General features: G+C 43.6%; 2 protein-coding genes across 6 annotated transcripts in view; one reads left to right on the plus strand and one right to left on the minus strand.

Annotated features, from left to right (window-relative positions):
- The window catches only part of TMEM169 (transmembrane protein 169), an 18,890-nt gene extending 9,708 nt beyond the window's left edge, over nucleotides 1-9,182 (minus strand). For 3 of the 5 annotated variants that reach the window (XM_056537003.1, XM_056537006.1, XM_056537005.1), the window contains exon 1: nucleotides 8,748-8,909. The gene's annotated coding sequence lies outside the window, so the exon portion shown is untranslated. The other 2 variants (XM_056537004.1, XM_056537008.1) reach the window with 2 other exon arrangements.
- Nucleotides 9,183-21,372: 12,190 nt separating this feature from the next.
- On the plus strand, nucleotides 21,373-40,886 carry PECR (peroxisomal trans-2-enoyl-CoA reductase). The gene is made up of 8 exons (XM_056537009.1): nucleotides 21,373-21,509; nucleotides 22,255-22,388; nucleotides 23,763-23,928; nucleotides 25,119-25,200; nucleotides 33,566-33,662; nucleotides 35,269-35,379; nucleotides 35,516-35,627; nucleotides 40,107-40,886. The coding sequence occupies exons 1-8, from the start codon at nucleotides 21,398-21,400 to the stop codon at nucleotides 40,193-40,195; spliced, it is 903 nt and encodes a 300-aa protein (XP_056392984.1). The 5' UTR covers nucleotides 21,373-21,397; the 3' UTR covers nucleotides 40,196-40,886.
- Nucleotides 40,887-66,777: the final 25,891 nt, after the last annotated feature.

The following is a 66,777-nucleotide window of genomic DNA, read 5'->3' on the forward strand; positions in this document are numbered from 1 at the left end:
AAAATCTTAATCCTTACAGTACTTTTCAGCTGCTGTATGCTCCACAGGAAGTTGTGTAGTTCTTTCCAGTCTGACCACAGTGCTCTCTGCTGACACCTCTGTCCATGTCAGGAACTGCCCAGAGCAGGAGAGGTTTTCTATGGGGATTTGCTCCTACTCTGGACAGTTCCTGAAATGGACAGAGGTGTCAGCAGAGAGCACTGTGGTCAGACTGAAAAGAACTACACAACTTCCTGTGGAGCATACAGCAGCTGATAAGTACAAGAAAGATTAAAGGGGTATTCCAGGCAAAAACTTTTTTTTATATATATCAACTGGCTCCGGAAAGGTAAACAGATTTGTAAATTACTTCTATTAAAAAATGTTAATCCTTTCAATAGTTATTAGCTTCTGAAGTTTTCTGTCTAACTGCTCAATGATGATGTCACGTCCCGGGAGCTGTGCATGATGGGAGAATATCCCCATAGGAACTGCACAGCTCCCGGGACGTGAGTCATCAGAGAGCAGTTAGACAGAAAAAAACTCAACTTCAGAAGCTAATAACTATTGGAAGGATTAAGATTTTTTTAATCGAAGTAATTTACAAATCTGTTTAACTTTCCGGAGCCAGTTGATATATATAAAAAAAAAAAAGTTTTGGCCTGGAATACCCCTTTAATGTTTTTTTATATAGAAGTAATTTACAAATCTGTAGAATTTTCTGGAGCAGATTGATATGAAAGAAAATTGTTTTCCACCAGAGTACCCCTTTAATTCCAAGCAGAGTCTACTTGCAGCAGGATCACAGTGATCATGTGATCTCAATTGGATTCTGCTGATTGGTGGACACTTTAGAATTTTTGACCGGAATTCTGCACAGGAACTTCAGTTGGAAATTCCAGTGCAGCAGTATCCCATTGCACACTACAGAATTCTAGCTGCGGAAATACCTCCACTAATATTCTGCTGCCAAAAAGAATGAACGTATTCATTCTTCGGGTGAAACCAGCACGGCAGACATTGCTGTCTATGGGGATGACCATGTCCACACGGTCCTAGTGCCAGCTGATTGAGGATTTTTTCTGTTGTGTGAACCCAGTCTAAGAGCTCCGTAAGGGACTTCTGCCATGGATGCGGATTCCGCACAATCAATATGTTCCGCAGAAGGAATTCCACCTGGAACAGAACACTGTCAATAGGACTTTGAATTGCAGGGGTTAATTTCCATGGCAAATTCCATGCAAAATTATCCCTGACTGCGGGCGGCACAGATCTGCTGAATTTTCGTAGTGTACACGGGGCCTATAGGGATATGGAAGGACATGATAGTGTACGGGCCTCACTGGCTTTAACAATATTTATCTTATAGTAAATACAATTGAGAAAAAAAAAGTATTTTACTTTAAAGGGGTTTTCCAGGAAAAAACATTTTTTTTAAATATCAACTGGCTCCAGAAAGTTAAACAGATTTGTAAATTACTTCTATTAAAAAAAATCTTAATCCTTTCAGTACTTATGAGCTTCTGAAGTTAAGGTTGTTCTTTTCTGTCTAAGTGCTCTCTGATGACACGTGTCTCGGGAAACGCCCAGTTTAGAAGCAAATCCCCATAGCAAACCTCTTCTAAACTGGGTGTTTCCCGAGACACGTGTCATCAGAGAGAACTTAGACAGAAAAGAACAACTCAACTTCAGAAGCTCATAAGTACTGAAAGGATTAAGATTTTTTAAATAGAAGTAATTTACAAATCTGTTTAACTTTCTGGAGCCAGTTGATATTTAAAAAAAAAAGTTTTAGTCCTGGAATACCCCTTTAATGAGCCCCAATTAACAGTGTAGGCGGGAACACGGGCGGAACACGTCACCTCACACATCAGCCATCCCTGAGAGTATAAAAGTCCTTGACTCGTCCTCTTCTTTGCTGCTGAAAGCTTTATCTATGGGAGGCAACAATATGGCACTATTACTGCTCAATACACTTATCATTCAGGAGCCTGGGAGAGCTGGGTGACCAGAGCTGTAAGACAGGCCATAACTAAGGAACATGTGACCTGCAAATGAGATGGTTGTAGAATTTTCTGTGAGGGTCCCATTCACACAGGAGGACCCTCGTGCACCTGCTGCGGACACGGCCCCATTTACCTACTTAGGACGGATTTTCCGGTGGCAGAAGTTTTTGCCACAAATCTGCACCATGTGAACATCCCCCTAATTCTACCAATAAGCGTGATGATAAATAGCGCTCGTATTTATGATGATGAGATGATCCAGAGTCTCTATATTCCAGTGTTTCCCAACCTGGGTGCCTCCAGCTGTTGCAAAACTACAACTCCCAGCATGCCCGGACAGCCATAGGTTGATGAACATTGCCCTAAACCAGGGTGCTTCTATCTGTTGCAAAACTACAACTCCCAGCATGCCCGGACAGCCATAGGTTGATGAACATTGCCCTAAACCAGGGTGCTTCTATCTGTTGCAAAACTACAACTCCCAGCATGCCCGGACAGCCATAGGTTGATGAACATTGCCCTAAACCAGGGTGCTTTTATCTGTTGCAAAACTACAACTCCCAGCATGCCCGGACAGCCATAGGTTGATGAACATTGCCCTAAACCAGGGTGCTTCTATCTGTTGCAAAACTACAACTCCCAGCATGCCCGGACAGCCATAGGTTGATGAACATTGCCCTAAACCAGGGTGCTTTTATCTGTTGCAAAACTACAACTCCCAGCAGGCCCGGACAGCCAAAGGCTGTCCGGGCATGCTGGGAGTTGTAGTTTTGCAACTGGTTGGAGAAAATTGGTTTTTGAAACAGCTGGAGGCACCCAGGTTGGGAAACACTGCTATATTCAGAGGAGAATCAGGGACAATGTACATTTTCCATGGCTGTAATTTCTGAAGTGATTTCCCCTTTACAGTCAGATCCAGATATCAGCAAAACAGCCGACCCTATAGAATATACGGGATTTAGGACGGTAACATGGGGAAGAAGTGTCTGTGGCGTGAAGTGGGGGAGGGGGGAGAACTACTGTGGGGGCTATATATAAGAATAGGAAAGGCCTGAGCCGAAAACAGACAGATCCCTATTCTGGCCAATAGAATCCGGACATTTATATTCTACAAAGAGAAACATAAGAGAAGAGTCAAAATCCAAACACTGATACATTGTAACAATTGTATGAAGAAGCCGCACTAGATCATAGATACAAAGATACAATGCATAATATCTCTACACAATAGATAATAGATAAAGATACAATGTATATCTCTACACAATAGATAATAGATAAAGATACAATGTATAATATCTCTACACAATAGATAATATATCCACAGATAAAATGTATGATATCTTTACACAATAGATAATAGATAAAGATACAATGTAGAATATCTCTACACAATAGATAATATATCCACAGATACAATGTATAATATCTCTACACAATAGATAAAGATACAATGTATAATATCTACAGATACAGAGTATAATATACAGATACAATGTATAATATCTACAGATACAGAGTATAATATCTACAGATACAATGTATAATATCTACAGATACAGAGTATAATATACAGATACAGAGTATAATATACAGATACAATGTATAATATCTACAGATACAGAGTATAATATCTACAGATACAATGTATAATATCTACAGATACAGAGTATAATATCTACAGATACAATGTATAATATCTACAGATACAGTGTATAATATTCTACAGATACAGAGTATAATATCTACAGATACAGAGTATAATATCTACAGATACAATGTATAATATCCACAGATACAGAGTATAATATCTACAGATACAATGTATAATATCTACAGATACAGTGTATAATATCTACAGATACAGAGTATAATATCTACAGATACAGAGTATAATATCTACAGATACAGAGTATAATATCTACAGATACAGAGTATAATATCTAGATACAGAGTATAATATCCACAGATACAGAGTATAATATCTACAGATACAGAGTATAATATCTACAGATACAGTGTATAATATCTACAGATACAGAGTATAATATCTACAGATACAGAGTATAATAATCTACAGATACAGAGTATAATATCTACAGATACAGTGTATAATATCTACAGATACAGTGTATAATATCTACAGATACAGAGTATAATATCTACAGATACAGAGTATAATATCTAGATACAGTGTATAATATCTACAGATACAGGTGTATAATATCTACAGATACAATGTATAATATCTACAGATACAATGTATAATATCTACAGATACAATGTATAATATCTACAGATACAATGTATAATATCTACAGATACAGAGTATAATATCTACAGATACAGTGTATAATATCTACAGATACAGTGTATAATATCTACAGATACAGAGTATAATATACAGATACAATGTATAATATCTACAGATACAATGTATAATATATCTACAGATACAATGTATAATATCTACAGATACAGAGTATAATATCTACAGATACAATGTATAATATCTACAGATACAGTGTATAATATCTACAGATACAGTGTATAATATCTACAGATACAGAGTATAATATCTACAGATACAGAGTATAATATCTACAGATACAGTGTATAATATCTACAGATACAGTGTATAAATATCTACAGATACAGTGTATAATATCTACAGATACAGTGTATAATATCTACAGATACAGTGTATAATATCTACAGATACAATGTATAATATCTACAGATACAATGTATAATATCTACAGATACAGTGTATAATATCTACAGATACAGTGTATAATATCTACAGATACAGTGTATAATATCTACAGATACAATGTATAATATCTACAGATACAATGTATAATATCTACAGATACAGAGTATAATATCTACAGATACAGAGTATAATATCTACAGATACAGAGTATAATATCTACAGATACAGTGTATAATATCTACAGATACAGTGTATAATATCTACAGATACAGTGTATAATATCTACAGATACAATGTATAATATCTACAGATACAGTGTATAATATCTACAGATACAGTGTATAATATCTACAGATACAGTGTATAATATCTACAGATACAGTGTATAATATCTACAGAGATAGTGTATAATATCTACAGATACACTGTATAATATCTACAGATACAGAGTATAATATCTACAGATACAGAGTATAATATCTACAGATACAGAGTATAATATCTACAGATACAGAGTATAATATCTACAGATACACTGTATAATATCTACAGATACAGAGTATAATATCTACAGATACAGTGTATAATATCTACAGATACAGAGTATAATATCTACAGATACAGTGTATAATATCTACAGATACAGAGTATAATATCTACAGATACAATGTATAATATCTACAGATACAATGTATAATATCTACAGATACAGAGTATAATATCTACAGATACAGAGTATAATATCTACAGATACAGAGTATAATATCTACAGATACAATGTATAATATCTAGATACAATGTATAATATCTAGATACAATGTATAATATCTACAGATACAGTGTATAATATCTACAGATACAATGCATAATATCTACAGATACAGAGTATAATATCTACAGATACAGTGTATAATATCTACAGATACAGTGTATAATATCTACAGATACAATGTATAATATCTACAGATACAGAGTATAATATCTACAGATACAGAGTATAATATCTACAGATACAGTGTATAATATCTACAGATACAATGTATAATATCTACAGATACAGTGTATAATATCTACAGATACAGAGTATAATATCTACAGATACAGAGTATAATAATCTAGATACAGAGTATAATATCCACAGATACAGAGTATAATATCTACAGATACAGTGTATAATATCTACAGATACAGTGTATAATATCTACAGATACAGTGTATAATATCTACAGAGACAGAGTATAATATCTACAGCATACAGAGTATAATATCTACAGATACAGAGTATAATATCTACAGATACAGAGTATAATATCTACAGATACAGAGTATAATATCCACAGGATACAGAGTATAATATCCACAGATACAGTGTATAATATCTACAGATACAGAGTATAATATCTACAGATACAGAGTATAATATCTACAGATACAGAGTATAATATCTACAGATACAGAGTATAATATCTACAGATACAGTGTATAATATCTACAGATACAGTGTATAATATCTACAGATACAGAGTATAATATCTACAGATACAGAGTATAATATCTACAGATACAGAGTATAATTATCTACAGATACAGAGTATAATATCTACAGATACACTGTATAATATCTACAGATACAGAGTATAATATCTACAGATACAATGTATACTATCTACAGATACAGTGTATAATATCCACAGATACAGAGTATAATATCTACAGATACAATGTATAATATCTACAGATACAGTGTATAATATCTACAGATACAGAGTATAATATCTACAGATAACAGAGTATAATATCTACAGATACAGAGTATAATATCTACAGATACAGAGTATAATATCTACAGATACAATGTATAATATCCAACAGATACAGAGTATAATATCTACAGATACAGATGTATAATATCTACAGATAACAGTGTATAATATCTACAGATACAGAGTATAATATCTACAGATACAGAGTATAATATCTACAGATACAGAGTATAATATCTACAGATACAGAGTATAATATCTAGATACAGAGTATAATATCCACAGATACAGAGTATAATATCTACAGATACAGAGTATAATACTCTACAGATACAGTGTATAATATCTACAGATACAGAGTATAATATCTACAGATACAGAGTATAATATCTACAGATACAGAGTATAAATATCTACAGATACAGTGTATAATATCTACAGATACAGTGTATAATACTCTACAGATACAGAGTATAATATCTACAGATACAGAGTATAATATCTAGATACAGTGTATAATATCTACAGATACAGTGTATAATATCTACAGATACAATGTATAATATCTACAGATACAATGTATAATATCTACAGATACAGATGTATAATATCTAGATACAGTGTATAATATCTACAGATACAGTGTATAATATCTACAGATACAGAGTATAATATCTACAGATACAATGTATAATATCTACAGATACAGTGTATAATATCCACAGATACAGAGTATAATATCTACAGATACAGAGTATAATATCTACAGATACAATGTATACATATCTACAGATACAGTGTATAATATCTACAGATACAGAGTATAATATCTACAGATACAGAGTATAATATCTACAGATACAGAGAGTATAATATCTACAGATACAATGTATAATATCTACAGATACAGTGTATAATATCTACAGATACAATGTATAATATCTACAGATACAGTGTATAATATCTACAGATACAGAGTATAATATCTACAGAATACAGAGTATAATATCTACAGATACAGAGTATAATATCTACAGATACAATGTATAATATCTACAGATACAGTGTATAATATCTACAGATACAATGTATAATAGTCTACGATACAGTGTATAATATCTACAGATACAGTGTATAATATCTACAGATACAGTGTATAATATCTACAGATACAGTGTATAATATCTACAGATACAGAGTATAATATCTACAGATACAGTGTATAATATCTACAGATACAGAGTATAATATCTACAGATACAATGTATAATATCTACAGATACAGTGTATAATATCTACAGATACAGAGTATAATATCTACAGATACAATGTATAATATCTACAGATACAGTGTATAATATCTAGATACAGTGTATAATATCTACAGATACAATGTATAATATCTACAGATACAATGTATAATATCTACAGATACAGTGTATAATATCTACAGATACAGTGTATAATATCTACAGATACAGTGTATAATATCTACAGATACAGTGTATAATATCTACAGATACAATGTATAATATCTACAGATACAATGTATAATATCTACAGATTACAATGTATAATATCTACAGATACAGTGTATAAGTATCTACAGATACAGAGTATAAATATCTACAGATACAGAGTATAATATCTACAGATACAATGTATAATATCTACAGATACAATGTATAATATCTAGATACAATGTATAATATCTAGATACAATGTATAATATACAGATACAATGTATAATATCTAGATACAATGTATAATATCTACAGATACAATGTATAATATCTACAGATACAATGTATAATATCTACAGATACAATGTATAATATCTACAGATACAATGTATAATATCTACCAGATACAGTGTATAATATCTACAGATACAATGTATAATATCTACAGATACAATGTATAATATCTACAGATACAGTGTATATACAATGTATAATATCTACAGATACAATGTATAATATCTAGATACAATGTTCCCTTTCAGTGTGTATGGGGGGGGGGGGGGGTGCAGCCCCATTGACCAGGATTTATCCTCAGATCCATTTATATCCTTCATGTTATATAAACATCTACAGTATAAACCCCAGAACATTGTGTCAGCACCTGCCTATAGTGAATACAGAGCCTTATATAGAGACATTAACCCCTTCCTCATTCTAATATCCTCAGCCATGAATATCTGCACATACACCCTCCTCATCCTACTGACACACTGCACCGGAATCAGTGCTGAGATCTGCAGCCTCCATATATCATGCTCACCTGTATACCGAGAGATGGGGGAGGGGACCCCCAGGGTGGGCTGTATACCGGGAGATGGTGGAGGGGACCCCCAGGGTGGGCTGTATACCGAGAGATGGGGGAGGGGACCCCCAGGGTGGTCTGTATACCGGGAGATGGTGGAGGGGACCCCCAGGGTGGGCTGTATACCGAGAGATGGTGGAGGGGACCCCCAGGGTGGGCTGTATACCGAGAGATGGGGGAGGGGACCCCCAGGGTGGGCTGTATACCGAGAGATGGGGGAGGGGACCCCCAGGGTGGGCTGTATACCGAGAGATGGGGGAGGGGACCCCCAGGGTGGGCTGTATACCGAGAGATGGTGGAGGGGACCCCCAGGGTGAGGGAGATCAGGATAAGGCTGTGTCCATCCCAGGACTGCTGCTCCCTCCTCAAAGACCACAGTCCAGCTCCTCATCACCACAGTCACGCCCACAAGACACATCCCTGGGCGGGGCCTGAGCTCTTATACATGACGTCACCCAGGAGAGCTGCTACTGTGCAGAGTGTAATATACAGAGAGGGGGGGCTACTGTGCAGAGTGTAATATACAGAGAGGGGGGGTACTGTGCAGAGTGTAATATACAGAGAGGGGGGGTACTGTGCAGAGTGTAATATACAGAGAGGGGGAGCTACTGTGCAGAGTGTAATATACAGAGAGGGGGGGTACTGTGCAGAGTGTAATATACAGAGAGGGGGGGCTACTGTGCAGAGTGTAATATACAGAGAGGGGGGCTACTGTGCAGAGTGTAATATACAGAGAGGGGGGGTACTGTGCAGAGTGTAATATACAGAGAGGGGGAGCTACTGTGCAGAGTGTAATATACAGAGAGGGGGGCTACTGTGCAGAGTGTAATATACAGAGAGGGGGGGGGCTACTGTGCAGAGTGTAATATACAGAGAGGGAGCTACTGTGCAGACTGTAATATACAGAGAGGGGGGCTACTGTGCAGAGTGTAATATACAGAGAGGGGGGGCTACTGTGCAGAGTGTAATATACAGAGAGGGGGAGCTACTGTGCAGAGTGTAATATACAGAGAGGGGGGGCTACTGTGCAGAGTGTAATATACAGAGAGGGGGGGCTACTGTGCAGAGTGTAATATACAGAGAGGGGGGGCTACTGTGCAGAGTGTAATATACAGAGAGGGGGGGCTACTGTGCAGAGTGTAATATACAGAGAGGGGGCTACTGTGCAGAGTGTAATATACAGAGAGGGGGGCTACTGTACAGAGTGTAATATACAGAGAGGGGGGCTACTGTGCAGAGTGTAATATACAGAGAGGGGGGGGCTACTGTGCAGAGTGTAATATACAGAGAGGGGGGGCTACTGTGCAGAGTGTAATATACAGAGAGGGGGGCTACTGTGCAGAGTGTAATATACAGAGAGGGGGGGTACTGTGCAGAGTGTAATATACAGAGAGGGGGGCTACTGTGCAGAGTGTAATATACAGAGAGGGGGGGTACTGTGCAGAGTGTAATATACAGAGAGGGGGAGCTACTGTGCAGAGTGTAATATACAGAGAGGGGGGGTACTGTGCAGAGTGTAATATACAGAGAGGGGGGCTACTGTGCAGAGTGTAATATACAGAGAGGGGGGGGTACTGTGCAGAGTGTAATATACAGAGAGGGGGAGCTACTGTGCAGAGTGTAATATACAGAGAGGGGGGGCTACTGTGCAGAGTGTAATATACAGAGAGGGGGGGGCTACTGTGCAGAGTGTAATATACAGAGAGGGGGGCTACTGTGCAGAGTGTAATATACAGAGAGGGGGGGGCTACTGTGCAGAGTGTAATATACAGAGAGGGGGAGCTACTGTGCAGAGTGTAATATACAGAGAGGGGGGAGCTACTGTGCAGAGTGTAATATACAGAGAGGGGGAGCTACTGTGCAGAGTGTAATATACAGAGAGGGGGGCTACTGTGCAGAGTGTAATATACAGAGAGGGGGGGTACTGTGCAGAGTGTAATATACAGAGAGGGGGAGCTACTGTGCAGAGTGTAATATACAGAGAGGGGGGGCTACTGTGCAGAGTGTAATATACAGAGAGGGGGGGGCTACTGTGCAGAGTGTAATATACAGAGAGGGGGGCTACTGTGCAGAGTGTAATATACAGAGAGGGGGAGCTACTGTGCAGAGTGTAATATACAGAGAGGGGGGCTACTGTGCAGGGTGTAATATACAGAGAGGGGGGCTACTGTGCAGAGTGTAATATACAGAGAGGGGGGCTACTGTGCAGAGTGTAATATACAGAGAGGGGGAGCTACTGTGCAGAGTGTAATATACAGAGAGGGGAGCTACTGTGCAGAGTGTAATATACAGAGAGGGGGGGCTACTGTGCAGAGTGTAATATACAGAGAGGGGGGCTACTGTGCAGAGTGTAATATACAGAGAGGGGGGGCTACTGTGCAGAGTGTAATATACAGAGAGGGGGGCTACTGTACAGAGTGTAATATACAGAGAGGGGGAGCTACTGTGCAGAGTGTAATATACAGAGAGGGGGGGTACTGTGCAGAGTGTAATATACAGAGAGGGGGAGCTACTGTGCAGAGTGTAATATACAGAGAGGGGGGGCTACTGTGCAGAGTGTAATATACAGAGAGGGGGGCTACTGTGCAGAGTGTAATATACAGAGAGGGGGGGCTACTGTGCAGAGTGTAATATACAGAGAGGGGGGCTACTGTACAGAGTGTAATATACAGAGAGGGGGGGCTACTGTGCAGAGTGTAATATACAGAGAGGGGGGGCTACTGTGCAGAGTGTAATATACAGAGAGGGGAGCTACTGTGCAAAGTGTAATATACAGAGAGGGGGGGCTACTGTGCAGAGTGTAATATACAGAGAGGGGGGGGGTACTGTGCAGAGTGTAATATACAGATAGGGGGGGCTACTGTGCAGAGTGTAATATACAGAGAGGGGGGGCTACTGTGCAGACTGTAATATACAGAGAGGGGGGCTACTGTGCAGAGTGTAATATACAGAGAGGGGGGGCTACTGTGCAGAGTGTAATATACAGAGAGGGGGGGCTACTGTGCAGAGTGTAATATACAGAGAGGGGGGCTACTGTGCAGAGTGTAATATACAGAGAGGGGGGGCTACTGTGCAGAGTGCAATATACAGAGAGGGGGGGCTACTGTGCAGAGTGTTATATACAGAGAGGGGGGGCTACTGTGCAGACTGTAATATACAGAGAGGGGGAGCTACTGTGCAGAGTGTAATATACATAGAGGGGGAGCTACTGTGCAGAGTGTAATATACAGAGAGGGGGGCTACTGTACAGAGTGTAATATACAGAGAGGGGGGGCTACTGTGCAGAGTGTAATATACAAAGAGGGGGGCTACTGTGCAGAGTGTTATATACAGAGAGGGGGGGTACTGTGCAGAGTGTAATATACAGAGAGGGGGGCTACTGTGCAGAGTGTAATATACAAAGAGGGGGGCTACTGTGCAGAGTGTTATATACAGAGAGGGGGGGTACTGTGCAGAGTGTAATATACAGAGAGGGGGGCTACTGTACAGAGTGTAATATACAAAGAGGGGGGGCTACTGTACAGAGTGTAATATACAGAGAGGGGGGCTACTGTGCAGAGTGTAATATACAGAGAGGGGGAGCTACTGTGCAGAGTGTTATATACAGAGAGGGGGGGCTACTGTGCAGAGTGTAATATACAGAGAGGGGGGCTACTGTACAGAGTGTAATATACAGAGAGGGGGCTACTGTGCAGATTGTAATATACAGAGAGGGGGGCTACTGTGCAGAGTGTAATATACAGAGAGGGGGGGGGCTACTGTGCAGAGTGTAATATACAGAGAGGGGGGGCTACTGTGCAGAGTGTAATATACAGAGAGGGGGGGCTACTGTGCAGGGTGTAATATACAGAGAGGGGGGCTACTGTGCAGAGTGTAATATACAGAGAGGGGGGGCTACTCTGCAGAGTGTTATATACAGAGAGGGGGGCTACTGTGCAGAGTGTAATATACAGAGAGGGGGAGCTACTGTGCAGAGTGTAATATACAGAGAGGGGGGCTACTGTGCAGAGTGTAATATACAGAGAGGGGGGGCTACTGTGCAGGGTGTAATATACAGAGAGGGGGGCTACTGTGCAGAGTGTAATATACAGAGAGGGGGGGCTACTCTGCAGAGTGTTATATACAGAGAGGGGGGGCTACTGTGCAGAGTGTAATATACAGAGAGGGGGGGCTACTGTGCAGAGTGTAATATACAGAGAGGGGGGGCTACTGTGCAGAGTGTAATATACAAAGAGGGGGGGCTACTGTGCAGAGTGTAATATACAGAGAGGGGGGCTACTGTGCAGATTGTAATATACAGAGAGGGGGGCTACTGTGCAGAGTGTAATATACAGAGAGGGGGGGGCTACTGTGCAGAGTGTAATATACAGAGAGGGGGGCTACTGTGCAGAGTGTAATATACAGAGAGGGGGGGCTACTGTGCAGGGTGTAATATACAGAGAGGGGGGCTACTGTGCAGAGTGTAATATACAGAGAGGGGGGGCTACTCTGCAGAGTGTTATATACAGAGAGGGGGGCTACTGTGCAGAGTGTAATATACAGAGAGGGGGGAGCTACTGTGCAGAGTGTAATATACAGAGAGGGGGGGCTACTGTGCAGAGTGTAATATACAGAGAGGGGGGGCTACTGTGCAGGGTGTAATATACAGAGAGGGGGGGCTACTGTGCAGAGTGTAATATACAGAGAGGGGGGGCTACTCTGCAGAGTGTTATATACAGAGAGGGGGGGCTACTGTGCAGAGTGTAATATACAGAGAGGGGGGGCTACTGTGCAGAGTGTAATATACAGAGAGGGGGGCTACTGTGCAGAGTGTAATATACAGAGAGGGGGGGCTACTCTGCAGAGTGTTATATACAGAGAGGGGGGGCTACTGTGCAGAGTGTAATATACAGAGAGGGGGAGCTACTGTGCAGAGTGTAATATACAGAGAGGGGGGGTACTGTGCAGAGTGTAATATACAGAGAGGGGGGCTACTGTGCAGAGTGTAATATACAGAGAGGGGGGGCTACTGTGCAGAGTGTAATATACAGAGAGGGGGGGCTACTGTGCAGAGTGTAATATACAGAGAGGGGGGGCTACTGTGCAGAGTGTAATATACAGAGAGGGGGGCTACTGTGCAGAGTGTAATATACAGAGAGGGGGAGCTACTGTGCAGAGTGTAATATACAGAGAGGGGGAGCTACTGTGCAGAGTGTAATATACAGAGAGGGGGGTACTGTGCAGAGTGTAATATACAGAGAGGGGGGAGCTACTGTGCAGAGTGTAATATACAGAGAGGGGGGGCTACTGTGCAGAGTGTAATATACAGAGAGGGGGGGCTACTGTGCAGAGTGTTATATACAGAGAGGGGGGGGGTACTGTGCAGAGTGTAATATACAGAGAGGGGGGGCTACTGTGCAGAGTGTTATATACAGAGAGGGGGGGTACTGTGCAGAGTGTAATATACAGAGAGGGGGGGCTACTGTGCAGAGTGTTATATACAGAGAGGGGGGGTACTGTGCAGAGTGTAATATACAGAGAGGGGGGGCTACTGTGCAGAGTGTAATATACAGAGAGGGGGGGCTACTGTGCAGAGTGTTATATACAGAGAGGGGGGGTACTGTGCAGAGTGTAATATACAGAGAGGGGGAGCTACTGTGCAGAGTGTAATATACAGAGAGGGGGAGCTACTGTGCAGAGTGTAATATACAGAGAGGGGGAGCTACTGTGCAGAGTGTAATATACAGAGAGGGGGGGGCTACTGTACAGAGTGTAATATACAGAGAGGGGGGCTACTGTGCAGAGTGTAATATACAGAGAGGGGGGGCTACTGTGCAGGGTGTTATATACAGAGAGGGAGAGCTACTGTGCAGAGTGTAATATACAGAGAGGGGGGGCTACTGTGCAGAGTGTAATATACAGAGAGGGGGGGCTACTGTGCAGACTGTAATATACAGAGAGGGGGGCTACTGTGCAGAGTGTAATATACAGAGAGGGGGGCTACTGTGCAGAGTGTAATATACAGAGAGGGGGGAGCTACTGTGCAGAGTGTAATATACAGAGAGGGGGGGCTACTGTGCAGAGTGCAATATACAGAGAGGGGGGGCTACTGTGCAGAGTGTAATATACAGAGAGGGGGGGCTACTGTGCAGAGTGTTATATACAGAGAGGGGGGCTACTGTGCAGACTGTAATATACAGAGAGGGGGAGCTACTGTGCAGAGTGTAATATACATAGAGGGGGAGCTACTGTGCAGAGTGTAATATACAGAGAGGGGGGCTACTGTGCAGAGTGTAATATACAGAGAGGGGGTTACTGTGCAGAGTGTAATATACAGAGAGGGGGGGCTACTGTGCAGAGTGTAATATACAAAGAGGGGGGCTACTGTACAGAGTGTAATATACAAAGAGGGGGGCTACTGTACAGAGTGTAATATACAGAGAGGGGGGCTACTGTGCAGAGTGTAATATACAGAGAGGGGGAGCTACTGTGCAGAGTGTTATATACAGAGAGGGGGGGCTACTGTGCAGAGTGTAATATACAGAGAGGGGGGCTACTGTGCAGAGTGTAATATACAGAGAGGGGGGCTACTGTGCAGAGTGTTATATACAGAGAGGGGGAGCTACTGTGCAGAGTGTAATATACAGAGAGGGGGGCTACTGTACAGAGTGTAATATACAGAGAGGGGGGCTACTGTGCAGAGTGTAATATACAGAGAGGGGGGCTACTGTGCAGAGTGTAATATACAGAGAGGGGGGCTACTGTGCAGAGTGTAATATACAGAGAGGGGGGGCTACTGTGCAGAGTGTAATATACAGAGAGGGGGGGCTACTGTGCAGAGTGTAATATACAGAGAGGGGGGCTACTGTGCAGAGTGTAATATACAGAGAGGGGGGGGCTACTGTGCAGAGTGTAATATACAGAGAGGGGGGCTACTGTGCAGAGTGTAATATACAGAGAGGGGGGGCTACTGTGCAGAGTGTAATATACAGAGAGGGGGGGCTACTGTGCAGAGTGTAATATACAGAGAGGGGGGGGCTACTCTGCAGAGTGTTATATACAGAGAGGGGGGCTACTGTGCAGAGTGTAATATACAGAGAGGGGGAGCTACTGTGCAGAGTGTAATATACATAGAGGGGGGCTACTGTGCAGAGTGTAATATACAGAGAGGGGGGGCTACTGTGCAGAGTGTAATATACAGAGAGGGGGGGCTACTGTGCAGAGTGTAATATACAGAGAGGGGGGCTACTGTGCAGAGTGTAATATACAGAGAGGGGGAGCTACTGTGCAGAGTGTAATATACAGAGAGGGGGGGCTACTGTGCAGAGTGTAATATACAGAGAGGGGGAGCTACTGTGCAGAGTGTAATATACAGAGAGGGGGGGCTACTGTGCAGAGTGTAATATACAGAGAGGGGGGGCTACTGTGCAGAGTGTTATATACAGAGAGGGGGGGGGGGTACTGTGCAGAGTGTAATATACAGAGAGGGGGGGCTACTGTGCAGAGTGTTATATACAGAGAGGGGGGGTACTGTGCAGAGTGTAATATACAGAGAGGGGGGGCTACTGTGCAGAGTGTAATATACAGAGAGGGGAGCTACTGTGCAGAGTGTAATATACAGAGAGGGGAGCTACTGTGCAGAGTGTAATATACAGAGAGGGGGGGGCTACTGTACAGAGTGTAATATACAGAGAGGGGGGCTACTGTGCAGAGTGTAATATACAGAGAGGGGGGCTACTGTACAGAGTGTAATATACAGAGAGGGGGGCTACTGTGCAGAGTGTTATATACAGAGAGGGGGGGTACTGTGCAGAGTGTAATATACAGAGAGGGGGGCTACTGTGCAGAGTGTAATATACAGAGAGGGGGGGCTACTGTGCAGAGTGTCAGATACATGGTGGGATTGTACTTTTATAATTTTATGGGATATTATTCTATTAGAGTGAGGACCCAAAGTTTGGGCACCAGGTAAAAATTTGGATTTATGTGCATAAAGGAGCCAAGGAAAGATGGAAAAATCTCCAAAAGGCATCAAATTACAGATTAGACATTCTTATAATATGTCACCAAATGTTACATCTTATTTACACTTTCAAAATAACAGAAAACGTGTCACAGCTTGTAAACACTTTTTGTAGCAGCCAAGAGTCTTTCAATTCTTGTTTGAGGTATCTTTGCCCATTCTTCCTTACAAAAGTCTTCCAGTTCTTTGAGATTTCTGAGCTGTCTGTCACGCACTGCTCTTTTAAGGTCTCTCCATAGATTTTCAATTATGTTGAGGTCAGGAGATTGTGAAGGCCATGGCAAAACCTTCAGTTTACGCCTCTTGATGTAATCCCCCGTGGATTTTGAGGTGTTTAGGATCATTATCCATTTGTAGAAGCCATCCTCTCTTTAACTTCAGCTTTTTCACAGATGGCATCAAGTTAGCATCCAAAATTTGCCGAAATTTTATTGAATCCATTTTTCCTTCTACTCGTGAGATGTTCGCTGTGCCACTGGCTGCAATACAACCTCAAAGAATGATTGATCCACCCCCATGCTTAACAGTTGGACAGAGGTTCTTTTCATTACATTCTGTTCCCCTTCTTCTCCAAACGTACCTTTTCTCATTCCAGCCAAAAAGTTTAATTTTAACCTCATCGGTCCACAGAACTTGTTTCCAAAATGCATCAGGCTTGTCTATATGTTCATTTGCAAAGTACAAACGCTGATTTTTGTGGTGAGGATGTAGAAGAGGTTTTCTTCTGATGACTCTTCCATGAAGACCATATTTGTTCAAGTATCTCTTTATAGTGGAATAGTGTACCACAACTCCAGTGTCTGCCAGATCTTTCTGGAGGGATTGTGCAGTCAAACGTGGGTTTTGAATTGTCTTTCTCACAATCCTACGAGCTGTTCTGTCTGATATTTTTCTTGGTCTTCCAGATCTTGCTTTAACTTCCACTGTTCCGGATGACTGCAATTTCTTAATTACATTCCGAACAGAGGATATTGACATCTGAAAACGTTTTGCTATCTTCTTATAGCCTTCTCCAGCTTTGTGAGCGTCAACTATTTTCAGTTTCAGATTTCTAGACAACTGCTTAGAAGAACCCATGGTGCTGATTGTTGGGGCAAGGTCAGATGAGTCTGGGCATTTAAAACCTTGGAGATTGACATCACCTGGTCTTCCCAGATGATGATTGAGAACAATCCATGACACTGGCAGGTCTCAGCTTTGTAAAGGGGGCAGTGCATGCTATAAATTCTGCAGGGGGCCCAAACTTTTGTAGACGCCATTTTTTTGTTTTCTGTTATTTTGAAAGTGTAAATGATGGAAATAAAATGTAACTTTTGGTGACATATTATAAGAATGTCTAATCTGTAATTTGATGCCTTTTGGAGATTTTTCCATCTTTCCTTGGCTTCTTTATGCTCATTAATACACATTTTCACCTGGGGTGCCCAAACTTTTGATCCCCACTGTATGGGCTGTATGTTGGGTGATATAATTCTGTTGTGGGATATATGGGGGGAGGGGGTGCGATTATAATGTAATGAGATTTATACTAGTATGAGGGTATTGTGCTACTAGGGGAAATCATAATATTATGGGGTATTATATGATTATGGGATATGTAGGGGGTTATTATAGTATTACAGGTGTTTTACAATATTATAGGGTGTTATACTAGTATGAGATATATATAGGGGTATTATAATATTATGGGGGTGTTATACTATGTATGAAGGTATAAATGGGTTTATTATACAATTACAGGAGTATTATAATATTATAGGGGTATTATACTAGTATAATATATGGGGGTATTATAATATTATGGGGGGTATTATACTAGTATAATATATGGGGTATTATAATATTATAGGGGTATTATACTACTATAATATATGGGGTATTATAATATTATAGGGGTATTATACTAGTATAATATATGGGGGTATTATAATATTATAGGGGTATTATACTAGTATAATATATGGGGGTATTATAATATTATAGGGGTATTATACTAGTATAATATATGGGGGTATTATAATATTATGGGGTATTATACTAGTATAATATATGGGGTATTATAATATTATAGGGGTATTATACTAGTATAACATATGGGGGTATTATAATATTATAGGGGTATTATACTAGTATAATATATGGGGGTATTATAATATTATGGGGTATTATACTAGTATAATATATGGGGTATTATAATATTATAGGGGTATTATACTAGTATAATATACGGGGTATTATAATATTATAGGGGTATTATACTAGTATAATATATGGGGTATTATAATATTATTGGGGTATTATACTAGTATAATATATAGGGGTATTATACTAGTATAATATATGGGGTATTAATTATGGGTATTATACTAGTATAATATATGGGGTATTATAATATTATAGGGGTATTATACTAGTATAATATATGGGGTATTATAATATTATGGGGTATTTATACTAGTATAATATATGGGGTATTATAATATTTAGGGGTATTATACTAGTATAATATATGGGGTATTATAATATTATAGGGGTATTATACTAGTATAATATATGGGGTATTATAATATTATAGGGGTATTATACTAGTATAATATATGGGGGTATTATAATATTATAGGGGTATTATACTAGTATAATATATGGGGTATTATAATATTATAGGGGTAATTATACTAGTATAATATATGGGGGTATTATAATATTATAGGGTATTATACTAGTATAATATATGGGGGTATTATAATATTATAGGGGTATTATACTAGTATAATATATGGGGGTATTATAATATTATAGGGGTATTATACTAGTATAATATATGGGGTATTATAATATTATAGGGGTATTATACTAGTATAATATATGGGGTATTATAAAATTATAGGGGTATTATACTAGTATAATATATGGGGGTATTATAATATTATAGGGGTATTATACTAGTATAATATATGGGGTATTATAATATTATGGGGTATTATACTAGTATAATATATGGGGTATTATAATATTATAGGGGTATTATACTAGTATAATATATGGGGTATTATAATATTATAGGGGTATTATACTAGTATAATATATGGGGGTATTATAATATTATAGGGGTATTATACTAGTAAAATATATGGGGTATTATAGGTGTATTATACTAGTATAATATATGGGGTATTATAATATTATAGGGGTATTATACTAGTATAATATATGGGGTATTATAATATTATAGGGTATTATACTAGTATAATATATGGGGGTATTATAATATTATAGGGGTATTATACTAGTATAATATATGGGGGTATTATAATATTATAGGGGTATTATACTAGTATAATATATGGGGGTATTATAATATTATGGGGTATTATACTAGTATAAATATATGGGGTATTATAATATTATAGGGGTATTATACTAGTATAATATATGGGGTATTATAATATTATAGGGTATTATATTAGTATAATATATGGGGGTATTATAATATTATAGGGGTATTATACTAGTAAAATATATGGGGTATTATAGGTGTATTATACTAGTATAATATATGGGGGTATTATAATATTATAGGGGTATTATACTAGTATAATATATGGGGGTATTATAATATTATAGGGGTATTATACTAGTATAATATATGGGGGTATTATAATATTATAGGGGTATTATACTAGTATAACATATGGGGGTATTATAATATTATAGGGGTATTATACTACTATAATATATGGGGTATTATAATATTATAGGGGTATTATACTAGTATAATATATGGGGGTATTATAATATTATAGGGGTATTATACTACTATAATATATGGGGTATTATAATATTATAGGGGTATTATACTAGTATAATATATGGGGTATTATAATATTATAGGGGTTATTATACTAGTATAATATATGGGGTATTATAATATTATAGGGGTATTATACTAGTATAATATATGGGGGTATTATAATATTATAGGGGTATTATACTACTATAATATATGGGGGTATTATACTAGTATAATATATAGGGGTATTATACTAGTATAATATATGGGGTATTATAATATTATAGGGGTATTATACTAGTATAATATATGGGGGTATTATAATATTATAGGGGTATTATACTACTATAATATATGGGGTATTATAATATTATAGGGGTATTATACTAGTATAATATATGGGGTATTATAATATTATAGGGGTTATTATACTAGTATAATATATGGGGTATTATAATATTATAGGGGTATTATACTAGTATATTATATGGGGGTATTATAATATTATAGGGGTATTACACTAGTATAATATATGGGGGTATTATAATATTATAGGGGTATTATACTAGTATAATATATGGGGTATTATAATATTATAGGGGTATTACACTAGTATAATATATGGGGTATTATAATATTATAGGGGTATTATACTAGTATATATGGGGGTATTATACTAGTATAATATATGGGGGTATTATAATATTATGGGGTATATACGGGGCACGTGTTGCGCGGTTGTCACACACTGGTCTCCATGGTAACGCTGCCAGGACTTCTGATCCCGGAAGTGTCACGTGATCACGGTGCACCATTATGGCGGCCTGCAGTGTGTTCGCTCCAGGACTGTTCAGGAACAAGGTCGCCATTGTGACCGGCGGAGGCACCGGGATCGGGAAGGCCATAGCGGCGGAGCTGCTGGAACTAGGTCAGGTGACCGGGCGGGGTCAGGGGCCATCGCTCCTATCAGTCACCGCACTGTGACCCCTGTACCGAGCACTCCGCTCTAGAACTACACTTCCCAGCATGCATTGCCTGTCAGGGAATAGAAAAACCGCTGAGGACTGTGTGCGGGGCATGCTGGGACTTGTAGTTGTATGCGCTGCTGAGCATATACTGGAGGGAACAGTGTTTTCTATTATACCAATGGGCTCCAAACTGTGGCCCCCCAGCTGTTTCAAAACTACAACATGCCCCCTTTGTACGATTTTTCTCTTCATTATTCAAAACAATGTTTCCCAACCAGGGTGCCTCCACATGTTGCAAAACTACAATTCCCAGCATGCCTGGACAGCCTTCGGCTGTCCAGGCATGCTGGGAGTTGTAGTTTTGCAACACCTGGAGGCACCCTGTTTGGGAAACGCTGATTTATACGTTTTTTTCCCTTTTTATAAATTTTTTTTTCTTCCTTATGTTATTTTACCCTTATAAGTTTTTATAGTTTATTTATGTTATTTTACCCTTATAAGTTTTTATAGTTTATTTTACCCTTATAAGTTTTATATAGTTTATTTTACCCTTATAAGTTTTATATAGTTTATTTTACCCTTATAAGTTTTTATAGTTTATTTTACCCTTATAAGTTTTATATAGTTTATTTTACCCTTATAAGTTTATTTATGTTATTTTACCCTTCTAAGTTTTTATAGCGTTTCTTTCCACCGTCTCCGCAGGCTGCAGCGTGGTTATCGCTTCCCGGAAACTCGAGCGGCTTAAAGAAGCGACGGCAGAGCTGGTGAGCCGGATCTCCCCCCCGGACCCCTCTGTGCTGACTGCGCTTCAGTGTAACATCCGCAGAGAGGAGGAGGTGAGCGGGCGCCGCTGATCAGTAACCGCTCACTGACCAGAGACCCCTGTGATGAGGAGCGCCATCTGTACGTGTGATGGTCGCCGGGGGAGTCATGGCTCCGAGCCGCACAGAGTATTTCAGGAGACCAGTGTCTGGTTGTGAACACGTGACACAGCATTACTATCCACCCCCCATCGGGATTACAAAACATGGGGGGAGAACAGCGCCTCCCCTGTCCACAGGTCGTGTGAAGTACTGCAGCTCAGGCTCTTCTTCTTCAATGGATCTGAGCTGCAGTACCAAACAGAACCTGTAAACAAGGGGGAGCTGTTTTTGCAAGTTTTTTCTAATTATGGACAACCCCTTTAACCCCTGCACTGCTGGCTCCATTATAACTATACCTCCCTATTATATATACATGTATTAACCCCCGCACTGCTGGCTCCATTATAACTATACCGCCCTATTATATATACATGTATTAACCCCCGCACTGCTGGCTCCATTATAACTATACATCCCTATTATATATATATATATATATATATATATATATATATATATATATATACATGTATTAACCCCCGCACTGCTGGCTCCATTATAACTATACATCCCTATTATATATATATATATATATATATATATATATACATGTATTAACCCCCGCACTGCTGGCTCCATTATAACTATACATCCCTATTATATATATATATATATATATATATATATACATGTATTAACCCCCGCACTGCTTGCTCCATCATAACTATACATCCCTATTGTGCAGACATCTATTAACCCCTGCACTGCTGACTCAATTTTAACAAAACCCCTTATTGTGTAGACATGTATTAACCCCCACACTGCTGGCTCCATTATAACTATTCCCCTTATTGTGTAGACATGTATTAACCCCTGCACTGCTGACTCAATTTTAACAAAACCCCTTAATGTGTAGACATGTATTAACCCCCACACTGCTGGCTCCATTATAACTATACCCCTTATTGTGTAGACATGTATTAACCCCCACACTGCTGGCTCCATTATAACTATACCCCTTATTGTGTAGACATGTATTAACCCCTGCACTGCTGGCTCCATTATAACTATTCCCCTTATTGTGTAGACATGTATTAACCCCCGCACTGCTGGCTCCATTATAACTATCCCACCCCCCCATTGTGTAGACATGTATTAACCCCTGCACTGCTGGTTCCATTGTAACTATATACCCCCCCCCCCCCCCCCCATTGTGTAGACATGTATTAACCTCCACACTGCCGGACCCATTATAGCTATACCCCACCCCCCAATTGTCTAGAAATGTATTAACCCCTGCATTGCCTCCTCCTTTCCTCGTTCACCTCCTCTCGTCTCTCTTACCAGGTAGAATCGCTGGTGAAGTCCACCCTGAGCCGATACGGCCGGATCGACTTCTTAGTCAACAATGGGGGAGGCCAATTCCCGAGTCCGAGCGAAGCCATTACCCCTAAAGGATGGAACGCGGTGGTGGAGACCAACCTCACCGGCACCTTCTACTGCTGCAAAGCAGGTAGGTCCCTGATACAGGCAGATCGTGGCCCCCAAATATCTACAGTACCCAGGGGCCACTGTCTCTGCTCCTATAGGGGTCACTCAGCTTTCCTAATATCATGAATAGCACATAGTTACATAGTGATACACACCACACTCCAGTATCACCTGTATCTAATCAGATTTCTAGTTAATGCAGCTGAAAAACTATATTCAAATAAAGATTCATTATTAAATGATTTAAAATTCTAAGACATTTCACACCCGTCTATGTGCAAAACACAGGGTGTCCAGGAGTGTAAGGAGCAGCAATAATATTCAGGGAGATCTCACCTGTGTGTATTATACTCCAGAGCTGTACTCACTATTCTGCTGGTGAGGTCACTGTGTACATACATTACATTACTTATCCTGTACTGATCCTGAGTTATATCCTGTATTATACTCCAGAGCTGTACTCACTATTCTGCTGGTGAGGTCACTGTGTACATACATTACATTACTTATCCTGAACTGATCCTGAGTTATATCATGTATTATATTCCAGAGCTGTACTCACTATTCTGCTGGTGAGGTCACTGTGTACATACATTACATTACTTATCCTGTACTGATCCTGAGTTATATCCTGTATTATACTCCAGAGCTGTGCTCACTATTCTGCTGGTGAGGTCACTGTGTACATACATTACATTACTTATCCTGTACTGATCCTGAGTTATATCCTGTATTATACTCCAGAGCTGTACTCACTATTCTGCTGGTGAGGTCACTGTGTACATACATTACTTATCCTGTACTGATCCTGAGTTATATCATGTATTATATTCCAGAGCTGTACTCACTATTCTGCTGGTGAGGTCACTGTGTACATACATTACATTACTTATCCTGTACTGATCCTGAGTTATATCCTGTATTATACTCCAGAGCTGTACTCACTATTCTGCTGGTGAGATCACTGTGTACATACATTACATTACTTATCCTGTACTGATCCTGAGTTATATCCTGTATTATACTCCAGAGCTGTACTCACTATTCTGCTGGTGAGGTCACTGTGTACATACATTACATTACTTATCCTGTACTGATCCTGAGTTATATCCTGTATTATACTCCAGAGCTGTACTCGCTATTTTATGACTCTTTCATGTAGACTTTGATTTGTCTGAATCTCACTGACCGTGTTTTTCCTTCGGCATTTAGTGTACAACGCTTGGATGAAAGATCACGGTGGCGCCATAGTGAATATCGTGGCAGACATGTGGAAAGGATTTCCTGGCATGGCGTAAGTGTTAATTTTCTAAATACCGTTCTACAGTAGAAACACAAACTGCACCAACACCATCACAATTCATCTAAACTGTTACAAGTGTCTCTAGTAAGAATAGTGAGTACAGCTCTGGAGTATAATACAGGATATAACTCAGGATCAGTACAGGATAAGTAATGTAATGTATGTACACAGTGACCTCACCAGCAGAATAGTGAGTACAGCTCTGGAGTATAATACAGGATATAACTCAGGATCAGTACAGGATAAGTAATGTAATGTATGTACACAGTGATCTCACCAGCAGAATAGTGAGTACAGCTCTGGAGTATAATACAGGATATAACTCAGGATCAATACAGGATAAGTAATGTAATGTATGTACACAGTGACCTCACCAGCAGAATAGTGAGTACAGCTCTGGGGTATAATACAGGATATAACTCAGGATCAGTACAGGATAAGTAATGTAATGTATGTACACAGTGACCTCACCAGCAGAATAGTGAGTACAGCTCTGGAGTATAATACATGATATAACTCAGGATCAGTACAGGATAAGTAATGTAATGTATGTACACAGTGACCTCACCAGCAGAATAGTGAGTACAGCTCTGGAGTATAATACAGGATATAACTCAGGATCAGTACAGGATAAGTAATGTAATGTATGTACACAGTGACCTCACCAGCAGAATAGTGAGTACAGCTCTGGAGTATAATACAGGATATAACTCAGGATCAGTACAGGATAAGTAATGTAATGTATGTACACAGTGACCTCACCAGCAGAATAGTGAGTACAGCTCTGGAGTATAATACAGGATTTAAATCGAGATTTTCCTAGGTTGTGACGGAAAATATTAGTTATATGAAGACAGGAGGCGAGTATCTTATGCATTAATCTTTCTTTATTAATGACCATAGCAGAAATTCAAACGTTTACTTTAACCAGAAAAAAAACTTCTCAAACTACAACTCCCAGCAGTCCTCTGGTATGTCTCGGCCAATCCTAGCCCAGGACGGCTGCTATATAAAGGACTGCCTCCATTGTCTCCTCCTCTTTCTTGATGCAAATCTGCTGCAACTGGAAACGTGACCATCAACAGAACCCGGAACTGGATCCATGGAACTCCGATCAACCAGACCGAACACGACGTCCCAACGGGGACACTTCCATGAGGAATCTCACTGCGATGACTCAGCCTCCGCCAATCACGATGCAACTCCGTTCAGTAGCCTGGAACGAGAAGAAGAACACCGTGACAGGGTGGGTTCGGGAGGGAAGATACTCGCCTCCTGTCTTCATATAACTTATATTTTCCGTCACAAGCTAGGAAAATCTCGATTTATATATCAGACAGGAGGCTCATATCTTATGCAAGTTCAAAGCTACATATAAAATTATGGTACAGAAATGTTAAAATGCAAAACAAACCACGTTATAGGACCGACATAGATATGTGTTCCTCCGGTCTAAAATAAAAATGACGGAAAGTGCTTTCGGAAGACCAGTCCGCCTCCATCAACAGGTCGGAGAGGGAACCTCCGGAAGTGACCACCTTAGTAGCCATGGCGCCCCTGGAGGAGTGGGCACCAAACAGACGTCAATCCCCGCCATGGATCCATGGCGGAACGTACCCACCTGGCTAGAGTAGCCGAAGTAACCGGGTGATAAGGACGGAAAATAAGAAGGAAATAAGAAGAAGTTGAGAAAACTCCGAAGAACATAAAGAGGCTGTCTGCTTCTCGTATGCCTGAAGGCAACGGACAACACACAGCCGTGGATGTGCAGGAAAACACGGATAAAAAAACAGACTGTATACCCGTTTTGGTCCTACGAACCACAGATAATTTAACTCCCTGAGGCGAAAATTGTCACCTGGAGATATCTAGGGCCCTAACATCTGACACACGTTTAATGGAAACTAAGCATAAAAGGACCGTAAGCTTGAAAGACAGCAACTTTAAAGAAAGTGCGTCATTATCGTCCCAGAAAGAGAACATATCTAGAAGCCTGGCTACATCCCAAGTGGCTTGGTATTTAGGACGAGGAGGGCGTTGAAATGCCTCGTAGAAGCCGGCACACCAGTGGGTGTTTGAATCTACTGGGGAATGGTATGCCGATATTGTAGACCGATACACATTGAGCGAGCTATATGACTTCCCAGATTCAAAAGAATCCGCCAAGTAATTAACTACAGACACAGGCGCCTGAACGGGATCAACCTGCCGTTGATCACACCAACGAACCCAGAGTCTCCAGGCTGATCGATATGCAGATCTAGTCCCTGGGGCCCAGGCCAAGGCGAGGAGATCCCTAGCCGATCTTAAAAGGTCGCTATCTGCGTCTGGCACCCCCGAAACCAACCATGCGAGGAGAGGTAGTTTGTTCTCCAGTATCAGAGGATGTAGACCCCCGCTCGGATTGGTGAGGAGACGAGGGAAGAGAGGAAGCAGTCTGGGGAAAGCTATGGTCATCCCCAGCAGCAGAGGAAACCACGGTTGCGTCGGCCACCAGGGAGTGATCAACACCACCATCGCCCTCAGGTTCGCTATCTGTAAGAGGACCCTGGGAATCATCATAATGCGTCCCCGTGGCCAGGTCTGTCTAAAGTCGTCTACTGCATAAGCTTCTGGGTCCTGCCTCCAACTGTAAAAGCAGTGCAGCTGGTGGTTGAGGCGGGAAGCGAACAGATCTATAGAGAATGGACCCCAAAGGTGGTAAAGGGCCTTGAAAACCGACCGGTCCAGCTTCCAGTCACTGGAATCGATCAGATAGCGAGAATTCCAATCCGCTACCAGGTTGGAAGCTCCTGGAATGTATTTCGCTATCGGAACAATGTCGCGGGCTAGGCAAAAATGCCAGAAGTCCTTTGCGAGTTCCGCAAGGATTCTGGATCTCGAGCCCCCCAAGGGGTTGACATACTGAACCGCGGTCACGTTGTCCATGTGCAACAACACACAGCAATTGGATGCGTGTGGCATGAAGCTCCTGATGGCAAAGAATGCCGCCAGAAGTTCCAGCGCATTGATGTGCAATAGGGATTCTTCTGCGGACCACGTCCCTCCTGTTGAAGAGTGGCCGCAGCAGGCGCCCCAGCCCTGGCGACTGGCGTCCGACTCTGTTATGACGTCCGGACTGGAACTGAAGATGGTCTTGCTGTTCCATTAGACGGCATGACGTAGCCCCCACCGTAATTCCTCCTCGGCTTCCGGACAGAGAGAGATACTTCGTCCGCGTACCGAAGACCCTGAAGTAAATGTAAGGTTTTGAGCCTCTAAGGCTCGATAATGGAGAGGGGCTGGAAATATTGCCTGTATAGAGGCTGACAAGAGACCCACCAGTCGTGCGATTACCCGCAGCGACACGTGCCCCTTGCGCAATACTGCCCTGATCTCCTTGCGGATGAGGGCCAGTTTTGACTTGGGCAGGCGAAGGACCGCCCGCTCAGTATCTACCAAGAAGCCCAGAAACTTCATCTCTTGAGCTGGAACGAGAACAGACTTCTCGTGATTGATAAGGAACCCCAATTCCTGTAACAGTATAACTGTCCAGCCCATGTGTTTGTTGGCTTGAACCCTGGACCGAGCCATGATAAGGTCGTCCAGGTAAATAATCAGTCTTACTCCTCTGCTTCGCAGGAACGCCACCACTGGTTTCAGCATCTTGGTGAAACACCATGGGGCGGACGAGAGGCCGAAGGGAAGGCAAGTAAATTGCCACATGCGGTCTCTCCAGAGAAAACGAAGGAATTGTTGCGAAGACTGCTGAATGGGGAAGGTGAGATAGGCGTCCTTCAAGTCCACCTTCGCCAGCCAATCCCCTGGTCGTAGGAGGTCCCGCAGAGAATGGATCCCTTCCATCTTGAAATGCCGATACGTGACTTATTGATTTAGATTGCGTAAGTTTATGACGGGGCGGTAACAGGAGGTCTTGTAGCTCGTTGTCTATAAGAGCAACGTTTAGATTTGAAAACCGGATGGGGGTGGAGTCACATTCATGTCCGGCAGGGAGTAAAGTTCTATTTGGTACCCTGCCACTGTCTTGAGTGTCCAGGGGTCTGCCGTAATCACAGACCAGACGTGGATAAAATGTTTCAATCGTCCCCCCACAGGTATGTGAGGATGTGTCAGGTGTGTAGTACTCACCGGTAGTCGGACCTGAACGAGGATATCCCCTGCCGCCATGTCCCCTCCATGGCCCTCCACTGGCACGGGGTAGGATTGTGGAGCCTGGTTGTACTGGGGAACTGGTGCTCTACTATATGGCCTATTAGAGGAATTGCGGCCGGCAGATCGGCCTCTGCTTCTGCCGGCCCGGGAAAAACCTTACTGGACATTCCGGATTTTTTAAAAGATTACTGGTAAACTGTCCGACAAACTTATTAATATCTTTAATTAAATTATCGCCAAAGAGCATACCCTCGACAGCAGGACCAGGTTCTGTCTCAGCCAAGTGAGATAGTTGAGGGTCAAGCCTCATCAGGATAGAACGACGCCTTTCCGTCGAGCACGTGGTGTTGGCACACCCTAGCATACGAATCGCTCTCTGGAGCAGGTCGACCGGTTGCTCAGTCGCAGTCGCCTGTTCCGAGAGGTTGAGAATTTTGCTAAGGGGGCCGAGTAGGTCCAGGATTCGGTCCTGAATAGATCTGAAGGACCTCTCGATGCCCTTTTTTGAGTATTTACCATTCTTGGTGAGGTACCTCATCAGAATGGGGTCAACCTTTGGGGTGAGCTCAACTTTTTTGGGGATAGAGGGCGTGGGGTACTCTGCATTTAGTTTGTTTCTGTTGGTTCTATCCACAGACCTACGAGCCCAAAATTCAATGTATTGCGACACCTGTGGAAGGGGTGCCCAATCTCCAGAGCGAGGATGGGATATCGCCTTTGGGTCAAAAACGGCTCTCCAAGAGAGTCCAAGATTGTATCGCCCTGGGGTACAGGGTCGGCGTCCTCAGGGAGCGCCACATGCCCACTATCCTCATCCATAGAGACAGACTCGGTGGCGTCTGCCGCCTCGGACTCCGCGGATGACGACTCCTCCGAGGCGTCCTTGAATGAGTCCTGCTTGGCCCGTCTGGCGGACCTTCGCCTCTGCACAGATAACTCCCCGAGGCCCAGGGGTCGATTAGAGTCTGGAGGAAGTGTGGGTCGGCAGTCCGGGGTAGGCACTGCCTGCTGCACGGATTGTACTTCCCCTGCCGGGGAGTCGAATACCATGATGGTATGCTTACGCTTCTGAGAAGCTTTGCCCTTCTTAATTGGCGGTTCGCCACTGCAGATCTATTGATAAGATCTTGGATCTGGGCAGCGCTCAAGAAATGAGCTGTGTCCAGCGATGGCTCCTCCCCTGTAGAGGCCTTAGGAGAGACTGTGGTCCTCTCATCAGCCATGGGACAGGTATCACACTAAATATAAGTGACAGGGATGTGAAATAATCAGAGGTAAGAGTGTACACAGATGTACTGTACTCTGGAGCTGTAACTCTGGAGCTGTAACTCTGGAGCTGTAACTCTGGAGCTGTAACTCTGGAGCTGTAACTCTGGAGCTGTAACTCTGGAGCTGTAACTCTGGAGCTGTAACTCTGGAGCTGTAACTCTGGAGCTGTAACTCTGGAGCTGTAACTCTGGAGCTGTAACTCTGGAGCTGTAACTCTGGAGCTGTAACTCTGGAGCTGTAACTCTGGAGCTGTAACTCTGGAGCTGTAACTCTGGAGCTGTAACTCTGGAGCTGTAACTCTGGAGCTGTAACTCTGGAGCTGTACTCTGGAGCTGTAACTCTGGAGCTGTAACTCTGGAGCACAGTAGTGATCTCAGGTAACTACGCTAGCTGGCTGCTAGAAGGAATACTGATAGATAGATATTTATATATCTAATAACAAGGGACATTAGGGAATAAATTCCCAACAAACACAGGGAAGTACAGAAAAAACCTCTTAGCACAGTATACAGGCTCCGTTCTCCAGACCGCTCACTCTGCACTGGGAGAGGCGTAATCTCGCGAGATTACGCCTTCAAGCGCTGTGATTGGGCGGTCAGAGAAACGCCCAGCAAGTCACGCCCCCCTGATATCGCGATGAGGGACGCGATGCGGCAGAAAAGGAGGGCGCGAAAGATGGAGAAGGAAGGGATAGAAAATGGCGCCGGGAGAAAATTGCGCCGAAAGGTAGGTGAAGTGAGGTGCTAGGGGCTGCTATGACCAGAATTGAAGCCGGCGCAGCGTTAGCAAGCGGGAGAGCGAATGCTGACAAGCAGCGCAGGCAAGATAGAAAAAGTGCCGAAAAACAGAGAAAGCAATAAAATAGTACAAAAAGGGGGGGGGGGGGAGACTGACAGATGCCTTGAGAGAGACCAGGTCCAGTAATCCCAGAATACAATCACCGACAACACCAGGGTGTCACAATAATGAAATAGCACTATAAATAGAATGAAATAATACAATATGAGAGTATACTTATCTGAGCAGAAAGAAAGGGGAGGAGACTATGGAGGCAGTCCTTTATATAGCAGCCGTCCTGGGCTAGGATTGGCCATGACATAACAGAGGACTGCTGGGAGTTGTAGTTTGAGAAGTTTTTTCTGGTTAAAATTCATTAAAGTAAACGTTTGGATTCTGCTATGGGCATTAATAAAGAAAGATTAATCATAAGATACTCGCCTCCTGTCTGATATATAACTCAGGATCAGTACAGGATAAGTAATGTAATGTATGTACACAGTGATCTCACCAGCAGAATAGTGAGTACAGCTCTGGAGTATAATACAGGATATAACTCAGGATCAGTACAGGATAAGTAATGTAATGTATGTACACAGTGACCTCACCAGCAGAATAGTGAGTACAGCTCTGGAGTATAATACAGGATATAACACAGGATCAGTACAGGATAAGTAATGTAATGTATGTACACAGTGACCTCACCAGCAGAATAGTGAGTACAGCTCTGGGGTGTAATACAGGATATAACTCAGGATCAGTACAGGATAAGTAATGTAATGTATGTACACAGTGACCTCACCAGCAGAATAGTGAGTACAGCTCTGGGGTGTAATACAGGATATAACTCAGGATCAGTACAGGATAAGTAATGTAATGTATGTACACAGTGACCTCACCAGCAGAATAGTGAGTACAGCTCTGGAGTATAATACAGGATATAACTCAGGATCAGTACAGGATAAGTAATGTAATGTATGTACACAGTGACCTCACCAGCAGAATAGTGAGTACAGCTCTGGAGTATAATACAGGATATAACTCAGGATCAGTACAGGATAAGTAATGTAATGTATGTACACAGTGACCTCACCAGCAGAATAGTGAGTACAGCTCTGGGGTATAATACAAGATATAACTCAGGATCAGTACATGATAAGTAATGTAATGTATGTACACAGTGACCTCACCAGCAGAATAGTGAGTACAGCTCTGGAGTATAATACAGGATATAACTCAGGATCCGTACAGGATAAGTAATGTAATGTATGTACACAGTGACCCCACCAGCAGAATAGTGAGTACAGCTCTGGAGTATAATACAGGATATAACTCAGGATCCGTATAGGATAAGTAATGTAATGTATGTACACAGTGACCTCACCAGCAGAATAGTGAGTACAGCTCTGGAGTATAATACAGGATATAACTCAGGATCAGTACAGGATAAGTAATGTAATGTATATACACCGTGATCTCACCAGCAGAATAGTGAGTACAGCTCTGGAGTATAATACAGGATATAACTCAGGATCAGTACAGGATAAGTAATGTAATGTATGTACACAGTGACCTCACCAGCAGAATAGTGAATACAGCTCTGGAGTATAATACAGGATATAACTCAGGATCAGTACAGGATAAGTAATGTAATGTATGTACACAGTGACCTCACCAGCAGAATAGTGAGTACAGCTCTGGGGTATAATACAGGATATAACTCAGGATCAGTACATGATAAGTAATGTAATGTATGTACACAGTGACCTCACCAGCAGAATAGTGAGTACAGCTCTGGAGTATAATACAGGATATAACTCAGGATCCGTACAGGATAAGTAATGTAATGTATGTACACAGTGACCCCACCAGCAGAATAGTGAGTACAGCTCTGGAGTGTAATACAGGATATAACTCAGGATCTGTACAGGATAAGTAATGTAATGTATGTACACAGTGACCTCACCAGCAGAATAGTGAGTACAGCTCTGGAGTATAATACAGGATATAACTCAGGATCAGTACAGGATAAGTAATGTAATGTATGTACACAGTGACCTCACCAGCAGAATAGTGAGTGCAGCTCTGGAGTAAATACAGGTTGGTGCGGATCTCTTTGTATGCTGCTTTCATCCCCGGTTGTGTTCTCTGTTGTCAGACACACAGGAGCAGCTCGAGCCGCTGTGGACAACCTGACGAAAAGCCTGGCTATTGAATGGGCGCACTCTGGTGTTAGGATCAATTCTGTCGCTCCTGTAAGTATAAAGGGAAGGACTTTCTTAATAATCCTATCCCCTACAGATATCACTGAGTTCTGTGCATAATGAAATCTCAGAGTAACCTTTAGGTTATTGTAAATTCCCTCATGACCCAGAAGATCTGGATTTATATGATACAATGTTATTTGACATCAGTAAAAGTCTCAGAATCCTAATAATCTGACATAAAACAATTGGCCCGTACCAGGATAACTGGATTGTCTCTGATCTTCCTGCATTTGGCTCATCTGTTTATTCTGGTTCAGATAGGTCCGTGCGGAGCTCAGGGGGAGGTATAGGTGTAGTCCCAAAAATGTGTGTTGTTTATGCCTGCCATGGACCTGGTGGAGAAACAGAGGAGGACAGAGGGGTCCGGAGGGAGGAGGGACGGTGGAGACTGGGGGGAGGAGGGACGGTGGAGTCTGGAGGGAGGAGGGAAGGGACAGAGGAGACTGGGGGGAGGAGGGACGGTGGAGTCTGGAGGGAGGAGGGACAGAGGAGTCTGGGGGGGTGGAGGGACGGTGGAGACTGGGGGGAGGAGGGACGGTGGAGACTGGAGGGGTGGGGAGGGACAGAGGAGTCTGGGGGGGTGGAGGGACGGTGGAGACTGGGGGGGTGGAGGGACGGTGGAGACTGGGGGGGTGGAGGGACGGTGGAGACTGGGGGGGTGGAGGGACGGTGGAGACTGGGGGGAGGAGGGACGGTGGAGTCTGGAGGGAGGAGGGACAGAGGAGTCTGGGGGGGTGGAGGGACGGTGGAGACTGGGGGGAGGAGGGACGGTGGAGACTGGAGGGGTGGGGAGGGACAGAGGAGTCTGGGGGGGTGGAGGGACGGTGGAGACTGGGGGGGTGGAGGGACGGTGGAGACTGGGGGGGTGGAGGGACGGTGGAGACTGGGGGGGTGGAGGGACGGTGGAGACTGGGGGGGTGGAGGGACGGTGGAGACTGGGGGGGTGGAGGGACGGTGGAGACTGGGGGGAGGAGGGACGGTGGAGTCTGGAGGGGTGGGGAGGGACAGAGGAGTCTGGGGGGAGGAGGGACGGTGGAGACTGGGGGGAGGAGGGACGGTGGAGACTAGGGGGAGGAGGGACGGTGGAGACTGGGGGGAGGAGGGACAGAGGAGTCTGGGGGGAGGAGGGAAGGGGGAGACTGGGGGGAGGAGGGACGGTGGAGACTGGAGGGGTGGGGAGGGACAGAGGAGTCTGGGGGGAGGAGGGACGGTGGAGACGGGGGGTGGAGGGACGGTGGAGACTTGGGGGGTGGAGGGACGGTGGAGACTGGGGGGGTGGAGGGACGGTGGAGACTGGGGGGGTGGAGGGACGGTGGAGACTGGGGGGTGGAGGGACGGTGGAGTCTGGAGGGACGTCAGGGTTTGGGGGGGTGGAGGGACAGTGGAGGGAGGATGGGCAGGGGAATTTGAAGAAAAGATAGTGGTGTCTGGCAGTGGCTTTCTCCCCTCTGAAAGCACATGCACACTCAGCTGAGCCCAGCATGCATGTGTATGGGGGGATTTGATGATGTCATCTGTTGTAGGTTTTGTCAGCTTCAGTTGATTTCCTCATCCACAGAGCCGCCTCATCATGGCTTCTATCTATATTTTGCAGGGAACCATCTTTTCCAAGACGGCTGTAGAGAATTATGGGGGCATGGGGCCTGCGATGTTCCAGAACTATATCCCTAATATTCCAGCCAAGAGGCTTGGACTTCCTGAGGAGGTAGGATGGTATCCAGGCTGAGACCCCAATCTAAAGCACTTGTGTTCTGTGTCCAGAGGGGGCGCCCTACTCTGTGCAGCATCTCCCCCCTTCCTCCAGGCGTCTTTACCCCGATCTCCATGTCTCTCCTGTACAGATCTCTCCGATGGTTTGTTTCCTGCTGTCTCCTGCCGCCTCCTTCATGACCGGAGAGACTGTGAAGGTGGACGCCGCGCAAAGCCTGTACCACAGCCACTGGACGGTGCCAGGTAAGACCCTCGGTCTGTACCACAGCCACTGGACGGTGCCAGGTAAGACCCTCGGTCTGTACCACAGCCACTGGACGGTGCCAGGTAAGACCCTCGGTCTGTACCACAGCCACTGGACGGTGCCAGGTAAGACCCTCGGTCTGTACCACAGCCACTGGACGGTGCCAGGTAAGACCCTCGGTCTGTACCACAGCCACTGGACGGTGCCAGGTAAGACCCTCGGTCTGTACCACAGCCACTGGACGGTGCCAGGTAAGACCCTCGGCCTGTACCACAGCCACTGGACGGTGCCAGGTAAGACCCTCGGTCTGTACCACAGCCACTGGACGGTGCCAGGTAAGACCCTCGGTCTGTACCACAGCCACTGGACGGTGCCAGGTAAGACCCTCGGTCTGTACCACAGCCACTGGACGGTGCCAGGTAAGACCCTCGGTCTGTACCACAGCCACTGGACGGTGCCAGGTAAGACCCTCGGTCTGTACCACAGCCACTGGACGGTGCCAGGTAAGACCCTCGGCCTGTACCACAGCCACTGGACGGTGCCAGGTAAGACCCTCGGCCTGTACCACAGCCACTGGACGGTGCCAGGTAAGACCCTCGGCCTGTACCACAGCCACTGGACGGTGCCAGGTAAGACCCTCGGCCTGTACCACAGCCACTGGACTGTGCCAGGTAAGACCCTCGGTCTGTACCACAGCCACTGGACTGTGCCAGGTAAGACCCTCGGCCTGTACCACAGCCACTGGACGGTGCCAGGTAAGACCCTCAGCCTGTACCACAGCCACTGGACGGTGCCAGGTAAGACCCTCGGTCTGTACCACAGCCACTGGACGGTGCCAGGTAAGACCCTCGGCCTGTACCACAGCCACTGGACTGTGCCAGGTAAGACCCTCGGTCTGTACCACAGCCACTGGACGGTGCCAGGTAAGACCCTCGGCCTGTACCACAGCCACTGGACGGTGCCAGGTAAGACCCTCGGCCTGTACCACAGCCACTGGACTGTGCCAGGTAAGACCCTCGGCCTGTACCACAGCCACTGGACGGTGCCAGGTAAGACCCTCGGCCCGTACCACAGCCACTGGACGGTGCCAGGTAAGACCCTCGGCCCGTACCACAATGTCCTTCAAACTACAACTCCTATCATGCCCTGACAAGTGTTGGAAAACTACAATATAACTAAACTTGTACGGATGTTGCAGAATTACACTTCCCATCAAAAAAATAAACAAACAAAAATTTTTGGTGCAGATTTTCACAGTCCTTACGATTTTTGGGGACTTGGTAATTCTTTAGACAGATTTTAAATTGTACATTAAAGGGTAAATCCACTGGCCAGCGTTTGGAGCATTTAGTTCTGAATGCTGTGTGTGCGCTGTGGGGGTTGGCCACGCCCCCTCAATGAAAGTCTATGGGAGGGGGCAGCAGCCACGACCCCTCCCATAGACTTGTAATGAGGGGGCGTGGCCGACCCCCACAGCATTCAGAACTAAATGCTCCAAACGCTGGCCAGTGGAGTACCCCTTTAAAATCAATGTGATTTTTCTTATAATTTTTTTTTTAAAGGGGTACTCCGCCCCTAGACATCTTATCCCCTATCCAAAGGATAAGGGATAAGATGTCAGATCGCCAGGGTCCCACTGCTGGGGACCCCCAGGATCGCCGCTGCGGCACCCCGCTATAATTACTGCACAGCGAGGACTGAGCAGCGTGACGTCATGGCTCCGCCCCTCGTGACATCACGGCCCGCCCTCTTAATGCAAGTCTATGGCAGGGGACGTGACAACCGCCACACCCCCTCCCATAGACTTGTATTGAGAGGGGCGGGCTGTGACATCACGAGGGGCGGAGCCATGAGGTAACGATGCTCCGGCCCCTGTATTGCCTGTCGCTCTGTGCAGTAATGATAGCGGGGTGCCGCAGCGGCTATCCCGGAGGTCCCCAGCAGTGGGACCCCGGCAATCTGACATCTTATAGGATAGGGGATAAGATGTCTAGGTGCGGAGTACCCCTTTAATATCTTGTGGATTTTAAAGCTGAATTCACCACAAAACTCTCAATAAAAAAACATGGCCAAAAAACAGCAAACCATGAACCAGTGTTTTTTATTTTTATTACATTTTTTCACAAGAAATGGTCATCGTGGGCAGTCAGCGCAGGGCCGAGGCTTTGGCCAGTGTTATACTTGCTGATTGCTGCAGAGGGTTACGGTCTCGATCTGACAGCGTCCTGGTGATCTACACCCTTGTGTACCAGATCACGCCGGTTTGTTGCAGATTTTCCACTACCGATTTTGATGCTCACGGCAAACACCACAATACTGGATTCATTGTTGATCTGCAACGTTTTCAGCACCACAGATTTTAAATTTACACTGCAGGTCGTTTAACCCATTCCCGACTGTTGACGTAGAAAAAATTTATAATAAATAAAGAACATATATACATATAAAGCATTGGTACGGCCTCACCTGGAATATGCTGTTCAGTTTTGGGCACCTGTCCATAAAAGGGACCCTGCGGAGTTGGAAAGGGTGCAGAGACGCGCGACTAAACTAATATGGGGCCCGGAACATCTTATCTATGAGGAGCGATTAAAGGAGTTACAATTGCTTAGTCTTGAGAAGAGACGTTTAAGGGGGGATATGATAAACATATATAAGTATATTAATGGCCCATACAAAAAATATGGAGAAAAACTGTTCCAGGTTAAACCCCCCCCAAAGGACGAGGGGGCACTCCCTCCGTCTGGAGAAGAAAAGGTTTAGTCTAAAGGGGCGACACGCCTTCTTTACCGTGAGGACTGTGAATTTATGGAACGGTCTACCTCAGGAACTGGTCACAGCAGGAACAATTAACAGCTTTAAAACAGGATTAGATACATTCCTGGAACAAAATAACATTAAAGCTTATGCAGAATTATAAAACTACATCCCTTCCCCTCATCCCCTTACATCCTTCCCTTCAATCCCCCGATTGGACTTGATGGACGTCTGTCTTTTTTCAACCGTACTATGTGACTTTACATATTTTAATAATATAAAAATTACCCCCCTTTCCAATTTTTTTTTAAATTATAATAAAATTTTTTTTTTTAAATGAACACTGTCAGATATAAAAACTTTTTATATGCTGTACATCTTGGCAAAACAATAGTTTTTCTAATATTTTTCAAATTTTTTTAAACAATTTTCACATTTTATGAAACCAAACTGTCTTTGAAAATCAAACCATTAGGGGTCCCCATATTTCCTGGGACCCTGAGTCCCACAGCAGCATGAGCATGTCCAAGGGTCATGGACACAAGATGGCTGATTGACAAGGCTGCAGGAGGAACACAGCCTGCAGCAACACTGCTGTAACACAAAGTTTTAGCAGGGATGGACAGTCAAAGGATGTCGGGGCATGCTGGGAGTTGTAGTTTTACAAAAGATGTAGGCATGCAGCTGAAGGCAACACTGCTGTAAAAAGAGATATCCAAACACTGTACCTAAACTATTCCAAAACTACAGCATTACAGAACTGGCAAAGGACGATACATATGAATGGAAAAGGGACATATAGAAAATGTATGCATAAAAAAATCTATACTTTTAGCACTAAACCTTTGCACTTATTTAGTAAGATGTAAGATATACACTCAATATTGTCTTTGGTGGTAGAGTACAGGCAATCTCCAATAATCATTGTGTGTGTGTGTATACAGCATAAATCCAGAGAGCAAAGGGTTAAAGCAGGGCTGCCAGGCTGTTCTGAGAGCAGGGAGTCAGCAGAGTGAGGGAGGGGGAGGAGTCAACACAGTGCTGAGAAGAAAGGACACGTCCCCTCCCTTTGAGAAGATGGAAAAGACATTGAGCAGCTGTAATATGCTATTTTTTTGTGAAATATGTGTGATAGAGACATAAAAATCCTCAGATGTTGCAAAACTACAACTCCCAGTATGTCGGCATGCTGGGAGTTGTAATTTTGCAACAGCTGCAGGTCCACAGTTTGGAGACTTCTATTCTAGACGTTCGCAGTTCAGTTATGACTTCAGCCATCATTTTTGAGGCTCCATAAACTGTTATTTGTTTTTTGTTTATGTTTAATATATGAGTTTTATTGCAAATTGCTACCATTTTGTTATGCATCTTTTAATGCATTACTAAAATTTTTTATTTTATTTTATTTTTTTTTTTATCTGTAAAAACCGGATGGCCCAAAGCAGGTCTGTGGTCACTTCTGGTAATTTTCATGTTATTTCTTATGTATTTAAGAACCTAAAAGCATAGAAAACCCCCACAGTGTATGTATCCCGCCTGTAAATCTGGTCACATGGTTACCGCTTGTGGGTATCGCAGCTCATCCGCCCTCCAGGTCCTAGTAGTTACCAGCACTAGTGGGAGACGTCATGTGATCTGAGTCTCATTGACCGGTCGGTGACTATTCCCGTGCTGAGATTTCCCGCCGCGCTACTCAACCACTTTGTCCTTTTTCTATTCAGATCACAACAATTGGCCGGAGGCTCCGGATGGGGAGAACGCCAAAGCGCTGAAGAAAATGATGGCGGACATCCCTGGCCCCAAGCTCTGATGTCCGGGACCCTGGGAACCACCTGGCGTAATTGCCGAGCTGAATGGATGCGCTGATGAGTAATGTGCGCCAAAGTATTATCACACCGTCCGCTTAATCCATATGATCCTGGAGATTGTGTAATGATAAAAGCCGCTCACGACACCATGTAGCAGAGCTGACTGTGTCCGGTCCCCAGACTCTGGCCTGGCTCAGATATCCTGAACGGCATCGTAAATAGCGCGGATTTCCTTGCATTGTTTTCAGAGTATCTGCGTTCACGACCTGAGGCCCCTTCACACTATAAAATTCATCCATTAAAAGATCCGTAATAAACGTCAGTTAGAAAATCCCATTAAAGCCTATGGGATTTTTTATTATCCGTTATGACCTGTTATGACCCGTCATGAATAACGGACGTTATTTGTGACAGAAGAACAAACGGCGCGTGCACTAATTTTACTTCTGTCACAAGAAACAGGTAAATTAACAGCCATTATTTTTAACATTGAAGTCTATGGGTGATGGATGATCCTTTATGTCATCTGCACCCGGTTTATAATATCCGTTATTACTTCTGAGCTCTGAAGAGGTGACATCAGCGACTCCTGCAGTGCTGAGGGATTACTACTACTCCCATCATGGAACACACTTGTTTCCATGATGGGAGCAGTAGTTCCCTGGCTGCAGGAGTCTGCAGACAGCTGGGGAGGCTACATTAGTGTTTGTACTACTATCCTCATCATGGAACAGACTCTGTTCCATGATGGGGGTTGTAGTACAGGGGCTGAGGGATTGATCGCACCGGGTTTCCCTTCTGAGACCAGATGTGATCTGAAGTTATTAAGCAGGGGAGCGGGCGGCATGGTCCACAACCTTGCAATGTTTAGAGTGTTTTAACTTTCATTTTTAAATCCCCCGCGGGGAGCCCTGAATGGCCGGTACTGAGGAGTCTATCAGGGCTCCCAGCAGATTTAAAAATGAACATTGTGACTAGCAGGGGACCATATCTATATTAATAGCGCTGTGGGGGGCAAGATATATAATGCTGCGGGGGGGGGGGGGGGAGACATATAGCCTATATATCTAGCCCCCCCAACAGTGCATTAGATATTACCCCTGCCAGCGCATTTATAAATATAATAAATATATACCCCCCGCCGGCGCATTAATAAATAAATATATACCCCCCGGGGAGGGACATTATACATGCGCTGCGGGGAGGTACATTATACATGCGCTGCGGGGAGGTACATTATACATGCGCTGCGGGGAGGTACATTATACATGCGCTGCGGGGGGAGGGACATACATGCGCTGCGGGGGGAGGGACATTATACATGCGCTGCGGGGAGGGACATTATACATGCTCTGCGGGGAGGGACATTATACATGCGCTGCGGGGAGGTACATTATACATGCGCTGCGGGGAGGTACATTATACATGCGCTGCGGGGAGGTACATTATACATGCGCTGCGGGGAGGTACATTATACATGCGCTGCGGGGAGGTACATTATACATGCGCTGCGGGGGGAGGGACATACATGCGCTGCGGGGGGAGGGACATTATACATGCGCTGCGGGGGGAGGGACATTATACATGCGCTGCGGGGGGAGGGACATTATACATGCGCTGCGGGGGGAGGGACATTATACATGCGCTGCGGGGGGAGGGACATTATACATGCGCTGCGGGGGGAGGGACATTATACATGCGCTGCGGGGGAAGGACATTATACATGCGCTGCGGGGAGGTACATTATACATGCGCTGCGGGGGGAGGGACATTATACATGCGCTGCGGGGGGAGGGACATTATACATGCGCTGCGGGGGGAGGGACATTATACATGCGCTGCGGGGGAAGGACATTATACATGCGCTGCGGGGAGGTACATTATACATGCGCTGCGGGGAGGGACATTATACATGTGCTGGCGGGGGGTATATATTTATTAATGTGTTGGCGGGGATATATATTTAATGCGCAGGCGGGGGTCATCTCTTTATTAATGTGCTGTTGTGGGCTAGATATATAGGCTATATGTCTCCTGACTACACCCCCCCCCCCCTGCAGTGCTATATATCTTGCCCTCCACAGCGCTTTAAATATAGATATGGCCCCCGCTGCTACTCACAATTTTCATTTTTAAATCTCCCACTGAGAGCCCTGATTGGCTCCTCGATACCGGCCATTCAGGGGTCCCGTGGGGGATTGAAAGTTAAAACACACTATACATGGCAGGGTTACGCAGCATGCCGCCCGCTCCCCTGCTTAACAACTTCTGATCGCATCGGGTCTCAGAGTTGAAACCTGGTGAGATCAATCCCTCAGCCCCTGTACTACAACCCCCATCATGAAACAGAGTCTGTTCCATGATGAGGATAGTAGTACAAACACTAATGTAGCCTCCCCAGCTGTCTGCAGACTCCCGCAGCCAGGGAACTACTACTCCCATCATGGAAACAGTGTGTTCCATGATGGGAGTAGTAGTAGTCCCGGCTGTGGGAGTCTGTAGGCAGAGGTGTTATGGCCGTACATGAGGGATGTTTATTCAGATGAGTATTTATTCATCCGCTATTTCATTTTTTGTCGCCATACACTGATTTTTTTTTTTCCATACGTATCATAGAGTGAAGGGGGAGGGGGGGGGGGGGTCGCATGTTAATTCTATAGCAAAACTGCAGCGAATGATCCTGTATGTATAACTTACTGATCCTAAAATACGCTCCTAGCCCCGCCCCCAGCGTAGTGGCAGCTCCGCCTTTTTCCTATTATATATAACGCCACCATTCATCCCTGTTCTGCATCTCCTCCGCCTGCAGCCTTAGGCCCGGGTCACGCGGCGGAATCTACGTGTGGAATTCTGCCGGAATTTCCGCAGAAATTTACTGTCCCATTCACACAGCGGAATTTCTGCGGTGATTCAGCTTTCCGCAAAAGTAGATGACCAGTCTAATATTTTTACGAAATTCCGTGGCGGAATCCCTATTGAAGTCAATGGGTCTTGCATTTTCGGGATTTATTGTGCAATTCCGCTCAGCAAGCTTTGGTCTCTGAATTGTGGGCTTCCAGATGTTGCAAATCTACAACTCCCAATATCCCTTTAACAGTTGCTATGCTGGGAGTTGTAGTTTTGCAACAGCTGAGGAGCCACAGGGTGGGAAACACTGGACTAAGGCATTGGTCTACAAACCAGCACTCCAGATGTTTGAAAAACTACAACTCCCAGCATGCCCGGACAGCCTTAGGCTGTCCGGGCATGCTGGGAGTTGTAGTTTTGCAACATCTGGAGGTCCCCACTTTGAAGACCACTATCCTAGAATGATATACTGTATATCAGGAGCACAATTCTCTCTCTTGTCTCTGGTTTGTAAAATTCACACTAAGCATTATATACCTGCAATGATTCGAGACCGGATACAATCTCTTTAACGGTGAGAAATTTAAAGGGGTACTCCACTGGAAAAACATTTTTTTGTTTTTAATCAACTGGTGCCAGAAAGTTAAACAGATTTGTATTTAGATTTAGTTATTAGCTTCTGAAGTTTTCTGTCTAACTGCTCAATGATTATGTCACGTCCCGGGAGCTGTGCATGATGGGAAAATATCCCCATAGGAACTGCACAGCTCCCGGGACGTGAGTCATCAGAGAGCAGTTAGACAGAAAACAACAACTCAACTTCAGAAGCTAATAACTATTGGAAGGATTAAGATTTTTTAATAGAAGTAATTTACAAATCTGTTTAACTTTCCGGAGCCAGTTGATAGATAAAAAAAGTTTTGGCCTGGAATACCCCTTTAATCCTTCCAGTACTTATCAGCTGCTGTATTCTACAGAGGAAGTTCTTTTCTTTTTTTAATTTCTTTTCTGTCTGACCACAGTGCTCTCTGCTGACACCTCTGTCCATGTCAGGAACTGTCCAGAGCTGGAGAGGTTTGCTATGGGGATTATTTAAAAATCTTAACCCTTCCAGTACTTATCAGCTGCTGTTTGCTCCACAGGAAGTTCTTTTCTTCTTGAATTTCTTTTCTGTCTGACCACAGTGCTCTCTGCTGACACCTCTGTCCATGTCAGGAATTGTCCAATTCAGGAGAAAATTCCCATAGTACTCCTTTTCTCCTGCTCTGGACAGAGGTGACAGCAGAGAGCACTGTGGTCAGACAGAAAGGAAATTCAAAAAGAAAATAATTTCCTCTGTAGTATTCAGCAGTTAATAAGTTCTGGAAGGATTAAGATTTTTTTTTTATAGAGGTAATTTACAAATCTGTTTTTAACTTTCTGGCACCAGTTGATTTAAAAAAATAAAAAAAAATTAAAAATGTTTTCCACCGTAGTGCCCCTTTTTAAAGGGGTATTCCAGGGAAAAACTTATTTTTATATATCAACTGGCTCCAGAAAGTTAAACAGATTTGTAAATTACTTCTATTAAAAAATCTTGGTCCTTTCAGTACTTATGAGCTTCTGAAGTTAAGGTTGTTCTTTTCTGTCCAAATCCTCTCTGATGACACCTGTCTCGGGAACCGCCCAGTTTAGAAGAGGTTTGCTATGGGGATTTGCTTCTAAACTGGGCGTTTCCCGAGACACGTGTCATCAGAGAGCACTTAGACAGAAAGAACAACCTTAAATTCAGAAGCCCATAAGTATTGGAAGGATTAAGAATTTTTTAATAGAAGTAATTTACAAATCTGTTTAACTTTCTGGAGCCAGTTGATATATAAAAAAAAAGTTTTTTCCTGGAATACCCCTTTAAGGTCTGTGCAAATGTTCAGGCTCTGGGTATGAACAAGGATTCATTCATTGACAGCAAGCAGGGATTTTGAAAATGGTGAGAAATAATAATAAATACGCATGAGCTGTGCCTTATTTCTTGCACTCACTTTACATTACCTGATCTGTGATGTCTGAATTGTAACTAAATGGAACAATAAAGAGAATTTATTTTAATGCATCTTCTTTCTTTTTCTTTTCTTTTTAATTTTTTATTTTTTTAAACTTGTCTCGATCTCGCTGTATCTTCGTGTTTTTATGCCGGGTCTTGTCCAGTCTATTGTACGTCATTTATCAATGTATAGTGAAAACTTTGCAAATGTGTTTACCTCTGGGGCTTGACCTGTATACATACGGTGCCCTCAAATTGCAGAAATTTTAAAGGGGTACGCCGGCCGGTGGAAACATTATTTTTATTTTTTTTTTTTTATTTTTTTTTTTTAGTCGACTGTTGCCTGAAATTTATACAGATTTGTAAATTACTTCTATTAAAAAAATCTTAATCCTTTCAGTACTTTTTAGTATGCTACAGAGGAAATTCTTTTCATTTTGAATTTCTTTTTTGTCTTGTCCACAGTGCTCTCTGCTGACACCTCTGTCCGTGTCAGGAACTGTCCAGAGCAGGAGAGGTTTGCTGTGGGGATTTTCTTCTGCTCTGGACAGTTCCTAATACGGGCATCAGGTGTCAGCAGAGAGCACTGTGGACAAGACAAAAAAAAAGAAATTCGAAAAGAAAATTTCCTCTGTAGCATTCCAGTACTTTTTAGCAGCTGTATGCTAAAGATTTTTTTTTATAGAAGTAATGTACAAATCTGTTTAACTTTCTGGCACCAGTTGATTTAAAAAATGTTTTCCACTGGAGTACCCCTTTAAGCAAATTGGGGCAGCAGAACAAGCAAACTGACCCCAATGAACCGTAATGACCTCTCCCCATCCGGTCCGGCTCGCACCGCCGCAGGGATTGTCAGGGAGGATTCACAGATGTCGCTGTTTTACGCCGTCGACAAATCTGCTGCAAAATGTTCCCTTAAAGGGGTTGTCCAGGGACAGAAAACAGCGCCACCCCTGTCCTCAGTTTGTATGTGCTATGGCAGCTCAGTTCTATTGGTGGATGTAGACAAGTTGTAATATCACCTGAGGACAGGGGTGGCGCTGTTTTTGGAATTGAGCTCTGGTTTGCTGTTCCTGGACAACTCCTTTGAGGCCAAATTGATCCAAGCATAATTGTGATGAATTATTTACAGCCATCAGATCCGCAGACAGGCAGAGGGTTGTGATCTTAACCCCTAGAGGACAACGGGTGTACATGTCTGCCCTGCGCCTGCTCACATTCTATAAGGCGTGTTTAGGAGCTCAACGCACTTTATACCCATAGATAATACTGAACATCACCAATCAAAAATGATTGTGGCTTCTTAAAGTGACGGAATTACAATGTTGGTGGTTTAGTGGAGCTGATCGAAGAAAAATTGCGGGAGCCCGAATAGTGGAGAGGATGAGCGGAGGGTTCCCTTACTTATCTCTGTCCTGTCCTATCTGTGCTCCAACAGTGCAGGCAGCCTCAGCAGTCTGTAATAATGGAGCGCTGATACCACTGATCAATGCTGTGCTATGGCAGGCTGTAGTAATGGAGCGCTGATAACACTGATCAAAGCTGTGCTATGGCAGGCTGTAGTAATGGAGTGCTGATAACACTGATCAATGCTGTGGTATGCCAGGCTGTAATAATGGAGCGCTGATAACACTGATCAATGCTGTGCTATGGCAGCCTGTAGTAATGGAGCGCTGATACCACTGATCAATGCTGTGGTATGGCAGGCTGTAATAATGGAGCGCTGATAACACTGATCAATGCTGTGCTATGGCAGCCTGTAGTAATGGAGCGCTGATAACACTGATCAATGCTGTGGTATGGCAGGCTGTAGTAATGGAGTGCTGATAACACTGATCAATGCTGTGCTATGGCAGGCTGTCATAATGGAGCGCTGATACCACTGATCAATGCTGTGCTATGGCAGGCTGTAGTAATGGAGCGCTGATAACACTGATCAATGCTGTGGTATGGCAGGCTGTAGTAATGGAGCGCTGATAACACTGATCAATGCTGTGCTATGGCAGGCTGTCATAATGGAGCGCTGATACCACTGATCAATGCTGTGCTATGGCAGGCTGTAGTAATGGAGCGCTGATAACACTGATCAATGCTGTGGTATGGCAGGCTGTAGTAATGGAGCACAGATAACACTGATCAATGCTGTGGTATGGCAGGCTGTAGTAATGGAGTGCTGATAACACTGATCAATGCTGTGGTATGCCAGGCTGTAGTAATGGAGCGCTGATAACACTGATCAATGCTGTGGTATGGCAGGCTGTAGTAATGGAGCACAGATAACACTGATCAATGCTGTGGTATGGCAGGCTGTAGTAATGGAGTGCTGATAACACTGATCAATGCTGTGGTATGCCAGGCTGTAGTAATGGAGCGCTGATAACACTGATCAATGCTGTGGTATGGCAGCCTGTAGTAATGGAGCACCGATAACACTGATCAATGCTATTGCAGGCTGTAGTAATGGAGCACAGATAACACTGATCAATGCTGTGCTATGGCAGGTTCCTGTGGCACAACATTGTTCAGTGTATGCAATGGAAAGATCACGTGTAATATTTTCCTAGGAGGACTAAAAAGGGTGAAATAAATGTAAAAAAGTGTTAATAAATGTGAATAAGCCCCTTCCCTCATAGCAGGTGGAATCACACCCCTTTTCCCATTTTCCAGATAAAATAATGTACGCAAAAATAAACATATTTGGTGTCTGCACCTGCAGAAATGTCTAAACTATTAAAATATAATGTTAATAAAACCGCATATTGAATTGCGTAAATGTAAAAAAAAAATAAAATACTAAAGTCCAATTTAGCTTATTTCTGGTTCATTTTTATACACCAGAAAAAAATAAAAATGGCATCAAAAAGTCCGATCAAAACAAAGATGGTAGCAATAAAAACTACAGATCATAGCGCAAAAAATGACCCTCATACAGCCTCATATACGGAAAACAAAAGGGGTTCGAGGGGTCAGGAGAGGAGGATTTTAAGAATACTCCTTTTCCTACAAAAATTATAATGTTTAAAAGTGAATTTAAAACCAATATACTGTATATACTCTAGTATAAGCTGAGTTTTTTTGCATGATTTTTCGTGCTGAAAACGCCCCCCCTCGGCTTATACTCAAGTGAACTCTCCGCCTGTCAATCTCTTCTCAGTGGTCTTCAACCTGCGAACCTCCAGATGTTGCAAAACTACAACTCCCAGCATGCCCGGACAGCCATCGGCTGTCCGGGCATGCTGGGAGTTGTAGTTTTGAAACATCTGGAGGTACGCAGGTTGAAGACCACTGCGGCCTTCGTCATCATCCAGACACCCCCTTTAGTTTTCTACTCCCCTCCCCTCGGTGGGAAGGAAGGGTGAGCTGGTCCGGGCCATCTATGCTGCAGGGACCGTCCGGTGGGGAGGGTTAGTCGTTCCGGGCTGTCCATCTTCACCGGGAGGCCCTCATCTCTGTGCTCTGGGCCCGGCCCCGGACTAGTGATGTTGCCTTGACGATGACACCCAGGGACCCGCATGAATGGGTGTCTGGATGATGATGATGAAGGCCGCAGTGGTCTTCAACCTGCGGACCTCCAGAGGTTTCAAAACTATGGGCATGCTGGGGGTTGTAGGTTTGCAACATCTGGAGGTCCGCAGGTTGAAGACCACTGATGAAGGGATTGACAGGTGGTGATGATGAAGGGGGGGGGATGATGGGCGTCTGGATGATGACGGGGGTCTGGATGATGTATATCCCACCCTAGGCTTATAGTCGAGTCAATCATTTTCCTGATTTTTTGGGGTGAAATTAGGGGCCTCGGCTTATATTCGGGTCGGCTTATACTTGAGTATATACGGTATATAAGGTATCATTGTTATCATATAGACCTACAGAATAAAGATAACGTGTAGAAACGAAAACTCTCAAATGTAACTTTTTTTTCTTTTTTTCTTTTATTTTTCTTTTGTCCCACCAATATTTTTTGTTTTGGCTGTAGATTTGGTGGTAAAATGAGTGATGTTTTTGGTTAATTGGGTGGCGCAAAAAATAACAAGCCTCAGAAACATTGAGAGTTATGGTTAATGAAGATGAAGAGAAATAATGACGAATCCCTTTGTTAATATGAAGGCAAATAATGACTCTGTATTGTGGTTTTGTCCCTAGTCAGCCAGGTCTCCTATCTGGGTCCAAAAAAAGATTCATGTTTATTGCCATTTGGGCCGGATGACGTAATGGCGCAAACCAGTGGAGCGCAGCAAAGCACCATGTGATCCCAGGTGTCCCAGATACGGCTGTGCTCATAAGTTTACATACCCTTGCAGAATTTATGATTTCTTATCCAATGTTCAGAGAATATGAAGGAAAACACAAAAACTTTTCCTTCACTCACGGTTAGTGGTCGGCTGAAGCCATTTATTGTAACACAACTGTCTTTACGCTTTTTCTATTATAATCACAACACAAACTATTCAAATGACCCTGATCAAAAGTTTACATACCCCAGCTCTTAATACCGTGTCTTGCCCCCTTTAAAGGGGTACTCCGCTGCTCAGCGTTTGGAACAAACTGTTACACTGGAGCCAGTGCGGGGAGCTTGTGACATCATAGCCCCACCCCCTAATGATGTCACGCCCCCCCCCCCCCCTCAATGCAAGTCTATGGGAGGTGGTGTGATGACTGTCATACCCCCTACCATTGACTTGCATTGAGGGGGTGGGATGTGATGTCATGAGGGGGCGGGGCCATGACATCACGCGCTCCCGTCTCCAGCGTTAGGAACAGTTTGTTCCTAGCTCTGAGCTGTGTTGCCCCCTTTAACATCAATGACAGCTTGAAGTCTTTCGTGGTAGTTGTGGATGAGGCTCTTTATCTTCTCAGATGGTAAAGCTGCCCATTCTTCCTGGTATAAAGCCTCCAGTTCCCCTAAATTCTTGTCTTACATGAACCGCACGTTTGAGGTCTCCCCAGAGGGGTCAATGATATTAAGGCTGGAGACCGAGGTGGCCACTCCAGAACCTTCACTATGGGTCGCCTTGGCCTTGTGATTTGGATCGTTGTCATGTTGGAATGTCCATCCCAGGCGCAGCTTCCTGGATGATGAGTGTAAATTGTTCGCCACTATTTGTTTATACATTACTGCATTCATATTGCCATCAATTCTGACCAAATTTCCTGCGCCTTTGTATCTCACACATCCCCAAAACATCAGCGATCCACCACCATGTCTCACAGAAGGAACGGGGGACCTTTCATTATAAGCCTTGTTGACTCCTCTCCAAATGTTGTGTTTATGGTTATGTCCAAATCTTAGTCTCATCACTTCGAATGAAGTCAAATGATACCAGAAGGTTTGCGGCTTGTCTCTGTGCCGTATCCCCAAATAGTGGCGAACAATTTACACTCATCATCCAGGAAGCTGCGCCTGGGATGGACATTCCAACATGACAACGATCCAAATCACAAGGCCAAGTCGTCCTGTAGTGAAGGTTCTGGAGTGGCCACCTCAGTCTCCAGCCTTAATATCATTGACCCCTCTGGGGAGACCTCAAACGTGCGGTTCATGTAAGACAAGAATTTAGGGGAACTGAAGACTTTATACCAGGAAGAATGGGCAGCTTTACCATCTGAGAAGATAAAGAGCCTCATCCACAACTACCACGAAAGACTTCAAGCTGTCATTGATGTTAAAGGGGGCAACACAGCTCAGCACTAGGAACAAACTGTTCCTAACACTGGAGACGGGAGCTCGTGATGTCATGGCCCCGCCTCCTCATGACATCACATCCCACCCCCTCAATGCAAGTCAATGGTAGGGGGTGTGACAGTCATCACACCCCCTCCCATAGACTTGCATTGAGGGGGGGGGGGGCGTGACATCATTAGGGGGTGGGGCTATGATGTCACAAGCTCCCCGCACTGGCTCCAGTGTAACAGTTTGTTCCAAACGCTGAGCAGCGGAGTACCCCTTTAAAGGGGGCAACACACGGTATTAAGAGCTGGGGTATGTAAACTTTTGATCAGGGTCATTTGAATAGTTTGTGTTGTGATTATAATAGAAAAAGCGTAAAGACAGTTGTGTTACAATAAATGGCTTCAGCCGACCACTAACCGTGAGTGAAGGAAAAGTTTTTGTGTTTTCCTTCATATTCTCTGAGCAATGGATAAGAAATCATAAATTCTGCAAGGGTATGTAAACTTATGAGCACAACCGTATATTACTGTCCTGGTCTGATCACTCATAGGGTACGACGACACTACGGAATTCCACGGTGTGAACGTAACATTAGTGTGAACGGGTCTCCGCAAGACTCGGTCACACTGCGGAATTTCAGCGGCGGACAATTCTGCCGCTGAAACTGTTCTGTGCAAAGAAGGAACATGTCAATTCTTTGCGCGGATTCCGCAAGCACTGCATAGCCCTAGCGCCGAAGTATTTTTGTCGGCGGCCGCCAGATGGAATCTCCGCTCGCCGAATTCAGCGAGCGGTGATTCTGCAGTGTGAAGGAATATAGGGAGGATTTTTAGGTAAAACCAGGAATGGGCCCAAAACACATATTATTGTTTTTCTCGGTCGTTTCCATTTCTGATTTTGGCTAAAAAAAGAATGAAAACTTCCCCCACAAATGTAAAGACCTCGTCTTCAGGCGCCACCGCGGCAGTCCCTGCTTCACCTGTATAATGTGGCCTCCGACCTGCAGCTTTCCTGTTGGAGAACTACACATCCCAGCATGTCAATGGGGGTCGATGTTGTAGAAGCTGCAGATTCATTGCTGAGCGGTGAAGCAGATGCCGATCAGGATGGGGGGAAGTTGGGCAGCACAGCAGCCTCCTATTGTTTTCAGGGGGATTCTGCTGCACCATTCACACTGCGGAATATCTGAGGCGGAACAAATGTTCTTTTGGCAGAATCTGCTCCGAAATGCATTGCCGTCTATTGAGATGGCCCATTTCCGAGTGGTCCTAGCTCCAGCACCTGCTTCATACGGAATCTCCGCCCAGAATATCTCTGGGTAGATATTCCATAGTATGAATGAGCCCTTAAAGGGGTATTCCGGTGCTCAGTGTTTGGAACAAACTGTTACGAACACTGGAGCCAGGAGCTTGTGACATCATGACCCCGCCTCCTCATGACCTCACGCCCTGCCCCCTCAATGCAAGTCTATGGGAGGGGGCGTGACGTAGTCACGACTCCAGCGTTTGGAACAGTTTGTTCCAAACGCTGAGCAGCAGAGTACCCTTTTAAATGGGTACTACAGTGGAAAAAAATAATTTTAATAATTTTTTTTTTAATAAACTGGTGCCAGAAAGGTAAACAGATTTGTAAATTACAATAAAAAATGGATTGTGGAGCTCACAATAGAAAACACGAGGTTAAAGGGATTATCCAGGAAAAAACTGGCTCCAGAAAGTTAAACAGATTTGTAAAGTGGTCTGACGGAGCGGGCTGAGACGTGAAACAGCTGTCACACCGTATGGAAGAGTCCCAGCCGACCTGTAGTAGCTGCGTTCCATGGACATCTTTGTCACCTCTTAAGAATAAATCTGTATCCTGCACCAAGAAGAACGGGTGAGTGCGGTTTTTTCTCACATACCTAGATTTGTAAATTACTTCTATTAAAAAAATCTTTATCCTTTCAGTACTTATGAGCTTCTGAAGTCTTTTCTGTCTAAATGCTCTCTGATGACACGTGTCTCGGGAACAGCCCAGTTTCGAAGCAAATCCCAATAAAGTAATAAAACAAAAGCAGGCGGAGTGTGTGGCGGATAGACGGTTTAGATCATTCAATGAAGCCAGATAACCATAAAAACATTTAACAATAATAATCACAATAAAATCTACAGAAAGTGGATTTTCAATATCTGTTAAAATTACATCCGCAGGGCCCTTGTGGTCATATGGATACTAAGCACATGTCCCAACAGTCGCAGCTTAACACGAATACATTACGTATATCACAGTGTGCACGTCAGTATGTAATTCTACACTGATCAAAAACATAAAGATAACACTAAGATAACACATCCTAGATCTGAATGAACTAATCGTATGAAATACTTTCATCTTTACATAGTTGAATGTTCTGACAACAAAATCCCACAAAAATTATCAATGGAAATCAAATTTATCAACCCCTGGAGGTCTGGATATGGAGTCACCCTCAAAATCACAGTGGAAAACTCCACTACAGGCTGATCCAACTTTATGTAATGTTCTTAATACAAGTCCCAATGAGGCTCAGTAGTGTGTGTGGCCTCCACGTGCCCGTATGACCTCCCTACAATGCCTGGGCATGTTCCTGATGAGGTGGAGGATGGTCTCCTGAGGGATGTCCTCCCAGACCTGGACTAAAGCATCCACCAACTCCTGGACAGTCTGTGGTGGATGGAGCGAGACGTCCCAGATGTGCTCAATCGGATTCAGGGGAAAGGGCGGCCAGTCCATAGCATCAATGCCTTCCTCTTGTAGGAACTGCTGACACACTCCAGACACATGAGGTCTAACATTGTCTTATATTAGGAGGAACCCAGGGCCAACCGCACCAGCATATGGTCTCACAAGGGGTCTGAGGATCTCATCTCGGTACCTAATGGCAGTCAGGCTACCTCTGGCAAGCACATGGAGGGCTGTGCGGCCCCCAAAGAAATGCCACCCCACACCATTACTGACCCACTGCCAAACCGGTCATGCTGGAGGATGTTGCAGGCAGCAGAACATTCTCCACAGTGTCTCCAGACTCTGTCACGTCTGTCACATGTGCTCAGTGTGAACCTGCTTTCATCTGTGAAGAGCACAGGGTGTCAGTGGTGAATTTGCCAATCTTGGTGTTCTCTGGCAAATGCCAAACGTTCTGCACGGTGTTGGGCTGTAAGCACAACCCCCACCTGTGGACGTCGGGCCCTCATACCACCCTCATACAGTCTGTTTCTGACCGTTTGAGTGGACACATGCACATTTGTGTCCTGCTGGAGGTCATTTTGCAGGGCTCTGGCAGTGCTCCTCCTGCTCCTCCTTGCACAAAGGCGGAGGTAACGGTCCTGCTGCTGGGTTGTTTCCCTCCTACGGCCTCCTCCATGTCTCCTGATGTACTGGCCTGTCTCCTGGTAGCGCCTCCATGCTCTGGACACTACGCTGACAGACACAGCAAACCTTCTTACCACAGCTCGTATTGATGTGCCATTCTGGATGAGCTGCACTACCTGAGCCACTTGTGTGGGTTGTAGACTCCGTCTCATGCTACCACTAGAGTGAAAGCACCGCCAGCATTCAAAAGTGACCAAAACATCAGCCAGGAAGCATAGGAACTGAGAAGTGGTCTGTGGTCACCACCTGAAGAATCACTCCTTTATTGGGGGTGTCTTGCTGATTGCCTATAATTTCCCCCTGTTGTCTGTTCCATGTGAATTGATTGTCAATCAGTGTTCTTCCTGAGTGGACAGTGGGATTTCACACAAGTGTCAGTGACTCGGAGTTACATTGCGTTCCCTTTATATATTTTTGAGCGGTGTATATACATTGTGTTGTTTATGTTCCCTTTATGTTTTTGAGCAGTGTATATACATTGTGTTGTTTATGTTCCCTTTATATATTTTTGAGCAGTGTATATACATTGTGGTGTTTATGTTCCCTTTATATATTTTTGAGCAGTGTATATACATTGTGGTGTTTATGTTCCCTTTATATATATTTGAGCAGTGTATATACATTGTGGTGTTTATGTCCCCTTTATTATTTTGAGCAGTGTATATACATTGTGTTGTTTATGTTCCCTTTATGTTTTTTGAGCAGTGTATATACATTGTGTTGTTTATGTTCCCTTTATATATTTGAGCAGTGTATATACATTGTGTTGTTTATGTTCCCTTTATATATATTTGAGCAGTGTATATACATTGTGGTGTTTATGTTCCCTTTATTATTTTGAGCAGTGTATATACATTGTGTTGTTTATGTTCCCTGTATATATATTTGAGCAGTGTATATACATTGTGTTGTTTATGTTCCCATTATGTTTTTGAGCAGTGTATATACATTGTGTTGTTCATGTTCCCTTTATGTTTTTTGAGCAGTGTATATACATTGTGGTGTTTATGTTCCCTTTATATATATTTGAGCAGTGTATATACATTGTGGTGTTTATGTTCCCTTTATATATTTTTGAGCAGTGTATATACATTGTGTTGTTTATGTTCCCTTTATGTTTTTTGAGCAGTGTATATACATTGTGTTGTTTACGTTCCCTTTATTATTTTGAGCAGTGTATATACATTGTGTTGGTTACGTGTTCCCTTTATATATATATTTGAGCAGTGTATATACATTGTGTTGTTTATGTTCCCTTTATGTTTTTGTGCAGTGTATATACATTGTGGTGTTTATGTTCCCTTTATATATTTGAGCAGTGTATATACATTGTGTTGTTTATGTTTCCTTTATGTTTTTGAGCAGTGTATATACATTGTTGTTTATGTTCCCTTTATATATTTTTGAGTAGTGTATATACATTGTGTTGTTTATGTTCCCTTTATGTTTTTGAGCAGTGTATATACATTGTGATGTTTATGTTTCCTTTATGTTTTTGAGCAGTGTATATACATTGTGTTGTTTATGTTCCCTTTATGTTTTTGAGCAGTGTATATACATTGTGTTGTTTATGTTCCCTTTATGTTTTTTGAGCAGTGTATATACATTGTGGTGTTTATGTTCCCTTTATGTTTTTGAGCAGTGTATATACATTGTGTTGTTTATGTTCCCTTTATATATTTTTGAGTAGTGTATATACATTGTGTTGTTTATGTTCCCTTTATGTTTTTGAGCAGTGTATATACATTGTGGTGTTTGTGTTCCCTTTATGTTTTTGAGCAGTGTATATACATTGTGGTGTTTATGTTCCCTTTATGTTTTTGAGCAGTGTATATACATTGTGTTGTTTATGTTCCCTTTATGTTTTTGAGCAGTGTATATACATTGTGTTGTTTATGTTCCCTTTATGTTTTTGAGCAGTGTATATACATTGTGGTGTTTATGTTCCCTTTATGTTTTTGAGCAGTGTATATACATTGTGGTGTTTATGTTCCCTTTATTATTTTGAGCAGTGTAGATAATAACGTCCGTCTCACTGAGCGTATATTATATACATTTGCACATATAGTAAGGATTCCACCTGCAAAAGCAAAAGTTCCTATGGCGTCTGTTTGAGAAACGGGCAAAGTCCTATATTGGCAGATAATGTCAGCAAGATGACAGCGCCAGGAGCCAAGATGATGTCCCCGATACTTTGTGGGATGACCTGCTGGATTTCACTCAGCGCTCTACGTCCTTCGGTTTGGCTCCTCCCCCTGGCTGTGTGATCTCTCGCTCGCCAGAGATCGATGTTCCGTGTGGCCGTCCTCGCTAGCGAGCCTGCCGGAGGTCACGGCCTGCTGACTACAGATCAGGTGACCTGTTTAGGGGGCGCTCTTCCTGGAGCCGAGATAAACTTGTAAAGGTGGTAAATGTGCAGGGGCACAAAAGGCAAATAATAGCCGCTAACTCTGAGCACAACCTACTTCTACCGGATTTCAGTAGCTCCGGACTTAAAGGGGTTATCCAGGAAAAAACTTTTTATATATATATATATATATATATATATATATATATATATATATCTCAACTGGCTCCAGAAAGTTAAACAGATTTGTAAATTACTACTATTAAAAAATCTTATTCCTTTCAGTACTTATGAGCTTCTGAAGTCAAGGTTGTTCTTTTCTAAGTGCTCTCTGATGACACTTGTCCCGGGAACCGCCCAGTTTAGAAGAGGTTTGCTATGGGGATTTGCTTCTAAACTGGGCGGTTCTCGAGACACGTGTCATCAGAGATTACTTAGACAGAAAAGAACAACCTTAACTTCAGAAGCTCATAAGTACTGAAAGGATTAAGATTTTTTGATAGAAGTAATTTACAAATCTGTTTAACTTTCTGGAGCCAGTTGATATATAAAAAAAGTTTTTTTCCTGGATAACCCCTTTAAATGCCACGCTTGTATTTGCTCAGTGTCTATAGGGGTTAAGCCTAGATGACCACTTTCCGCTAAAAATCGCCAAACGTGTTTCGGGAGTTGTCACGATGACACCCTATCGGTCCAGCCAAGACATTAGAGAGAGTGTGATGGTGCAAGGGTTAAGGCCACCAGACCTCTTGGTATACACTACTAGTCCCAGCAAGTCACCAAATTAACCCTTAGATAAACGTGTTTCCACCAGAGCTGCCTTCAGAAAGGTGAGCTCATATATTTAGAGATCAAAGACCAGAGCTGATTAATTAAACATTTAATCTGATAAAAGGTATCACAGTGCTGACTATATAAAAATACAGAAACAAATGACAAACAAGTATAACAATATATATAAAAGAGTTTTGCAAGACAAGTTCAGAAAACAAAAGATGAAGTTCTTACAGCATGATGATATAGCCGTCCATGAGAGTGAGTTACAGCTGTTCTTAGGATAGTCTTGTCAGCTTGTTGCACAGCATTGAACACCCTGAGTCTAGCATTGTTAAATATCATATATCTGCCTTTTTGGAAGGGAGACTCCATTCCCCCCTCCCCTCTGATCCCACCAGGGGGTCTTCTCTCTTCCTGGCCCCTTATCTGTTTGATTATATGATGGGACCAGAGTGCATGACTTCAAAAAAGCCTTTGACTTCGAAGGAGATGTAAACAAACAGCCAGACCCCAAATAAAATGCAATACACAAACCCACAGTCTGAATGACCTCCACCCCCAGGTCTTGGATAATACATCACACAGTTATAATTTATAATACACATATAGGATTTTAATGATCAGGCCTTGGGCCTGACAGGAGTACAAAAGGGTAAACCAGACCCCTTCTTCAGTTGGCTTCATTTAATGATCTAAACCAGTGGTTTCCAACCTGCGGACCTCTAGATGTTGCAAAACTACAACTCCCAGCATGCCCGGACAGCCAACGGCTGTCCGGGCATGCTGGGAGTTGTGGTTTTGCAACATCTGGAGGTCCGCAGGTTGGAGAACACTGATCTAAACCGTCTATCCGCCACACACTTAGCCTTTAGATTGAGTGAGTCACTGAGAACTGCTTTCGTTTTATTACTTTATTTATAAATTACTTCTATTTAAAAATCTTAACATCTTAATCCTTCCAGTACTTATCAGCTGCTGTATGCTCCACAGGAAGTTGTGTAGTTCTTTCCAGTCTGACCACAGTGCTCTCTGCTGACACCTCTGTTCATATCAGGAAATGTCCAGAGCAGGAACAAATCCCCAAAGCAAACCTCTCCTTCTCTGGACACTTCCTGACACGGACAGAGGTGGCAGCAGAGAGCACTGTGGTTAGACTGGAAAGAACTACACAACTTCTTCTGTAGTCTACGCAGCTGATAAGTACTGGAAGGGTTAAAATTCTTTAATAGAAGTCATTTACAAATCTAAAGCAAAGAAGTGATATTCGGCACTGCTATTTTAGGCTCTGACGGGCAGTCGTGTATGACGCTTATACGGAGAAGTATAGTTAGAGATGTGGTGGTGCTCTGATACTTGACAAAAAGTTCATATCTTCACAAGGCAATAAAGGAATGGAATGAATCGGCAACTCACCAGTCTTCTCTTCTGAAAAAGTTCCTTTATTCAAACATACTCACAGCATGAAATGCAATTAGGGAGAGGGATCGGTGCAGGGGGGGTAAAATGTAGCAGGCGACAGATTCTGTTTCACTCGTTATACGAGCTTCATCCGGCCATGTCTACCTGGAACTCTATGCTGCTTCTTATACAGGTGAGTGGCCAATCAGAAAACTATTCTGGACCGCCCATCTGGTCTGACGTACCTGGTGATGCTTCTTAGGGCATCGCCATTGGCTATAAGTCGCCATTTTGAAAGTGCGTCAGTAGAAGTTAGCAATAAATTACATACTTGTAAAAAATGTGTGTATAGTGATACATTTAAAAACAAGGTGCATAATCAACTTTCTCGTTAAGACCAAGTGGACCTGCTGCCGCTGTATGTATAATCCAGTAAGTTTCTCTTTGTAGTAAATACTGGTCGATGTTGATCCCAGGTTTAGGTTTAACTCTTTCGATCCCAGCAAATTTTAAATTGTCAGTTTTTCCGCTGTGGGCCTCTATCATATGGGTAACAAGTCTGGGTGCTCCTTTTAATGTGCGGAAAGAATACAGGTGTTCCCTAATTCTTGCGCATAATTGTCTTATAGTTTTCCCGATATAATAGAACCCACAGGGACAAAAAATGACATAGACCACATATTTTGTTCTGCATGTGATGAGTTCTGATACTGTATGCGTTATTGCTCCTATCCTCATTGTTTTATATTCAGCATTGAATTTGCAGAAGCTACATGTCCTGCATGCGAAATTTCCTTTCGGAGTAAATTTTTCAAGCCATGTACCTTCTGCATTCTTAATTTTCTCCTGTTTCTTTAGGGTATTTCCTAACGTTTTGTTTTTTCTGTACGAGATTAGGAAATACCCGAAAGAAACAGGAGAAAATTAAGAATACAGAAGGTACATGGCTTGAAAAATTTACTCCGAAAGGAAATTTCGCATGCAGGACATGTAGCTTCTGCAAATTCAATGCTGAATATAAAACAATGAGGATAGGAGCAATAACGCATACAGTATCAGAACTCATCACATGCAGAACAAAATATGTGGTCTATGTCATTTTTTGTCCCTGTGGGTTCTATTATATCGGGAAAACTATAAGACAATTATGCGCAAGAATTAGGGAACACCTGTATTCTTTCCGCACATTAAAAGGAGCACCCAGACTTGTTACCCATATGATAGAGGCCCACAGCGGAAAAACTGACAATTTAAAATTTGCTGGGATCGAAAGAGTTAAACCTAAACCTGGGATCAACATCGACCAGTATTTACTACAAAGAGAAACTTACTGGATTATACATACAGCGGCAGCAGGTCCACTTGGTCTTAACGAGAAAGTTGATTATGCACCTTGTTTTTAAATGTATCACTATACACACATTTTTTACAAGTATGTAATTTATTGCTAACTTCTACTGACGCACTTTCAAAATGGCGACTTATAGCCAATGGCGATGCCCTAAGAAGCATCACCAGGTACGTCAGACCAGATGGGCGGTCCAGAATAGTTTTCTGATTGGCCACTCACCTGTATAAGAAGCAGCATAGAGTTCCAGGTAGACATGGCCGGATGAAGCTCGTATAACGAGTGAAACAGAATCTGTCGCCTACTACATTTTACCCCCCCTGCACCGATCCCTCTCCCTAATTGCATTTCATGCTGTGATTATGTTTGAATAAAGGAACTTTTTCAGAAGAGAAGACTGGTGAGTTGCCGATTCATTCCATTCCTTTATTGCCTTGTGAAGATATAATCATTTACAAATCTGTTTAACTTTCTGGAGCCAGTTGATATGGAAAAAAAAATATTTTCCACCGGAGTACCCCTTTAAGGCCCAATTTACCCGACACAATTTTCCAAGTGCACAGTTCTCTCTGCTGATGTTATTATAATGCACTGTATTCATGATGTCATCAGTGTTCCAAAAAGAAAGGAATTTCCTCTGTAGCATTCAGCAGCTAATAAGTGCTGGAAGGATTAAGATTTTTTAATAGAAGTAATTTACAAATATGTTTAACTTTCTGCCACCAGTTGATTTAAAAGAAAAAAGGTTTTCACCGGAGTACCCCTTTAACCCTTGGATGTCCTCCTCTGTATACCGCATCTTATGACCTGTCTATAAGCTCCGAGGTAACTACAGAAGATGTTTAACGGCGCCCCCTGTGTCCATGGACGACGTGCACGGTCAAGCCGGGCTAACAATGCGTTTTTGTCACTGTTTCCATAACAGTACGTTCAACCATGTTGTATACAAAAAGGTATCTGATTCCGCTATTGTGTACGCCAAAAAAAAATAAACGTATTACGGTCCGCTTTCTTTTATAATGTAAGTCAATGGGAAACTGATTATACTGTATGGCCTCAGTTTTTTTTTTTTACATGTCTTAAGGTATACGTTTTATTTCCTATAAAAAAAGTAAATGTTAAACACTCAGCAACGCTATTCACAGTCCTGCCGATGTGCGCATTTTTATTTCTTCTATTTCTTCTGGACAAAGATATAGATTTAAAGGGGTACTCCCGTGGAAAACTTTTTTTTTTTTTTTTTTTTAAATCAACTGGTGCCAGAAAGTTAAACAGATTTGTAAATGACTTCTATTAAAAAATCTGAATCCTTCCTGTACTTTTTAGGGGCTGTATACTACAGAGGAAATGCTTTACTTTTTACATTTTTCTGATGTCATGACCACAGTGCTCTCTGCTGACCATTTTAGGAACTGTCCAGAGTAGGAGAAAATCCCCATAGAAAACATATGCTGCTCTGGACAGTTCCTAAAATGGACAGCAGAGGTCAGCAGAGAGCACTGTGGTCATGACATCAGAAAAATCTAAAAAGTAAAGCATTTCCTCTGTAGTATACAGCCCCTAAAAAGTACTGGAAGGATTAAGATTTTTTAATAGAAGTAATTTAAAAATCTGTTTAACTTTCTGGCACCAGTTGATTTAAAAGAAAAGTTTTCCATGGGAATACCCCTTTAATTTATGTGTGAACAATCCCTTATCCTCCTAGGGCGTTTGAGCGCAATATGGCGGCACTGTCAAAGCATTTCTTTTGTTCACCGGTCTGGGGAATTGAAGACATATAAGATGGCGCCGGTTGACCCATAAGTGGCCAGAATGACAGGGCGTAAGTGCATCAAATACCGCACAACAGGATTCTCGTCCGAAAAGTTTTGCGACAGTTTCATCAGGGCATGATGGGAGTTGTAGTTGTGCAACTACTGAAGAGCGACAGTGTGGGGAACAATAGTTTGGTCTCCAAACAGTGGGCCTCCAGCTGTTGGAAAACTACAACTCCCAGCATGCCCGGACAGCCATTGGCTGTCCGGGCATGCTGGGAGTTGTAGTTTTCTTTCAGGTCCACTGTTTGGAGACAACTATTGTCTTTGTTGCCTATAGCAACCAATCAGAGACAAGCTTTCATTTTGTCAGGGCAGTTTAAAGCTGAGCTGTGATTGGTTGCTATGGTAAAATTCTCTGTTGCTTATTAACAACCAACCAGAGCAATATGAAAAATGAAAGCTAAGCTGTGATTGGTTGCTATGAGGAACAGTGATGTTGCCCATAGCAACCAATTACATTCCAGCTTTCAGGGAGAATGGAAATAAGAAGCAGCCACCTGATTGGTGGTTACAGGCCGCGCTTTATTTTGCACAGAAATACATTTTATAACATTAGGCTGTGATTTTTTCGGTACAGTGTTTCAGGATTTTCGCTTCTATGTGCATTTTGCTGTCTCAGTGTATTTTCAGTCATCTGTCAATCACTGTGTTGTAGAGCCCGCCTCCTTGTTTGAGTGAGTTAACTCCGCCCTTTCCTATTAGCATACCCACGCCCCTTCTGCGAGATGTCATTAAGAACCCGCCCACAAACCTATCGTCGACTCCACGAAGGAGGCTGGCCCCGCCCCCGTGACGTCACCCGCGCTGTCTGGTCGCCTTGTTCTGGTTCCGCTCCCGCCGGTGCCCGGTGACTTCAGAGCCGAGGGATCCGCCGTGTGTCCGCCCGGTGCAGCCTGACCACGAAGCCGAAGTCCCCACTGGATTGTAGTCGCTGCCGAGTCCGAATGGCCGCCATCTTGTGACGAGGCCGCTGGAGAGCTGCGGAGCCGCGGGCTCATGTGACTGGTCCCCGGGCGGAGAGAAGAGCTGCCCCCGGGCCTGTGTCCCCCCGGTACACGGGAGGAGCGGGCTGGGGGGCGGAGAGTGGTGACAGGGAGCAGCACAGCCCGGCCACCCGCAGGTGAGTGACATACCCCCCCTCCCCCCCATAGAGATGGTTACGTCCTGTCACCCCCCCCCTCCTGTCACCTCACTAGTGTCCCCCCCCCTCCTGTCACCTCACTAGTGTCCCCCCCCCCCTCCTGTCACCTCACTAGTGCCCCCCCCCCCCCCTCCTGTCACCTCACTAGTGTCCCCCCCTCCTGTCACCTCACTAGTGTCACCCCCCCCTCCTGTCACCTCACTAGTGTCCCCCCCCTCCTGTCACCTCACTAGTGTCACCCCCCCCTCCTGTCACCTCACTAGTGTCACCCCCCCCCTCCTGTCACCTCACTAGTGTCCCCCCCCTCCTGTCACCTCACTAGTGTCCCCCCCCTCCTGTCACCTCACTAGTGTCCCCCCCCTCCTGTCACCTCACTAGTGTCCCCCCCCTCCTGTCACCTCACTAGTGTCCCCCCCCTCCTGTCACCTCACTAGTGTCCCCCCCCCCCCTCCTGTCACCTCACTAGTGTCCCCCCCCCCCCTCCTGTCACCTCACTAGTGTCCCCCCCCCCCCTCCTGTCACCTCACTAGTGTCCCCCCCCTCCTGTCACCTCACTAGTGTCACCCCCCCCCTCCTGTCACCTCACTAGTGTCACCCCCCCCCTCCTGTCACCTCACTAGTGTCCCCCCCTCCTGTCACCTCACTAGTGTCACCCCCCCCTCCTGTCACCTCACTAGTGTCCCCCCCCCTCCTGTCACATAGTTACATAGTTACATAGTTACATAGTTAGTATGGTTGAAAAAAGACAGACGTCCATCAAGTCCAACCAGGGGATTGAAGGGAAGGATGTAAGGGGATAAGGGAAAGGGATGTAGTTTTATAATTCTGCATAAGCTTTAATGTTATTTTGTTCCAGGAATGTATCTAACCCTGTTTTAAAGCTGTTAATTGTTCCTGCTGTGACCAGTTCCTGAGGTAGACCGTTCCATAAATTCACAGTCCTCACGGTAAAGAAGGCGTGCCGCCCCTTTAGACTAAACCTTTTCTTCTCCAGACGGAGGGAGTGCCCCTCGTCCTTTGGGGGGGTTTAACCTGGAACAGTTTTTCTCCATATTTTTTGTATGGGCCATTAATATACTTATATACGTTTATCATATCCCCCCTTAAACGTCTCTTCTCAAGACTAAACAATTGTAACTCCTTTAATCGCTCCTCATAGCTAAGATGTTCCATGCCCCATATTAGTTTGGTCGCGCGTCTCTGCACCCTTTCCAACTCTGCAGTGTCCCTTTTATGAACAGGCGACCAAAACTGAACAGCATATTCCAGGTGAGGCCGTACCAATGCTTTATAAAGGGGGAGTATTATGTCCCTGTCCCTTGAGTCCATGCCTCTTTTGATACATGACAATATCCTGCTGGCTTTGGAAGCAGCAGCCTGACATTGCATGCTATTCTGTAGTCTGTGATCTACAAGTACACCCAGATCCTTCTCTACCAGTGACTCTGCCAGTTTAATCCCCCCTAAGACATACGATGCTGCAGGTTATTAGTACCCAGATGCATAACTTTACATTTATCCACATTGAACCTCATTTGCCAAGTGGATGCCCAGACACTTAGTCTATCCAAGTCATCTTGTAACTTATACACATCCTCTATAGACTGTACCGTGCTACAAAGCTTGGTGTCATCTGCAAAGATAGAAACAGAGCTGTTAATACCATCCTCTATATCATTGATAAATAAATTAAACAGCAGCGGGCCCAGTACTGAACCTTGGGGTACACCACTAATAACCGGGGACCAATCAGAGTACGAATCATTTACCACCACTCTCTGGGTACGATCCATGAGCCAGTGTTCAATCCAGTTACAAACTAAAGTTTCCAAGCCCAAGGACCTTAACTTACCTGTCAGACGTCTGTGAGGGACAGTATCAAACGCTTTGGCAAAATCCAGAAACACTATATCCACAGCCATTCCTCTGTCAAGGCTTCTACTCACCTCTTCATAAAAGCAAATTAGATTGGTTTGACAACTTCTATCCTTAGTAAACCCATGCTGGCTATCACTTATAATACTATTATCCCCTATGTATTCCTGTATGTAATCCCTTATAAGTCCTTCAAACAATTTACCCACAATGCACGTTAGACTTACCGGTCTATAATTGCCTGGCGAAGACCTAGAGCCCTTCTTGAAGATTGGTACCACATTAGCCTTGCGCCAGTCCCTTGGCACAATACCAGACACCAGAGAATCTCTAAATATCATGAACAAGGGTACAGATATTACTGGACTTACCTCTCTAAGAACTCTTGGGTGTAGTCCATCCGGCCCTGGAGATTTGCTTACATTTACTTTACTTAACTTACCTTGTACCATCTCTACATTAAGCCAGTTCAGTACATTATATGATGTGTTACCAGCACTGACCTGGCCAATGTCAGCTCCTTCTTCCATAGTATATACAGAACTAAAGAACCCATTCAGTAGCTCCGCCTTCTCTTGATCGCCTGTGACAACCTCCCCATTATCATTATTAAGGGGTCCTACATGCTCTGTCCTTGGTTTTTTTGTATTTATATATCTAAAAAAATATTTAGGATTAGTTTTGCTTTCTTTGGCCACCTGTCTCTCATTTTGAATTTTTGCTGTTTTTATTACATTTTTACAGATTTTATTAAGCTCCTTGTACTGTTTAAATGTTATAGCTGACCCATCAGATTTGTATTTTTTGAAGGCTATTTTTTTGTTGTTTATTGCTCTTTTAACCTCATTTGTCAGCCATGTAGGATTTAGTTTTAATCGTTTATATTTGTTCCCCTTTGGTATATATTTAGCTGTATAGTTATTTAGAGTTGATTTAAAGATGTCCCATTTACCTTCTGTATCAGTATTTGAGAACACCTCCCCCAGTCTATTTGTCCTGTAGTTGCAGCCCTCAACCCAGGGAAGTTTGCCTTTTTAAAGTTATATGTTTTTGCTTTCCCCGTCTGTCTTTGTTTTCTACATTTTAAGTCAAAAGTAACTATATTGTGGTCGCTATTACCAAGGTTTTCCCGCACAGTTACATTACCAACCAGCTCTGCGTTGTTGGAAATGATCAGATCCAACAAGGCATCACTTCTTGTTGGGTCCTCCACAAACTGGCCCATAAAATTATCCTGCAATAAATTTTAGGAATTTTCTCCCCTTTGTAGTTTTAGCCAACCCCGGACCCCAATCTATATCTGGATAGTTAAAATCTCCCATTATTACCACTGTACCTGCCCGGGCGGCCCTCTCTATTTGTTTATACAAATTTGTTTATAGTGTCCCCCCCCCTCCTGTCACCTCACTAGTGTCCCCCCCCTCCTGTCACCTCACTAGTGTCCCCCCCCTCCTGTCACCTCACTAGTGTCCCCCCCCTCCTGTCACCTCACTAGTGTCACCCCCCCTCCTGTCACCTCACTAGTGTCACCCCCTCCTGTCACCTCACTAGTGTCCCCCCCCTCCTGTCACCTCACTAGTGTCACCCCCCCTCCTGTCACCTCACTAGTGTCACCCCCCTCCTGTCACCTCACTAGTGTCCCCCCCTCCTGTCACCTCACTAGTGTCCCCCCTCCTGTCACCTCACTAGTGTCTCCCCCCCTCCTGTCACCTCACTAGTGTCTCCCCCCCTCCTGTCACCTCACTAGTGTCTCCCCCCCTCCTGTCACCTCACTAGTGTCCCCCCCTCCTGTCACCTCACTAGTGTCCCCCCCTCCTGTCCCTCCCTAGTCACCCCCCCCTCTGTCACCTCACTAGTGTCCCCCCCTCCTGTCACCTCACTAGTGTCCCCCCCTCCTGTCACCTCACTAGTGTCCCCCCCTCCTGTCACCTCACTAGTGTCCCCCCCTCCTGT

This window comes from Hyla sarda, chromosome 8 (assembly GCF_029499605.1).
Source record: "Hyla sarda isolate aHylSar1 chromosome 8, aHylSar1.hap1, whole genome shotgun sequence".
Lineage (NCBI taxonomy): Eukaryota > Metazoa > Chordata > Amphibia > Anura > Hylidae > Hyla > Hyla sarda.

Bases quoted from the DNA above. Each gene is read 5' to 3' on its own strand.
- PECR (XM_056537009.1), top strand. From the start codon at position 21,398: ATGGCGGCCTGCAGTGTGTTCGCTCCAGGACTGTTCAGGAACAAGGTC. The intron at 21,510-22,254 runs GTCAGGTGACCG...CCGTCTCCGCAG, and splicing joins GGCGGAGCTGCTGGAACTAG to GCTGCAGCGTGGTTATCGCT. The intron at 23,929-25,118 runs GTAGGTCCCTGA...TTCGGCATTTAG, and splicing joins CTTCTACTGCTGCAAAGCAG to TGTACAACGCTTGGATGAAA.